This window comes from Dermochelys coriacea, chromosome 3 (genome assembly GCF_009764565.3).
Source record: "Dermochelys coriacea isolate rDerCor1 chromosome 3, rDerCor1.pri.v4, whole genome shotgun sequence".
NCBI lineage: Eukaryota > Metazoa > Chordata > Testudines > Dermochelyidae > Dermochelys > Dermochelys coriacea.
In genome coordinates, this window is record NC_050070.1 from 176,252,803 (window position 1) to 176,324,891 (window position 72,089).

General features: G+C 40.7%; 1 protein-coding gene and 1 long non-coding RNA gene across 2 annotated transcripts; one reads left to right on the top strand and one right to left on the bottom strand.

Annotated features, from left to right (window-relative positions):
• Positions 1-34,538: 34,538 nt before the first annotated feature.
• Positions 34,539-48,008, bottom strand: LOC122459133. Its single transcript, XR_006279598.1, has 3 exons — positions 47,763-48,008; positions 35,490-35,708; positions 34,539-35,113 (listed from the first exon to the last, which is right to left on the bottom strand). It is a non-coding gene; the product is annotated as an uncharacterized LOC122459133 (long non-coding RNA).
• A 2,839-nt stretch (positions 48,009-50,847) lies between these two features.
• SIX3 (SIX homeobox 3) lies at positions 50,848-55,827 on the top strand. The gene is made up of 2 exons (XM_038393667.2): positions 50,848-51,916; positions 54,463-55,827. The coding sequence occupies exons 1-2, from the start codon at positions 51,150-51,152 to the stop codon at positions 54,653-54,655; spliced, it is 960 nt and encodes a 319-aa protein (XP_038249595.1). The 5' UTR covers positions 50,848-51,149; the 3' UTR covers positions 54,656-55,827.
• The last annotated feature ends 16,262 nt before the right edge of the window (positions 55,828-72,089 follow it).

A 72,089-nucleotide genomic window follows, 5' to 3' on the forward strand; every position in this document is an offset into this window, starting at 1 on the left:
CATCATTCCAGAGGACATGCTTCCATGCTGATGACGTTGTTAAAAAAATAATGCATTAATTAAATTTGTGACTGAACTCCTTGGGAGAGAATTGTATGTCCCTGACTCTGTTTTACCCACATTCCATCATATATTTCATGTTATAGCAGTCTTGGATGACTCAGCACATGTTGTTCATTTTAAAAACACTTTCACTGCAGATTTCATAAAACGCAAAGAAGGCACCAGTGTGAGATTTCTAAAGATAGCTACAGCACTTAACCCAAGATTTAAGAATCTGAAGTGCCTTCCAAAATCTGAGAGGGATGAGCTGTGGTGCTTTCAGAAGTCTTAAAAGAGCAACACTCTGATGCAGAAACTACAGAACCCAAATCACCAATAAAGAAAATCAACCTTCTGCTGGTGGCATCTGACTCATGATGATGAAAATGAACATGCGTTGGTCTGCACTGCTTTGGATGGTTATCAAGCAGAACCCATCATCAGCATGGACTCATGTCCCCTGAAATAGTTTGTTGAAGCATGAAAGGATATATGAATTTTTAGTGCATCTGGCATGTAAATATCTTGCGACCCTATCTACAACAGTGCCATGCAAATGCCTGTTCTCACTTTCAGGTGACATTGTAAACAAGAAGCAGTCAGCATTGTCTTCTGCAAATGTAAACAGACTTGTTTGTCTGAGTGATTGGCTGAACAAGAAGTAGGACTGAGTGGACTTGAAGGCTCTAAAGTTTTAGATTGTTTATTTTTGAATGCAGGGGTTTTTTTTGTCCATTTGTAAGTTCAACTTTCATAAAGATAAAGAGATTGCACTACAGTACTTGTATGAGGTGAATTGAAAAATACTATTTATTTTGTTTTTTACAGTGCAAATATTTGTAATCAAAAATAAAGTGAGCACCGTACATTTTGTATTCTGTGTTGTAATTAAAATCAATATATTTGAAAATGTAGAAAACGTCCAAAAATGGTATGTTATTATTGTTTCACGGCACGATTAATTGTGATGAATGTTTTTTTCATCAGACCTATTTATTAGTATTAATATGCTTATGGCCAATTTTGGGCACATTGAACCTGAAGTCTGTGCCAGAACCCTCCCCTCAATATGTTCAGCAGAAATGCACTGAATTTTGTGGCAAACTGGAAATTATCAGCTACCTTAATGGACTGGGAAATCTTTCAATATCTATCAGTTTTATTGAAATCTAAAAAATGCATCACAAAGTGAGATTATAACTCACAGTATTATTTGTTTGCATTGTAGAATTCTGCCTGTCATTGGCTGTCATTTGAAAGACACTGACATTGATCTGAGAAGGAACTGACATGCATTGGTGCTTCAATCTGCAGTAATAAAGTTAGGTTTCAGACTGAGTCTGTGGTACCTAAGTCAGCCTTGATTTTCTGTCCCAAGCAAATTTTCCAAACACAATGAGGGCTTTACTAAATGACATGTTACTCTTCGCCACATAGTTTTGTCCAAATATTTTTGTGTGCACATAAATTTCTTCCAGTGGACCAGTAGCCCACCCTGTTATTTCAGTGCAGACTTTCTTGCTCTGTGGAAGGAATGTGATCTTTGTAGGATTGAAACAAATAGTTTAGCAAAGCACAACCTACCTCTGTGAAAATCTTGGTGGGTAATCTCTCTCATCACAAAGAATCAGTGCTGGTGGTCTTGCTTCTGTCTTGGATTGCATACAGATTTCTACACCATCCTTTTCTGCAGCCATGTAGAAGCCAGTGCAAGAATTCCTCTGAGCTCCATTTTGTGGGGAAAGCACTGAACAATATGCAGAAAGGTGGAAGCAGGCAAAACAGGAACTGGACATGGTAAAGATGGCAGTAAAATAGCCAGTTTTGTGGATTTTCATGCAGAAATGGAGATTTGTGTGTCATCTTGAGGAGAAGGAAGTAACCATTTGCATGGTTGCATAATCTCACTGTACACATAGCCATAAACATGCCTAGGAACACTCAAACATTTATTTTTGGAGAGCTAAATTTGCTAGTGAATGTGGATAAGTTGCACACAGTTTGTAATAGGAGATAGTCTAATGGCTAAAGATGTGATACAACAATGGAATGCATGGCGCATATGTATGGCGTACAGTATTCATTTAAAGATTTTACCAGTGGGAATTTGGAAGACTTCCTTTTCAATGAGAGATTAGATAAATTTGGTATTACTGGGTCTGATTCTATACATCCCAGGACTTTTTTGGCCACAGTGTTACACTGGGAACTCATGTTCAACTGCTTATCCACCACAACACCACAACGCCCACATCTTTTTCAGAGTCACTGCTTCCTGGGATAGAGTTCCCCATTCTGTAATTATTTCCGACCTACTTTGTTCCCAGATGTATACATTTACGTTTAGACATATTAAAGTGTATATTGTGTGCCTGTGCCCAGTTTACCATGTGATCCAGATCACACTGTCAGTATCCTGTCTTCTTCATTATTTACCATTCCTCCAATTTTTGTGTCATCTGTAAACTTTATCAGTGATGATTTTATGGTTTTTTTCCAGATCATTAATAAAAATATTAAATTGCATAGAGCAAACAACTGATACCTGGGGGACCCCACTGGAAACACACCTGCTTGATGATAATTCCCCATTTACCATTACATTTTTAAACTTATCAGTTAGCCATTTTTTAATCCATTTAGTATATGTCATGTTAATTTTGTATCATTCTAGTTTGTTAATCAAAATGTCATGCAGTACCAAATCAAATGCCTTACAGAAGTCTAAGTATACTATGTCAACACTTTTACCTTTAACAATCAAATCTGTAATCTCATCGAAAAAAGATATCAAGTTAGTTTGACAGGATCTATTTTTCCCAAACCCATGTGATTTGCGTTAATTACATTGCTGTCCCTTTATTCTTTCTGAATTGAGTCCCATATCAGCTGTTCCATTATCTTGCCAGGGATCAATGTCAGACTGACAGGCCTATAATTACCTCGGTCATCATGTTTACCCTTTTTAAAAATAGGCACAACATTAGTTTTCTTCCAGTCTTCTGGATCTTCCCTAGTGCTCCAAGACTTACTGAAAATCAGCATTAACAGTCCAGCACACTTCTCAGCCAGCTCTTTTAAAACTCTTAGATTCAAGTTATCTGGACCTGATGATTTTAACATGTATGACTTTAGTAGCTTCTGTTTAACATCCGTCAGAGATACTAATGGAATGGAAAGAAAGATATCATCAACATATGATGAGACTATATCATCTGTTTTCCCCCAAATACAGAACAAAATTTATTGAACGCTTCTGCCTTTTCTGCATTATTATTCATAATTCTACCATTTCCATCTAGTAATGGACCAGTACCATTCTCAGGATTCTCTTTATTCCAGATATATTTTTAAAACTCTTCCTGATCAACCTTAACTCTTCTGGCCATAGATTTCTCCTTGTGTCCCTTTGATTCCCTTATCAATGTTTTACAATTCTGAACTTCTGATTTATATTCATTATTATCAACTTCCCCATTGGCCTTCTTCCATTGGCTATATATTACTTTTTATTGCTCTTATTGTCCAATTTTCAAATTCTCAGCCATTTTGTCATGAGGAATTACACCTATGCAGTATACAGCTACTGTCAGGCATGTAACTATGCTATGCCAAGAGTCCTAGAACATTGTGACATCAGAGGTAACTCAACCAATCACTACCCCTATTCTACAGATAATTTGTATGCAACAGTTTCATTTGTTTTATGAGGGAGACTGCAGAGATGGTTGATTAGTTGGCCCAATAGCCACACCTGTGCACCCTATTGCCACCCACACAAATCCATACACATCTCCCAGTGCAACTCCCCTACACACAAATCAACACAACCACCCACACAGCAATGCAACTAGCATATCCAGTAACCATAAGCATTAATCTGAAGCCTAGAATGTCTACTGTGTTAGTGTGAAGCAATGGAAACAGCTACAATCATGGCTGAAAGCTCTTTTTGTTTAGAATATCACAAGGTTCAACCACCAGTAGGATTCACAGTCTATTACGGTCCAGTTTTAAGTTCTCTGTCATGTTTGGCTTTTTTACAGACACATGACTTTACAAACTGCACCTGAGTGACAATACAGGCTTTCAGCTAGTAATAAATTTAATACATTCAATACTTAGTCATAGGGTAACTGTTCCATTTATTTTAGATTGCATATATTTTTCCTCCATAGTGTGTCTATGTGTGTGTGTGCCTGTCTATCCCTTTTTCTCATAATCCTTATTTTTAAATTAATACAGTATAATTTTTAAAATAGCTAATTGAAAGATATAATAAGCAGGTCAAATTAATAACAGAATGTTTGAAATTCATGTTAACTTTCCCATGTAACTGCCATTTTTCAAACAAGTTCATATTGTATGTTACAGTGAGCAGGTGACTTTGAACTAGACACTAACTTTTTTTTTATTAAAGAAAAAAATGGACTAGAGGCCAAACATATGAACCTGAGCCTGCAGCCCTTACTCATGAACCTAGGCCTTGCTCATTTGGTTTAGCACTGAAGCCAATGGCCCAGGAACTAACATCAGTGACATCCGTGTAACCATTCCAGAGTAACCTAATTAATTTTTTGGAAAAGATTGACTCCTCCCAGGATTGTCTTTGAAGGATTTTCCAGTCTGTTATGGGGTTGAGTAGGGTGGGGACATTTTCCCAAACCCCATGAAACAACCCTGGATGGTCACTTCACATAACCAGCAAAAGGTGAAATCCCATCTCCTCATTACAGTTCCTGAGCTTTCTTCATTCATTGATGCCTCTGGAAACTGCATTAAAGATTCCATGGCATAGAGGGGCATATATGGAAAAGTTTGCAGTCTCAGACTGCATTAACCTTCCTGTGCATCCTTTAGGGGATGGATCATGTACATTTGCCTTGCTACAGCCGTCACACAACTGCTCAGTCCCCTCAAATGATACCACAGAGCCCTGTCTACACAAAGGGAGAAATCAACATGTGGAAGGTATCCTCTGCAGGCAGATCTTGGGGTGGAAGGTTATTGAGCCCTTAATTGTCACACTTAAACTGTCCATAGTCTAAACTGCACACCACGTTTATCAACAATTTGCATGACTATAGGGTTTCTGATAAAGCAGAAGTTTAATATCACATGTAAATATCGTCTGATATATAAGCTAAACTAAATGAATTTTAGTGGATGAATGCCCCATACGTTTATATGACAGCTTATTGAGAATCATTTCAGTGTGCAGTTTACTACACCAGTCGTTTTTGTTACAACTATACAGGATCTAATCCTGCAACCTTTGCTCTGCGAATAGTCCCTTTGAAGTTAGCGGGCCACATACTGATCTCAGGTATACTAGTGTAAATCCAGAGCGATCCCATTTACTCCATCTAAATGGTTTATACAACTAAGTTTTCATAACAAAAAAAGCCCTGGAAATAATATCTAGAATTATAAAGAAAGAAGGCATATTTTAGTCATCCGGTGAAGACACAGAAAAATCTTCATTCCAGAGCATTTTTCATAAAGTTACATTGAACTGTAGGCATAGAGCCAGTATTATTGGTGTGTTGGGTAACACCAGGAGCCACATACTTGACATGTAAACTCTTGTACTATCTCTTTTCAGAAGAAATGCTACATGCACAGACTCCACCTCTCTTTCTCACACACAGCCACAAATTGTCTTTTTTTAAAAAACCATGTTTTCACATGAAATTCTACACACAGAGAGACATTCTCACATAGGCACACAATATGTAATTCTTTTTTTCTAAAGTTCAGTGTGACAATGCCAATTTAAAATAAATGGATTTTATCATGTTTAGCTAGAATTAGAACAAGGACCTGAACTACCTAAATTAGGAACTTGTATTATCATAGTCCCTTTCATTCTGCTTTGGCATCTCATTCACTTCCTATACTCTACCTTCATAGCCATATTTAAATACTAACCTTATGCTAAGAAGCTGAAAACTTCTCCCTGGACTCTGATTTTGCTCTTTTGCCAGCTGCAGAAGGAAGCTGATGTGGTGATGAACTATGCTGATGTGACCTTTTTGGTCCTGAAGACTGTGAACACCAGATCTCAGGCAGAGTACATGATCTATTTAGCAACCTTTCTCCAGAACACTTGCTTAAATTAAAAAATGTTAGGTGACTGAATTTGTGCCCAGTTGTCCCCTTTTGAAGAAAAAAGCACAAAAGGAAGTAATTTCTCTGTGTGATCAGGACAATGGGATTACTTGACGCTTTTGTTTGTACGTATCTAGACTAGGCAGAATTCTATTTTTATTTTTTATAATTTCAACAGATAATATTGATGTTCATTTTTAAGCATTTTTTCCTATTTTTATTTTTTAAATTTTTATAGTTACACAACATTATTGGTTTTAAGCATTTTTTTGTTTGTTTTACCTATTTGAATTTTAACATTTGCAGGAAATTATGGGGTGCATCAGACAATAGAGGTGTTCAAACAATAATTATTCAATGACAGTAGATGTTGAGATCCAAAAGTTAAAGCTTTATGATTATCAAAACCCAAATTATCAACATCACATGTCAAAATATACAAAGTAAATATGCTTAACTCAAACTCTACTAAGCTCTCAAGTAGCATTTTTCTTACTTTGCCGATCTATAGATAGAAATATTTTTCATCAATTTATATGTACATAGTGAAATTGACGTTTACCAATATTTACAGATAAAAGTCTAATCCTTCCTAGCCTACATATACCTAGATGTGTAGCTATTTATTGAGATTATTTATCTCCTGACCTGTGCAAACACCTACCATCTACAAAACTAGTGAGTGTGTGTGTGTACTTAAATATTTTTAGGTCTGCAGTCTGTCTGATTCTGACTGGCCAATCCAGAAAAGGTCTCAGAACCTTTTAATTTATGAAATTAAAATAGCTCTATGGTTAGGAACTAAATCCTGAGGTCTTTACTCCATTTTTACTCAATCCTTTCTCTGGCAAACACCTATGGACTTCAGTGTAATGCCCCCAAGATTTCATCCTCAGAAGAGCATGCAGGTTGCAGCATTACCCTTATATAAGAAAATTTTTTTTTTCTGAAATTGCGGTGTGCAAACATATATTAAGGACATAAAATATAAACAATTTTTCCTCATTTCTTCATGTCCTATTCATTTGTTTTGATTATAAAATACATACAACTCAGTATTTACCTGATTAATATGAAGTCCATCCTATTTATATGAGAAATTTCTATTTAGCTTTATTCTTTTATAGCTGATATTCTATGAGAACTAAGTATATGAAGAATAGTTTTCGCTTCCTTCATTAATTTGTAACCAGTTATTTTCAGTGAAGAATATTGAATTAAAATGAGGAATATGATCAATACAGTATGTGTCAAAAATGACAAAAACAACATATATTGAGAAGTGTGAACTGTTTATTGGTTTATAGACACAGAGTCCTCCAGGGAGTGCTACAAATCCACACAACATCCCTGAGTGTTCAATGTTGCATTTAGAGCATTGATTTAGCTGAAATATGTGTAAAAACTCATGTAGGCAGGCAGCTCTCTAGTGACTACACATCTGCAAAGACTCAAGAACATTATTATTCCAGCATGGGTCTGGAATCAATTATGTTCAGTAAACAAGCTCTAGATCTGTTTATTTCAGACAGTAGCATAGGGAAAACTGTTGTATTTAAGACAGTGGGGATGACAGACTTATTTGGCTAGGGTGTGTGTGTGTGTGTGTGTTTGAACTACATGATTTTGAAAATAGTATCAGCCAATGAAATTAGCGAAGAAAAGCAGGTTTTAATTTGTGCAGAGTGGGGCTTTAATTGATGTTAGACTGTCCTAAAACATCAGTTTCCACAGGCTACATCAAAGCGGAGGGCTAGTGCTGCTACTTCCCCCTTAGGAATAAAACTGAATCAAGCTCTTCTTCAGTGTACTCTTCCAACTAGGACCCCATCAAGCCACTCCATTCCCTGACAAGATGGAAACATTGTGCTACTTTAGTCTCTCAGGTAGTATTTCAGCCAGGTCACTCCTGAAGATAAGCATACCCAGTTTGTCTATAAAAATCAAGCATCCTTAGTATTGTAACATTATGGCTAAAAACATTGTTTTAAATAAAAATATATATATCGTACTGGGTCTCACATGCTATTTATCTTTTCTTCTTTTTTTCTTTCCTTACGTTGCATCTTGGCATGTCTCTTCTTTCATCATCCTGTCTCTTTTTTCTCCACTCTCCCTCCATTCCTCTTTTCCTGTTTCACTCTCACTCACTCCTTCATTTTCTCTTTCAACTTGCTTCTCAGTTTCACCTTTCACTTCTCTCATTTCTCATTCCTCACTCTCTGCACATCTCTTCAGCCAAATCTACTCGGTGACTGCAAGTGTGCATCTCTTCTCTCCTGGCCTTGTTCAGCTCTCTTTCTTTAGGCTGGAGCCCAGCTGCAGACATTCTAGGTGTGATCCAAAGCCTGTTGAAGTCAGTGGAAGTTTCTCTACTGACTTCAATGGAATTTGAATTAAGCTCTCTATGAAAATGGCCTAGATTAAGTGGCTGCTCTTAGTGGTGGACAGAAGGTGGTCACTCTTCTTCAGACGGTAGCAAATGTAGGTGTTAGGGTCTATTGCAAAACCTGCTGTTGGCCTGCTTAATTTGAATGGATGATCAGGTGCATGTTGTTATGAAGGAAAATTGTGAATAGTGCATGTTGGTGACAAATCAAATTACTGGGGGCCTGGTCTGAGCAGATGACCCAGAATGTAGCAGGGGCTGAAGCTATCTTTTATCCACTGATTTCACACCTTAGTGAACCACAGGGCAGAAGGGAATAGCATCCAATTGAAATAGCTGTTTCATTGTTTCTGGAGTTTGAGTTGTGTAAACCTTACCTAATGTGTAGTGACTGGTGGGGAGAGGGAGAAAGGCACTGTCAGCACATATAGAAAAGAATTAACAGATCACCCTGACAGGCAAATGCTTGCTTACCTGGCCTGGTCTAGCTGCAATTGTCTACAGAGGCAGTGAAGGCAAAACACTAGGATACCTGCACAGCCTGAGGCTTGAGGGAGGGAGAGCAACAGAATATTTTAGCTGATTTTAACAGATTTGGAGCAGCGCTCCTCCCTTGCACTCCAGCCTGCTTTGACCACTGGTACTGCCGGAGGAGCACATTGCACTGCTTTGGAGTTCCTCTTTTCCCACGCTCCAGATCTTAATCTTCTTATACAAGCTTTCTATAAAGACTGCAGTCTGCTGTCGGGAGTTCCTTTCCTCCCTCATGTTTAGAACATCCTGGGTTTACCCAGCCCTAGTGAGTTCTATGGGGTTCAAGTTATCGGGTTCCCAGTATCTGAACCGTTTTGTGAGGAGGGGATATGAGGTGTTATGATTGTATGGGAGGAGATGGACTACATGACCTTATAGGTGTTTTCAATGTCTCTCATTCCTATGATACTTTCTTATTTTCACCTTTCCCAGCTCCCAGCCTAATGCATTAGGCCTAAGTCTTCAAATACTAGATAACACAGGGCCTAGTTCGGACACATTTAGAGTGAAGAATCTCTTGCTCCTCAAGTAGTCCCTCTGGGCTTCATTCTGCCACCCTTGTTCACACTGAGTAGTACTTTACACCTTGACTAGTTCCATTGAAACACACGTTTTTGCACAGTAAGATACTACTCACCATGAGTAAGGATGGCAGAAACTGAGCATATTAACCAAAGTGAGGCTACTTGCACCGTAGGGTACTACTCGGGTGAGTAAAGGTGGTGGAATCAGGCCCATAGATGTTTTAGTGCAACTAACTGGATGAGCCAGTTGTAACTGTTGTAGAGATCCCTCTTGTCACTCCCAGTTAATGTCTCCCACATGTAACTTAATACAGTATATCAAAAGTGATAATCACCAGGCCCTACCCTTCTCCTTTGTACATGATCACCCCATATCAGCTCTCTCCCCGGTTGGGTAGAATGGATGACTTTGTTGTTGCAAAGTCATTCTCTTCCACCCTTCCCAAGGTAATTAGTATATTTTACATAAAGGTTCAGCATTCCAAATACCATGATACTAATCCTGTGGATAGTCATTGTTGTTATTTGTGCACAACCCTAAAGCATTATGCTAAATCCACTTACTTCCCATCCTTATTTGCGATCTGCCATCGTACCTACAGAAAAGACACCTACGCTTTCTGGAGGATGGTAGCTACATGAGGTAGGATGTGTATGAAAACAGAATCAATCTCTTCCTTCACAATAGCTTCTTTCATATGGCAGACTATAAATCACAATGGTCTACTGTGTGAATAGTCTATGTGCTAAGAAGTTAAAAACCCACAAATTAAACAGTCCTCAGCTATGTTGTGAACTAACAAACTATGAAGGTTCCAAAAGAGCCTGTGTGGTCTAATATAACATAATAGTTATTGTAGATTCTCTGTTTATATAGTGAATTGGGCACACTGTAAACAACAATCTGTACAAATTTATAGTCTTAAAAATACGATTAAATTATCTACCTTTTATAGGGGAAAAATCATAAAGCATTTTAAGAAAGTGCATTGAAAATTTTATCTGTAGACAGAAGTATGCATTCTTTGCATCACCCCCAAATTATTTTAGACTTCAATTGACTTCACTGAGAGTTGTCTCTGTGTGATGAGAATATAGAACCAGGCCCTAGATAGCTACACAACACTGAATTTAAATCATATTGCAGCTTTAGCTACAGTAACAATCAGTTTTCATGTCCTAGTGCTGCGTGGGTGACAATATTTAACGAAACCACACAAACTTTTTTTTAAAATATAACATCAATAAATATGCCATATTTCATTAGGTTTCTTTGATGGCATATGATTTATTAGGCTATTCCATAACTGTCTTTCTGTTTATTTTGTAAAAGTATATTTGTATAGCATACATTTTTATGCCAGACTTGCTTTGTATTTTTACAGTCTGCTAATTAGACCATTTTAACTAATTTGTTTGCATTTTGTATGAGCAAGTTGGGCTTTTGGATTGACAAATGTAATTGCAGCCAGTTTCTGCCAAATACAAATTACTCTTTCTAGTGTGAGCTAGCGAGAAAAGTAAATATTTAATAGACATCAATACCCTTGCAGCATTTTAGGGGTTTTTTCCCCTTATGGAAAGCTTACATAAATTCTTCAGTGCTTGGTTGCACTTTAATTTAAAATATTATTTTTTAATCTTTTTTTAAATAATAATGAATTAGACATTTTAGTGACTCCACACGGGTTTTGGTTCCTGTACAATTTGCAGTTTTAAATTCAGAGTTGCTTTAAGATCTTTTAATTTCACAGCTAAAGTTGACACACACAACTTTTTGTATACTGGGTGCTGTTTCCTGGAACTGTTCTCCTGGTGTGGGTTTGGTTTTTTATATTTCTAACTGTTTACTGTTGAATCCCCTTAGAGTAAAGTCAGTTTGTGGTGGGGAGGCTATAAAGGGTGTTTTTTCTTTTTGTTTTTGTTTTGTTAGAGAACAACATTATTATTATTATTTATTTGTATTATGGTAGTGCCTAGAGGTCCCAAATCAGGATCAGACCCCCATCCCTTGTGCTAGGCACTGTACAGACATACCATGAAAGACAATTTAAACCAGATGCTGCTGTGGTTGTGCAATGCCCAAAGAGAAGTAGAGAGTGAGCTGCAGAGAGACCACGTAAGGGGGGGCTCTCTATACCATGTATACCAGGGGTCTCAAACACGCGGCCCACGGGCCGCATGTGGCTCGCAGAGTTATTTGCTGTGGCCTGCCAAGCTTCTCATGCCCCCCCAAGTTATTTCTTGTGGCTGCCAAGCTTCCCTCCCCCACCGCCTCCCCTCCCTGCCCCAGTGTGCCGCGTCCCCGCTCCTCTGGCTACCTCCAGGCGCTTCCTGCCACCAAATGGCTGTTTGGCGGTGCTTAGCACTTTCCAAGAGGGAGGGGGATGAGCGGGGACCCGCGCGCTCAGGGGAGGAGGCGGAGACGAGGTGGGGATTTGGGGAAGGGGGTGGAATAGGGGCAGGGAGGGGGCAGAGTTGGGATGGGGAATTTGGGGAAGGGGTTGGAATGGGGGCAGGGAAGGGGTGGGAAGAGGCAGGGCAGAGCCTCATGGAAGGGGTGGAGTGGGAACAGGGCCAGATGCAGCGCAGGGAGGGGTGTCAGCGATGTGACCCCATGGGCTAATGTACTAGTCCTCATGTGGCCCTCCTGGTGATCTGAGTTTGAGACCCCTGATGTATACCATAGAGTTTTATTCTAAGGTGGTATGAAGAGAGAAAGTCTTGAGGTGTGTAAGGGAACAGCCAGTGCATTATCCTCCAGCCTAATCTCTCTTAGCGCTTAGGGGAAGAGAAGGGGTCCCAGCTATTACTGCAGTCCATTGATCCTTTTTTTTATGTGGAATCTTCTCAACAGACTTGCATGATATTCTCAGTATTGCCCAACTGTCAGGAGGGAATCTACTAAGATATGAGTTGTTTATCCATAGAAGCTGTTGCTTTCCAGAGTAGTTTGAGAAAATTTCTAAATATAATTGTAAAAAAGGTAATGTTTCTTCAGCTATTTAGTAGCTAAGTTCTGCCCTTTGCTGTGCTAGTGTATAAGGACAGTAAGAGGGTGTAAAGAGCCTCTTCTCTGCTAAGAGAAATGTGTCTAGTTCCCAAGCTGCAGACAGTGCAAGCTGACAATAGGTCGTCGATCACTTTGCCCATGAGGATGAAATTCACCTTTTTGCACAAAACAAACATAATGTCTGGGCACCACACTGCAGTCAATGGAGCTATGCCAATTTATACCAGCTGGACTTCAAAACAGGATTTAAGTGATGCACGGGCACTCTGCTGGCCCTCAGCAAAGCGGGTGAATTTCACTCACTAGGAATAGCAGCAAAAAGGTTCCCTGCACTGCAGTGCCCTACTACATCCTTTGAAATCCTGCTCAGACTAGTTAGATTGTTGTGGCAGGACACACCTGCTTGTATCGCTTTTCTCCATAGCTAGGTTGGCTAGGGCAGGAAATGGCTGCAAAATTTTCAGATCAAACAAAAAATTGCTTTTAAAAATCAGTTCAAGGCTTTCCACACATCAAATTACTCTAGAGGTTTTGCTGTAGCTCACGAAAGCTTATGCTCTAATAAATTTTTTAGTCTCTAAGGTGCCACAAGTACTCCTTTTCTTTTTGCGAATACAGACTAACACGGCTGCTACTCTAGAACCTTTTTTGTTGTTCCTACTGGTTTTATAGAAAACATATGGATAAGTCAGCATAATTTAACTAAGGGTCATCTACTCATTTTCCATTAGCGATCACTAGCTATCAAGTTTGTTATTTTTATTACTGGACTGTGCTTAAGGATGTATATCATGAGCTGATCTAGCTCCCACTGAAGTCAGTGGGAGTCTGCATTAACTTGAATAGGAGCTAAATTGGGACCTATAAAGGTAAATGGATGTTCTAAAGTACTTTAAATTAAACCCTTTGGGCCAAATGAGAACATCAGCCATCCCTTGTGGAGATCTGAAATTTGGAGATATTTATGTGTTTAATTTGCATTAGATTGGCAGAATGGAAGGTGCTTTCCCAATTTTCATCCTCACTAGTTTAATAGCATCTCCCATGAAAAAATGGCAAATCTCCTATTCTTCATGTTGCCCATGTTTTTCTTCTGAGATCCCGAAAAAGGGGGTATGATCTGTCAAAAAGTAGCAAATAAAAATATTCACACTGAACCACACCATCCAAAATGGATGGGTATGTACAAAAATATTTCTCACAATCCAGGGTCCCTAGGTGGGATTAGTTATGCTCTTTAGGATCCATTTATGTGTTAGTCATTAGGAATGACTCTGTGGCTACCTGTGCTTTTCTAAGTTTCCTTACCTCTCAAACATCATCCTTTGTACGTGATATCACTGCCACACTGCCCTGGAAAGAAGACCCTCTCTGGCCATCTCACAGTTTTATCCAGTGAAGCTGAAATAATAAAATATCAACAGTCAGACTCAGCACTAAGATGAGCTAAATCATCAACACCTTTCAGTTGAGTCCATGACATGTCAGTACTCATTTCTTCTTCAGATAGGGTAAGACTGCAGATGACATTAACTCACACATCATTATTAATAAATAGGATGATTTGCATCTAAATAATCACTGTGAAGTGACAATAGTGGTCTGTGTCATCATCAGGATATATTGTCAGGCCCCTACATGTCAGCCTCCAGCCATAACCACCACAACCAAATTCCTGCTGACACTCCCAGCACTACGACTGTATCAAATTTGTACAGGAATATGAAACAATATCCTATTTATGGGTGCCTCACAATCCTCCCATCTATTTATTAGGAACCGGTAATGGGTTATAGATGTGATAGTTCCTTTTGTTTATGGCGTTTGCTTCAGCTAGATGGGTGGATGGATGAGCAAACTTCACAATGGGGTTAACCTTGCAGTCCCTAAGCAAGCAGAACTTCTACTGACTTCAGTAAAAATTTTGCCTGCTTGGAGGCTGCAGGTTCAGTCCCTGTGGTTTTTGCCTGGTGATATTTTGCTAGTAACCCTAACCCTGCCGTCCATCCATGTGTGAAACTCTCTGTGAGGTCAATAGCAGTTCTGAATGTGGATCAGTGATAGGATCTGGCCACTAGCGTTCAGCTGTTTATCCACAAGTGATATGTTAAATCTCTGACATGCATTTTCCATTATGGTCATAGGCACTCTTTGGAAATAAGTAGTGGCTGAATAGCCAATTTTTAGAAGACATGGCCATAGCTCCCAGATGTTGAGATTGGCTGCTTCCATTAGTTCTATACAGTCCAGTTGTTATTTTGGCACCAGCATTTAAGATATTATAAGGCGAAATTTTCAAACTGGATTTAAAAAATGCACTCAATAAGGTTTGACCACATAAAACCATTTTGTACACAAAAGCATATTTTCTCATATTGGTGTCTATTTGCTTATGCAGAGGCAGATTGCTCATGCACATTTTGCAGGTGCATTTTTAGAGCTCTGAAATGATCACTTTAAAATCTTATGCAGTTTTAATTTTTCTATGTTTATTTGGCATTTTTGTAAATGTACTGCTCATCAAAGGTGACGTATGGACAGCCTGGAGATGGAAGCCTCTTACTTATCGAAAAAAATAGATACTACCTCAGAAAAGTTCCTTTTGAAGTATCTGCAGAGACCATCTCTAGAAGTGAGAGGGAGCTTCAAATTATATACTCATTCCTGGCCAAACTGCAATTTCCTTACCTCTGTCTATGCTCCACTGTTCTTAACAGGCCTACTCACATGAATACTGCAATTGCACTTTAGCTTTCAGTACTTGGCCACCATGCAGATCCTTATGAGAATGTCAGTCGATTAGTACTCACTATGAGGTGGACACGTCCATTATGAACTGGACTGACTCTAATCAAAAGTGTTTTAAATCACAATTAGTTGAAATCCATTTGAATTAACCTGTCATGCAAAGTATTTCATAAATGGTGTTATTTAAAATGTAAACAAAATGGCAAAGTAGTCAAAGGGACCCATTTTATGGTATTGTAAATCCAGGGTAACTACTGCACGCAAGCTTCTGTTCTTAAATGTTTATGTCCTATACCTAACTCAAGGTGCACTACGAAGAGATGCAATAATTGATATACTTCATTATAATATCACAAATACTTAACTCTTCATTGAACACCTAGATCCCCACTATTTTAAGGTTTAAAAAAATCCAGAGGTTTAGGCACCTCCCAAAATGTAAAGTACTCAAGTAGCAAGTCTCAGCATTTTTAATATAATACTTTGGTTCATCAAGTTTCTATGTTTTTTTCTAATTTAATAGACTCTCTGAGGAAAAATTATACTTTCTAACCATCTATATCAAAATATCTCAGCTAAACTATCCTTCAGTCTCCATCTGTCTGCTCATAAACCCCTAACCACCCTAAATGTGTCTGAAGAAAAAGATGGTCTTTGATGATACAGCTCTAGCAGAATAATGAGGGAAACAAACTCCAAAGCCTTTGACCCCTCATATAAAGTGCCCTACAACAGCTCCCTCTCATTTACACTGAGGAAGTTCTAACTCGAGTGCTTCTACTGATGTCAGGTGTGATTGTATGACACTGGAAGAGGTAATCCTCCAAGTATCCCCCCACATTAGCCTATGAAAATGTCTAAAATTATGCATAACGAAGCAAATGCAATTTATTTGCTTTCTATACTATGTACATTATATTCCCACAATAGTGAAGTGTCAAGAGAGAGCCTGCTCCTAATGAAGTCAATGGCACTATCTTCAGTGGGACCAGGATAGGGCCCATCATGTTAGCCTGCAGATGTTCTTTTTCCAATATGCAATATTAATGCCTTTTGTTTTTCACTTGTGGTTTTCTTTTGCCCATTCTGTGAATATACGGCCCAGTCCTGAGCCTGCCGACATGGTTGTGTTAGGGCCAAAAGCCTCAGAAGAAGCATGTTTTCCCCCTTTCTGGTGTCTGAAGCAGCCAAGGAACTGTGCAGCCCTACTGCAACCACTCAGCATTTCACACAAACGCAGCCTTTTTACTTCGGCTTTGTTTGCTTTTTCAGGATTGGGTCTGATGGGATTTAACCTGCATTAGAGCTTTAGAAATGCTTTTCTATGCTAGCTCTCGATCTGCACAGTGTGAACCCACATAGCTTATATTACGAATCTGAATAGGCCCATATTGTAGGCATTGAATCATAATCTGAATTATCTTGCAAATTCTTCATAGACCAAATCAGTTTTATGTTCACAGTAGTTCTGTTACATCCTGGGTGGGCACATGCCTGTGAGACAGGAGCTCCAGGAGGCAGGGTGTCTTTGTTCTGGAGGCATAAAGATGCTTATTACATTAGACACAATCAAAGATGAACTGATAGAAATACAGGGTCTGATTCTCCTCTCACTTACATTGATTTTACCCTAGTGTAATGGTATTGACTTCAGTGGACTTGCTCCACATTTACACTGGTGTAAATAAGGTCAGACTCAGGTCCACATGGTTGGAATGATTTTTCAAAAGGTTAAAGCCATTTGAATAACCTCACTCAATTAATTGTCATTATATGACACAGCATACCTGAATGGTCTGCCAAGAAGCTGGGTGACGCAACATTTGCATGTTTCATAGCTTGACTTCTTGTTCCAATTGTTATCTGAAAAGGAGGAGTAATAGTGAGATGCTCTGACATGAATAAACCCCCAACTGGTTTTTTGTATTTTCACAGTTTCTTAAAAACTCTTGGGCAGTGCTGCAATTCCCCAGCTGGGCACACTGGGAGGTCTTATTTTATTTTTCTTCAGGTAAACTTCTACTGAACCTAAGAGAGATTGCCTAAGTAGGGAGTAAGTGAATCTGAGTATGTTGGTCCATTGACTTCAGTGTAAATTGCAAGCTCTCTGTTTAGGTTCTTGCATGGCACCTGTTGCTGTAATATCTGAGCAGCTCACAAATGTTAATGAATTTACCCTCACAGTACTCCTGTAAGGTAGGTAAATACCATTATTCATTATCCCCATTTTACAGATAAGGAACTGAGGCACAGAGAAAACTTAGGCAACTTTTCCAAGGTCACAAAGAAGGTCACATGTGGAATGGGGACTGGAACCCACTCTCCTGAGTTCCACTTGAGTGTTTTAACCACAAGGCAATCCACATGAGGACCTATTTGTGACTGGGGCCAAGTGGGAAGAGATCAAGCAGACCAGTTGTCAGGCTAAGCAGCCCCACCATGAGGTCTGCCAGTAGTAGGGAAGAAGGAGGGACAATCATTGCAGATAACTGGCTCTGTGACCTGGGGAAATATGCTGCTGTTTCTTTTGGCACTGAAGAGGGATGGGTCACTTGCAGCTAATAGGAAGGGTCGGGAAGGTGATTTTATGGATAAGCCTGATGTTGAAGGATTTGGGGGTCCTTACCTGATCAGTGCATTTTCAGCATTGAGGGATGACTGAGGGCAACTGAAACTGGTCACAAAATGAAAATAAAATGTCATTTAAATGCTCTCTTTTCAGATGAGGTGTCAAAATTTGAAATGTCAATGAAAAATCACATTTCAGAAGCTTTGGAGCATTGCCAATCACAGTATTTCTGTGAAAGAAGAATCAGCCTGGATTTTAATGTTTTGTATTGTCAGAACATACCAACAGGAAAACGATTGTCCAGAATGAACATATACAGCACTTTGCAATGTGATATAATAGTTCTTTAAAACATAGCCATCCTCTCTTAGATTTATGCTCTGCTCATACCATTTTTTCCATTAAGGATAGAGACACTTATGAGGCATATCTCCATGTGAATGGTAATGTACTTTGCAGTCATTGTGTGAACTAGCAGGAAAATAAATATTGTCAATTTTATACCATTTCATTTGTACTGAGCTGTAGATATTTGTAGTGTTAATGAAGTTCTCTGACCTGCCTGAGCAGTTTTGGCTTTGAAATGTTAACACAGAAGAGCTTGTAGCTTCATTTTGTGTCATCTGCACCTATGTTTTAGAATGAATAGACCTAGGGAGGAGACATGAGGTGAGGGAATACGTTAGAGAAATTGCACACAACATAAGAACATGCATGGCATGAATAAAATAAAAACTGAAGGGGAAAATAATATTCTAACTTGTCTGATTCTTTCCGTGGAACATTCATTACTCACTTCTGCCAAAAGGTGAAATGAAACATCTACTCTTCCTGGGCTATTATTACCCACTTCCATTCACTGGATCTGGATTTGAAAAATCCCAAAGACTACTGTTTCAGAGTAGCAGCCGTGTTAGTCTGTATTCGCAAAAAGAAAAGGAGTACTTGTGGCACCTTAGAAACTAACAAATTTATTAGAGCATAAGCTTTCGTGAGCTACAGCTCACTTCATCGGATGCATTTGATGAAGTGAGCTGTAGCTCACGAAAGCTTATGCTCTAATAAATTTGTTAGTCTCTAAGGTGCCACAAGTACTCCTTTTCTTTTTGCGAAAGACTACTGTGTTTTTCATCTGGGCCTTTGACTTGGCTCAATATAAAGATGAAAAACATTTGCAAAATGTGTGCCTGGATCCAAATCTGGGTTCAGATTTCAAAGATTCTCAGAGTTTAGATTCAAAGCTTTGGTTTAAGTCAGTATCTTGAAATGACATAACTGATGCACTCTGACACAAAGCCCTGCACATGTTGTGTGGCAGCTAAAATGAAAAGAATTTGTTTTCCATAGTGGATACTTGTCATGCCAAGTAGAGCAGGAGATAAAGACGTCGTGGTTAATCATTGCTGTACTTTAAAGTAGTAGCTAGTTTTATAATATTATATAATCTACGAATTTAAAAAAAAATCTGAATGCCAGTTATGTTTGCAAATGGCATCAGTTTAGCTAGGTCAAATGTAATACAAAATGCTATTTATAGGTTAGTGGGAAGTCTAAAGGCCCAGTCCTGCTCTCCTTTCTCAGTCCAGAAAATCTCCCAGTGACTTCAAAAGTGAAGGCTCACTTCTGGTTTCAGTTGCAGAAGTGTAAATCTAGAGTAACTCCACCAGCGTCAGTAGAGTTGGTTGATAATTACACCAGTGTAAACTGCCTAAGGACTGCCAGATTTGGCCCTAAGTTTATTGCTTCACTGATTGGTTGAGGGGAGGATGGTATTTGTTCAGTTCCAGCTCTTTTCTGAAACAATAAATGTAACAGGGCGTGGAGTTTTCTGAGCCTGCAGGAAACATAAAACATTTTAAATAGAATGTAGATGTTTTAAATAAACATATTGGGAATGGTAAATTTCTGTATTAAATAAGCTTATTTGGTGCTTATTATGTCATAGTAGAAATATCATTCTTCCAACAGCAATTCTGCAGCATTTTAAATACAGTGAAGCTGCTGGATTATATTTGACAATGCATGTTTGTTAAGAGTGTAATCATCATATTCCTATTTCTATAATTACATAACAGGACCGACACCAATGAAAAGGAGAATGTCTTTTCTCAAATGAGATTTCCAGCTAAGATAATTTGGGCAAATATATAACAAAGTGCTGACTTTTGGGAGTCTTTGTATTTTCTTTAGTAAACCCACATTATTTAGCAAAAGCTTGATTAAAAAAAAGTCAGACTCTAAATGAGGACTCTCACATTTGCATATGTTCCTTCCCAGAGGATTTGCCAAGACTCCTTCTTGGATTCCACTCTTGTTCATCTTCGCCAAAGCTGGACAAACTTCCTGGAGGTGCAGGAGCTCAAGATTAATTCTAAACAAATCCTAGACCTCAGATGCTTATCCAAAACCTACCTGAATTTTGGCCTGCTGGCTCCCTCTTCTTCTTTTCTATAAGGCCAGTTACCCATCAAAATGCCATTAGTGATTGTTATATTCTGGCTGGACCTGCCCCATGAACAATAACCAAAAGAGAAGGGCACTAAAAGAAACAGCAAGCAGATTTTATTAAAGAAGATATTAAAGGAATGCAAGCAGTCCCCTGAGAAGGCTGGCTAACTTTCTTCTCTGAGAATGTTCTAGCTCTCTGTCTGTGTTTGCAGCAGGAAGATCATTTTTGGGTTCATTTAGCTCTACCCACTTCCATAATTATCCTCCACAGTCTCCTTCCTCACTCACATTCTCCCTCCACGCCCCCATCTCCTGTTCCACACCTGCCCTCACCCCATATTTTCCCATCTTTCCCCCTCATTCTCTTACAGCTCACATTCTCTCTCCGTGCCATTTCTTTACCTGTCCCCTCAGTCTTTGTACAGCTTCCCACATTCTGATCTCCTCTCAGTATCCATCTCTGAGTCCCCGCTCATATCACCCTCCCTGTCTCTCTTCCATCCCATGATCTATTTCACCTCACAGTTCCCAGTTCCATCTCCAAACTATATAGTATAAAGGAAAACAACCTTCAGTGAGGCAAGCCAGGCTTCTGTCCCACTGAAAGGAAAGAGGCCATCAAAAATGCAAACACTGTACAGAATTAGTAACAATTTTAAGTAGGGGCAGCCTCGTCTTATTGTCGCTTAGTCTTATTGAATATAATAGGAGATGGTGGCCATTTTGATAAGGCAAATAATTCATGAGAAGAAGGCTTATTGATCTAGAAATCATGACCACCCTAAAAAATCCCCCAAAACTCACCTAATAGTGCTTGAGTGTGGTGTTCTTTCCCTTCAATGAATCAGGATGCAGGCATTTCCAGCATGAAAATATGGATGTGACTTTCAAATTCTGTTTCGGCAAACATTTGTGCAAATAAACTCAGTTGCTTAGATAGAAACATAAGAACGGCAATACTGGGTCAGACCAATGGCCCATCTAGCCAAGTATCCTGTCTTCTGTCAGTGGCAAGTGCCAGATGCTTCAGAGGGAATGGACAGAACAGGGCAATTTTGAATGATCATCCTCTGTCATCCAGTTCCTGCTTCTGACAGTTGGAGATTTAGCGGTACCTGGATATTCATAGATATTCCTCACAGAAGAGATGAGAGCATGGACAAAATGTATTTGTTTCAAAATTCAAGCAAATGTTAATAGGAGGTTTTTTTGTCCTATTCTCCCAGCAGTTTTGAAGAGATGAGATGTATGTGTACATCTCATCACCATTCAGCTTCATGTAACATTTGTAATAAATGTTATTTTACTAACATACCAACCTGATCCTTTGAATTGAAATTAAATGTGTGTTTGGACAATTTAATATAAAGCCTTATTTAAGTATCTTTGCTTTATTTAATTAATTATTATTATATAATAATATAATATATAATTATTATTATAATATTTCATCAGAAGCTAAATGATATCCTAGAGAAACCTGAAAATTAAACTGAATAACCCTGATCCTTTCATAGCACCATTCCCATTTTCTTGTGCACACACCTGCAATTCCCAAGGAGAAATCTGAGCTGCAGAAACATCTCAGAAAATGCCCAAGAAACATCATTAGAAACATCTGCAAAATATCACCAGCTGTCACCCTCTTCTTCCTACCAATAGCACTCCATGAAAGAAGACCCTCCTCATAATAAAACTGAGGATATTTTCAAAGAGCTCTATGAGAAATTCAGGTGCAGCTTTCAAGGAATCCTCTTTTGGCAGGAAGATGTACAGATATAATCTATTAGTCTGAATATGGGACTAGATGCTAATCCTGGTGCTGGCATTGACAACCTCTATGGCTTTAGGTAGGTCGCTTGATCCTTGGTTTTCCTATTTGTAAAATTAGGATGATAATATTAAGCTCACTGCGATGTTTTGACAATTATTTATTTATTGGTGCAAAACATGTAGACAGTGACCAAAATGTTTGTGATCCCTTATTCACATACAGGCTAGATCCTGCTGAACTTTATGCGTGCGAGTAGTGCTGTTGAATTTAGTCTGGCTGCTCCTGTATGTTCAGTGACTCATAGCTGTGAGTATTTACAGGGGCAAATTTGCCAAAAGGCCATGTGGTCCAGTGGACAGGGCACTAGCCTGGGACTCAGGAGATCTGGGTTCTATTACTAATCTGTTGTAGAATGTGAGCAAGTCATTTCCCCTCCTACCCTTTGCTAGCCTTGTCTACTAAGACTATAAGCTGTTTAGGGCAGGGACTTTCTTTCAATATATGCAACTAGCACAATGGGGTCTTGCTCACAGTTGGGAACTCTAAATGCTACTATACTAGAAATAGTAATAATTAGATATGACATTTTCTCTGCCATAACATGAATACATTCTAAATGAGACTGGCAAATTCAGAACAACAATTCAAGAGTCAGAATTTGAGGAGACTATTAATGATGAGAAAGAAGGAGAGACTGCTCTGAAAGGTGATTTGAAGGAGAAGTCAGAAGACCCTGGATACAAAAGTAGAAGGAAATTATCTCATGCATAAGGGGCAGGATGATAGTAGCACCTAGGAGAGGAGTTTAAAGGTGGTACAGTAACAGACAGAAAATAATAAAAAGAGAGATGCAAAGGAGTGACGTGGTTAGCGTGGTAGCAGCAAAACATTGCGTTAGCAGCTAAAAGTTGTTTTTAAGTTAAACTTTTTTAAGATGGAGAGTAGTATAGAAATAAGTGTTATGAAGCAGTTATCTACCACCGACATCCACATGCAGGCATAAGTAGCTAATGAAGTGAAACAGCAAAGTTATACCAAATAAATCCGATGACCAGGAGCGGTGTTCCTCCTCTCCTTAGCTCTTTGACCTTATTAATTGCCACTTTCAACCATCCTTTTCTCTAGACCAGAGAGCATACAGGTCATATTCATAGCAGATGGTTACCTTACCACAGAGTATGATTATATTACCTATGTGACATATTCAATGTGCAGTTTCATTTTGTGAAATGAAATCTCTGCTAATTTGACTAAAAAGGTATTTTGTAGAGGAATTGAGATAATACCAGCAATATCATTAATCTTATGCTAAGAATGTATACCAGGACACACAATTCTCTATATATGCTTTTTTCTCTCTGCTAGATTCTGATCTCATGCACATCAGTGTGAACCCTAGGGTAACTCCTCTTAAGTCAATGCAGTTTCTCTGGATTTATAATGGTGTAACTGACATCAGAATCTGATCTGCCTCTCTCATTGATACATGTTCTATGGATTTAAGTTGTAGCAAAATTAAGAAATCTCAGTAGCTTCTTCTATTTAAAAAAAGAGATTTTTTTTTCTGAAAGCTTGCCATTCTTCTCACATTGTTCATTAAGTTTTTGTAATTGTTCACTTCGGTTTTTACTGTAACAAATCAGGGTGTTAGCTGCAAATCAGTACACCAGGGTATGAGTAAATTAGGCAAAACAGTGGAAGACACCCAAAATGAGAACAATACAGATCACTAAACAACTGAACATCCGTATTTGGTCCCTTCTTTATGGCAATATTATCATTTTCACTGCATCATGATACTTTTTGAGACAATAAATCCTTGTATTCTTTTCAAGGATGTGGTTAATATAAAAACAAAGCAAGTGTTAAGCATTTAGTGGGCAAAAGGTTTTCCCATGAATCCTCTGCTTTGTAAAGTCAGGTTAGAAAGAATAAAATTGGAGAGATACGGACAAGTACTGACCTGTGAGTGAGAGTAAAGCCTTCAGACATCCAATTTGTGGTGGAGAAATACTCAGGTAAGCACTGAACAAATGTTTACAGATTACATTTCTGTGGATTCACAGGGTTTAAAATAGCAGTGGTTGCCTTTTACTTAGATGTCATGACTGCAATGAAGTGACAAAGAAGACAACTGACACGTCACAGACACATAACCCTACTCCTATATGGTTGACAACATGGTATGATTTCTTGCCAAAGATAACTTCATAACTTGCTGAAGTGTGACTTAAGGATGTCCTGGAGCTGCAGGAACCTATGTACCTTTTTTGTGGGTAATTTCTTATAAGCCATAAGTTTTACTTAATAAGTGATACTATGTTGCCTTTGACCTAAGGGGGACTGTTATGGATGCGATTTTCAGAAGCACTCAGTGTTAGCCTAAGTATGCTCCCTTTGAAGTAAGGAGGTAAACCAGCGACTAGGTGAACTTACCTCATGTCAAATGGTAAGGGACTAAGTGTATTTAATCATGTATTTTATACATCACATACTAGTTAGTAAATATATAAGCAAGTACATAATCAATGGTTTCAGAGAAGCAGCCGTGTTAGCGGACTGTAGCTCATGAAAGCTTATGCTGAAATAAATTTGTTAGTCTCTAAGGTGCCACAAGTCCTCCTGTTATTTTTGTATAATCAATATAACTAATACAATGGATGGACTAGTTTTTAAGAAGGGCTTCACATAACTTTTTCGGAAGGAATGCAAAACAAAGCCATCTGCTTAAGTAAGATATCCTGTTCAACTCTTGAAATGTCCTTGGATTTGGGTACAGGACAAGGATGAGATTACAATGAGCAGTCATGATGACCCAGCCACATATAATCAAGATGAACAAGGAAAGTCCCTGAAGTCCCTGTTAGATCTTCAGATTTGTTATTATTGCTAATAAGTAGATAAGCACATTATATAACCTAGTATGTAATGCAGAATCTTATATTTGGTCATAGATTTTGCTAATCATTAGTATATAACAAATCAGAGATGAAGGGTTTTGATAGAAATTAGGGTGTCATCTTGAGTACAAAATAGCGTACAGAGACTTAAATCTTTGCCTTTGTGTACAGATCACTGGCTGAGTTTATACAGGTCACTGAGGTGTGGCACTTTGCACGTATACTCCTTGGATCTGAACTCTGGAGTTAGCCATGGTTTTGTCTGCTACAGCAATCAGTAGTTGTCTGCTTTGCTAGGTTCGTAAGGTAACCTGTGGCCCTGGTCGATGGTCCTGAAAACATCCTTACAGAAGCCATTGGGAGTTTTACCATTGACATAAATGGAGCAAAGTTAGGCCAATGCTGAATACTCTTGAAAATCCCAACCTGTATCTTTTTCTCTCCCTTTTGTAATTTTGAACCTTTTCCCATGCCAGTAGAAAGAGAGTTTTAACATTTTCAAAAAAATACATAATTTATGTAGAAAAATGCATGTTTGGGGGTTTTGTTTTTTGTTTGTTTTTTTGCTTGTTTGTTTGTTTGTTTGTTTTTGCAAGCAAACTACCCACACTGAGGAGGCCTCCCCTGGAGTACTGTGTCCAGGTTTAGGTGCCACACTTTAAGAACGATGTGGACAAATTGGAGAGGGTCCAGAGGAGGGCAACAAAAATGATAATAGGTGTCGAATATCTGACCTATGGGAAAGGTTAAAAATACCTGGCATGCTGAGTTTTGAGAAAAGAAGACTGAGGGATTTCAGAGGAGCAGCCGTGTTAGTCTGCATCCGCACAAAGAACAGGCGGACTTAGAGACTAACACATTTATTTGAGCAGTTCACTTCATTGGATGCATGCAGTGGAAAATACAGTGGGGAGATTCACAGAGAACATGAAACAATGGGTGTTACCATACACGCTGTAAGGAGAGTGATCAGGTAAGGTGAGCTATTACCAGCAGGAGAGAAAAAAAAAACCTTTTGTAGTGATAATCAAGGTGGGCCATTTCCAGCAGTTGATAAGAACGTGTGAGGAACAGTGGGGGGTGGGGGGAAATAAACATGTGGAAATAGTTTTACTTTGTGTAATGACTCACCCACTCCCAGTCTTTATTCAAGCCTAAGTTAATGGTGTCCAGTTTTGCAAATTAATTCCAATTCAGCAGTCTCTCGTTGGAGTCTGTTTTTGAAGTTTTTTTGTTGTAATATTGCCACTTTTAGGTCTGTAATGAGTGACCAGAGATATTGAAGTGTTCTCCGACTGGTTTTTGAATGTTATAATTCTTGACATCTGATTTGTGTCCATTTATTCTTTTACATAGAGACTGTCTGGTTTGGCGAATGTACATGGCAGAGGGGCATTGCTGGCACATGATGGCATATATCACATTGGTAGATGTGCAGGTGAACGAGCCTCCTACAGTGTGGCTGATGTGATTAGGCCCTATGATGGTGTCCCCTGAATACATATGTGGACAGAGTTGGCAACGGGCTTTGTTGCAAGGATAGGTTCCTGGGTTAGTATTTTTGTTGTGTGGTGTGTGATTGCTGGTGAGTATTTGCTTCAGGTTGGGGGGCTGTCTGTAAGCAAGGGCTGTTCCTCACACGTTCTTGTCAACTGCTGGAAATGGCCCACCTTGATTATGACTACAAAAGGTTTTTTTTCCTCTCCTGCTGGTAATAGCTCACCTTACCTGATCACTCTCGTTACAGTGTGTATGGTAACACCCATTGTTTCATGTCTTCTGTGTATATAAAATCCCCCTACTGTATTTTCCACTGCATGCATCTGATGAAGTGAGCTGTAGCTCACGAAAGCTTATGCTCAAATAAATTTGTTAGTCTCTGAAGGTGCCACAAGTCCTCCTGTTCTTTTTTCTTAAGACTGAGTGGGTATTTCGTAAGTCTTCAAATATGTTAGAGGCTGTTATAAAAAGGATGATGAACAATTGTTCTCCATGTCCATGGAGGGTAGGACAAGTAATTGGCTTAATCAGCAGCAAGGGAGATTTAGGTTAGATAGTAGGAAAATCTTAAAAAGAAAAGGAGTACTTGTGGCACCTTAGAGACTAACAAATTTATTAGAGCATAAGCTTTCGTGAGCTACAGCTCACTTCATTGGATGCATTAACAAATTTATTAGAGCATAAGCTTTCGTGAGCTACAGCTCACTTCATTGGATGCATTTGGTGGAAATGCATCCGATGAAGTGAGCTGTAGCTCACGAAAGCTTATGCTCTAATAAATTTGTTAGTCTCTAAGGTGCCACAAGTACTCCTTTTCTTTTTGTGAATACAGACTAACATGGCTGCTACTCTGAAACCTAGGAAAATCTTGTGAACTATAAAAATAATTAAGTATGGGACTAGGCTTCCAAGGGAGGTTGTGGAGGTTTTTAAGAACAGGTCAGACAAACACCTGTCATGGATGGTCTAGACCAGAGTTGGGCAAACTACAGCCCACGGGCCACATCCGGCCCGCAGGATGGTCCTGCCCTGCCCCTGAGCTCCTGGCCCGGGAGTCTAGCCCCGGGCCCCTCCCCCCCACTGTTCCCCCTCCTCTGCAGCCTCAGCTCACTGCGCCGCCGGCACAATGCTCTGGGCGGCTGGGCAGCACAGTTGCAGAGCCACAGCCTGACCTGGTGCTCTGGGTGGCGTGGCTGTAGTGCCGCCAGCTGCCGGTGCTCCAGGCAGTGCAGTAAGGGGGCTGGGGGGTTGGATAGAGGGCAGGGGTCCCTGGGGGGGCAGTCAGAAATGAGGGAGGGTTGGATGGGGCGGTAGGGGGCAGTCAGGGGTGGAGGGTCCAGAGGTGGTCAGGGGGTGGTAGGTGGGGCAGGAATCCCAGGGGGAGCTGTCAGGGGGCAAGAAGCTGGGGTGGGGTCGGATAGGAGGTGGGGGCTGGGCCAGACCTGGCTGTTTGGGGAGACACAACCTCCCCTAACCAGCGTTCCATACAATTTTGGAAACCCGATGTGGCCCTCAGGCCAAAAAGTTTGCCCGCCCCTGGTCTAGACATACATGGTCTAGACATACAGGGGGATGGACCAGCTAACTTCTCAAGGTTCTTTCCAACCCAACATATTCTATGCTATATGCAACATATTCTATACTATATGCAAATCTTAAATAAACCAGATGTTAATACAAGGCCCAGCTGTGCGTGGTTGAAGATAAAAGTGCTTAGCTTGAAACACTTAGGAGAGCTGTGCATGCAACTTCGGTTGTAGGACCAAGTATATAGTTTATCCTCAGATGGTGGTGAAGGGCAGAAGGTCATACGTGCACACATGCCAAAGAATGGGCCATGTCATGTTCTCCACTGGGGGGGAAACCCACAACTGGCTGATTTTCTTTCAAATCATCCTTTTGGGAGGCTGCCTTGCTTCTATTGGTTCCCAGCCTTCACCAAGGCCAAATCTTCCTGCACTGGGACTTGGATACCAAGAAGACAGGTGCATTCAAAATGCCATAGACAGATTAAATAAACAGATTAGATTAGCTACCTGTTCTAATGCTATATTCTGAAATAAGAGGAACATAAATCATTTGAGTATAAGTAACTGGCAACTTCAGCTGGAATGATGTATGCTCTTCTGTCTACGGAGAGCTACACATGACAGAGAGTACAGAGCTACCTACTGACCATAAGTGTGTCTCTGCCTAAGTATCTTGCTCAAAATCCTGAGTTTTGGCAACATCACTCCCCCTTTGAGGATCCTGTCATCACAAATATGACATAGATACAGTGATCTGCACTTTCTGAAGGGTAGCATAATGCCAAAGCATCAAAAGCAAAGCACTCAGGGCCATGTACTGACCTCAATGAGCCGCAGAATTTACACTGATCTTGGGAGAGCTCTGTCTGTGACTTGAAGGCAGAATGGAGCCCAAAGGCTGCTCTAAGCTCTTTAAACAGTCAACTTAAGTAGTAGTTGTATTTATTTATCTAGCTTTCACCATGATAGATAACAAATATATATACTTAACTCAAGACCTGAAGTGTGGATCTGAGAGTAGAATTTGGCCTTTAGGTCATGTATTGACTTCCATCCATGCACACAGCTTTCATTGACCTCAATGGGAATTGCACATGCAGATAAACAGCAGTGCAAGGTCTAGAAATGTAATAGTTAACTCAAGTGTTCTTGTAACCCAGCCTGAAATAAACCTCAAAAGCTGTGAGTTTGCTTTACCTCAGCAAATACGTGCTCTGCATGGAGAAGGCACCTTTTTGACACCCAGTGTCAAAGACTATACAGTGAAATCCAGGACACAGATGCCATGTTCTGATACAAAATACCAGAAAATTAAAAAACCCTTGAAAATGCCGAGTGGAAAATGTGTCAAGTGGATAATATATTTTTTCTTAAGGTTGACAGTGACATTAAAGAAAGTTAGCAAAGGTATTCTTCCTAAAAATAAATATTTTGTAGACATTATGGATTAAATTCACCACTATGCAGAGGACCAGCACAAAGCTTATGTACCACTTAACTCTTAAAAATGAAATCTTGGTCCCACTGAAGTCAGTAGCAAAACTCTCTATGGGCATAAGTGGTGCACAGGTATTGTATTGGCCCTCTTCATGGGCGGTGGTGAATTTTACCCTTACTGATTTTTATCTTGGCTCATTTATGAGAAGTTGGATAAATATTGCATAGTAGGTACAAATAGACCAGTTTATGCTTTATGAAGTCTTTTTCTCATGGTAAAGGAAATATGATGGACACACAGTTAATGGTGAAATCATTTTAGCCACTTTTTGTACATGAGGAAACATATTTCATTCTAACAGCATCAACAAAATGGTGGCTCAGACAGGAAACCCATCCCTTATTCATAAAGATTTCTCATTGTCAGCATTAGTATTTTATTCCTTTTGCTCTCTTCAGTATAAGGTGGAAAAAGATCCCCAGATTATTACAGAGATTAAAGAATTTATAAACCTGTAAAATGGGTATAATATTTCCTTTCTCCTACCCTTGTTCTATCTAGTCTAGTTAGATTGTAAACTCCTCGTGGACTAATTCCTATTATGTGTCGAGCCTTGCGTGGATACAAAATTTGTATCTGCATCTGATCCGTGATCTGTGAACATGGTCCGCAGATTTAAAGTGGATATCCATGGATTTGCAGAGCTCTAATTAGATCTTGGTACAGTTCCTAGCACAATCTGGGCCCAATTTCTTTTGTGGCGCCTAGATGCTACCATAATATAAATAATAATTAATGATAGTTGGGGAAGGGTGTTCAATGATAATTATGAGCAAAGTAATTAAAACAAACATAAATTCACACACACACACATATTAATGAGAATACAATAAGGCACATTTAGCATTTCTGAATACAGAAAATGAAGTAACAAAGCATAAAGAGAGAATGCAGATGTAAAATTAGCCCTTATCAAGTGTATTCTACTTGGTTTATGCTTGTCCAGCTCTGATGGGTATAACTTATAATTAGTCTCTGCCTGGAGTTATATGGTTCCAAAGAACTGTGGATTAAAGAGAAACTCTAGAATTTCTCAGTTACTTGACAAGTTACAACCTGAAAAGCTACACTTAGACCATTAAAGATTTTTCACAGTGACATTTTAGTGCAGCTGGAAAAATATGCCACCTTGCCATTTATTATTTTCAGAGCATGGATAGAGAAAAGGAGGTTGCTATGAAGAACAAAATAAAATGGTTTACATGTATAGAGGTGAGGTGAAGAATGCTGATAAATATACTTCACTGAATGTCAGCAAATGTCACTCGAGAAGCCATTTGCAGCTACCCTAACAGCTTCACAAACCAACAAAGAGTAGCAAAAGCAGGCAAAACGAGTTGGGCGTACTCACTTCCACATGAATAAGCAATAAGCACTCTCAGAAGTTACACCAGAAAGTTGTTAAACTTGATAGATGAAGCTTTTCAAAACACCTTGTTGTGTAGTGTATTTGGCTATAAAAGACTATGGATGGTTTAGAGTGAAAAGAAGACATCATTGCTCAGAATGATGTGATTTAAGCATTTTTGTTCAAACTCTTGTATTTGACTTCATATTAATAGGATGGTTTTAACAAAAGAATGCTTCATCACAACATTTCCCCCCCCCCCATAAGGGCTGGTCTTTTTGTCTGAACTTCTTCTGACACTCATTCTATTAGATTATTAGTCTTTTCTCCTTTAAGTATAGACCCTATTTATCACTCTAATAGAAAGATTTATAGTTACACCAATTAGTTGATGGTAGATAATAACATCACTACAAAGAAAAGACTCCTATGCTGAAAATATTCTAACAGTAGTTATCTAAATCATCCAAATATAAGTGAAAGACCCTCCAGATATCTCTGATCTTCCCAGGACCTTCTGATTTGTAGATCAATGGATCAGCTCCATTTGTTTTACAGACATGATGACCTGGAAAAATGCTCATTGTGAAAATTACAATTTTTGAGAGAAGACATCAAGATTCCTTCAGATTTATTATTAGTTTGGATTGTCTGCAGCTTCTTGAACCTCTGCCTTTCATAATAATAAATGGAAGTGAAGATCTTTGACTCAGAAAATACCTCCATGGAAATATGAGAGTTCTTACAATTTCAAAAAGTCTGATTGCTTTTATAATGAATTTTTCAACATTGTTTTCCTCCTAAATTCTCCTTCATTCCAAGTTCTTTTAGCACAGTCATGAGGAGACTAGATCATTTTGAGATAAGCCCCTAAATATACCTGCCAACAGAAATTAAGACCAATTCCGTTTTCATCAATGAAATGCAGGGACATATAGCATACATGCATAGGGTCAAACAAGGCCTTCTTTGTTGAATGTATCTCATACATATTGAGGCTCTCAAAGGTGATAATGAAATACTTCAATTAAACTTCTCTCCATATGTTCTTGTGAATGTATAAATAACCTATTTTATAATGACAGCATAAGAATTTAGGAGTTAAATCTGTGTAAAGTAAATTTGCTATACTTACAGATCTTGCAGATGGATTGAGGGGGAAACTTTCATTCTTTGGTGTGGTATATTTACAGTACTTATACAGTGATTTTGTTTCATGGAAAATAAGACTTCATTGCAAGTTTCTTCACCCTGTTCTTGCAAAATTAAAATCAAGGGTGAGCTTTATTAGTCAAATTAAACCTTGTCTTACACTTTAAAAGTTAGATCTATAAATGATCAATTAAAAGTAGAAACTCAAATTTTGCAATTCGGGCATCACTTTGTGAACTTTACTGGATTGGGGGCTATGACTCCCTTCTTTTTCTTTTTTTACAGTTTCCTTTGGGAACAGAAGTTGTTTCTGAAACAAAATAGGCATTAGGCAATATCAATAATGTTGTCATTCTGTAGCAATTGTGAAACTTCTCTGCTTTCATTCAGAATTTCACTATCAAATTAAAAGAGATACCACGATCTTAACCAATTATAATAAGACCGAAGGACATTGCAAATATACATCGCAACAAAGGAAAAAAGTGGATATTAATTTGTTGCCTTGTCATCAGGCATCTCCAGATGCCTGATCTAAAGAAATTTTTTATAACTGGAATGGTCAACATCAAAAGCATGTGTTCAGTAAAAACACAATAAAACTTACCTCTTTTTGTGCACAAAAAGTCTCTCTCTTTGTGCATAACTTTTTTTTAAGAAGCAGCACACTACACACATTCATCTTTTGGATGTGCATCAACAGAGGGAATAATATAGCTTCTTCAAAGGTTTTAAGAAATATTCATTGCCAGACTGAAAATGTATTGACGCAGTTCCCAGAACAGACCAACACTTTTAATAAATATGCTTGTTTTGTGACAGGCACAGAAAAGAAAATGCTGCTTAGAAGCCTGCATCAGCTAATTCAGGTTCCAGTTCCTATTTCTCCTACCCTAAGCAGGTAGGCCACTCTGCATATTGTGGGCCTGATCCAATATCTACTGAAGTCACCAGAAAGAGTCCCACTGATTTAAGGGGCTTTAGATCAGGCCCTAAATCCCAAGGGCTTGAGCCTGCAGGCCTTCCGTAGTCAAAACTTGATTTACAAAGCCATGTTATATTCTAACTGAAGGTCATTAAAACTTCACGGTTAACAAGTGGGACAAAAATCTGCAGTTCTTACTCAATCAAAATCATCTCCATTTAGAGACATGGAAGTTTTCTCTCCATAAAGACTACAGGATTTGGCTCCGTATTGCCCCACAATAATGAAGAATCATAGTTTCCACTCTAAATATTTTTTTGGTACATGTGGCCTTCTAGGTAAAAAGGAACATATAGTTCTAAATGAAAAAAATCATACTTTGCCTTTTTTTATTGTAATGGCCAAACATTGTAATGCTAGCTAAACAGACATTCTTGTCTGCTAATAGGTTCCTTTAGTTTGTAATAAATAGGAATGCTAATGACTAAAATTTGGTATTTGGTATGCATTAGCTTTTGTAAGTCTTTTCTTTAAGGCCTCATTGACATTCAATATGGCAAGCTTCCTTTGAAACATATTTATAAAATAACTACAGTATAATTAAACCAACAAAGCCATCTTTTAAGTAAGCTTAATAGCTCAGATTTTCACTCTGTAAAATTTTTATTTTAAAGAGGAAAAATAGTTATGCCTCAATTCTATGGTATATTTCATTTTGCATCTAATATTTCTTTTGCATCTGCAATCTGTGCATATCTAATTTTTGACAACTATGATTACTAATAAAGAGTTCATGAAAGATATGCTTCATAGCTTCTTCAACAAGAATAATGTATTTTTGTTAATGGGAACTGTAATATATCTTGACAGATACGATATATAAAATATGCTTTTTTCTTAATTGTTAATATTGTGGTACTGCATATACACGAAGTGGATCGACAGATATGGCAGGTAATAATCAAAGCAGATGCTATTTTATAAAATGTAACTAAAATATTTTAATGATATAAAAGCAATAGATAAATAAAAGCAATTACATTTAATTTTGCTTTCAGCTAGTGATCAATTTATTGTGAGCTTTAATAGGGGAGAAAGCTCATGCAGAAAGCTAATGGTAGATTCGTGTTAGCATTATTCATCAGGGTCTCTAAATAGTACTTATTCTGGAATATTTCTCTGGCAGAGTAAAATGTTCTACCTAAGGATACTTGGCCCCTGATAAACCTAATCCATAATAATACATCCCTCATTCAGAAAATTAAAGTTTGCAGAGTTCTCAGCAGTTTGCAAATCTTTTCACTATTTAAAACAATGATTGTGTTTTCTCAAGACAAACTAAAAAGTGATACATCAAATTATAATAACATAGAATCTCTCGACTGCTTCTTAAACTCGGTCCTCAATAGTAGTAATCCTTAGACCCCTCCTACAGTAGGGTGAATAAATACAGTTGACATCATTGTTATAATCTTTATTTAAAACTGTTACCAAGGTGACAAATTACCATCACTGTGTGCAACAGGTCCCTCTGAAGCAGTATCATTACAGATTAACTGTAATATGTAGGATTATAATAAAAGGCATAAGGGATTATGCACAAGGAAAAAATGTTAGTAATAACACAAATACATCTACTTTATGTAGTGCATTGGTCTACAAAAGCGGCACTCTCAATGCTGAAAAACAAAATGTGGCTTTTTTATCACTTGGGCATTTATGGGACTGCATAGTTAAACATGTTAACTGCATCCTGTAGTGGCTTTGCAAACTTCAGAGCGGGAAGGGGAAACATGGTTTCTCTCGATGTATAAATGTGCTACCGCGGAAAGATGTTTTCACAGTCTCCACTATTGGTGAATTATCTAGCTGATGAGGATATATGCTCCCATGGTGTGGCGTTGAGCTACCGTGACAGAAAACAGAGTCATATAATGTTCAACGCAACTAGTCCCACAGCTATTGGCCCGAGTCTACTCGCAGTAATACTGCGATATCACTGAAGGTAATAAGGCTACACCGGTGTAAATCTGGAGTAGATGAATCTCAGGGACCGTGAAACTGACTCCGATTTATTTTGTCTCCTGTGAGAGTGAGGGAAACACCAGCCTGAATGAAAGAGTGCAAAAGAGAAATCGAAATATTAGATAACTTTGGCTATTCTAAAGGTCATCGACAAGCCTTCCCCCCCCAATACCCAGATCCCAGTCCGACAGGCTGAGGCTCAATCGCTGGATTGTGCCCTCAATTTAGTGAAACAAATGCGAAGTATTGAAGTCTTTTAATAATCTTAAATAATAATAATAATAATAATAATTAATAATAAATAATAGTCTTTTAACTAATTGCACGCTCCCATGTATAAATAGTTACCTCCATATAGATGTAGAATAGCAACGTACCCGAAGTATTTGGGGGGGGGGGATTCCGATTTATGTCCATAGCTCAGCCCCCACCCCACCCCGGAGCATAAGTCTTCGCATACCTCCGCGACTGCAGCTGGCCTGGCTAGGCGGTGCAAGCCGAGAAAGGAATAAAAACGAGCCGGTTCTGGGTCAGGGGAAAAAGCAGGATCGGAGTTTGTAGCAAGTATCTCGCCTTTCTGTTTGGAGCCCAGTGTCACTGCTCGTCCCGGGGGGCCGTGCCGCTCCGCTCCCCGTCTGCCCTTTCTTCCACTGGGGCGGCTGAGCCGGAGGAGAAAAGCCTAAAGACAGAGAAGATGGTGAAGAGGTCAGAGAGGGGAGGCGAGGGCTGGGGTGGTTTGGCCGTGAACTTTTGGAGCCCTGGTGTATTTTCTCTTCGGAGCTCGGGCTCGGCCAGTTTGAGATGAACTTGAGAGCCTAGTTTCCCCCCTTCCTCGGCAAACAATCCCTGACCAAAATTAGAAACCTGCCCCCCCCCCAGCCAGCCCTGGGCCTTGCGGGTGGTGGTGACGCAACAAAGCGATTTGTTTTCCTCTTTGGGGCGATTTAGGGGAACTAGAAAAACAAACATTGGTCCTTCTAATGACATAGGTGGAGAAAGCTACTAAGGGAAAGAAAACGGGGCACATCCTTTTAGAGGAAGGAAAAGGGTTCTCTGAAGAGAGAAAACAAAAGCCGTCAATAGTCATTGTAACCCCACCATGAACCAAGGACCTCCTGGACACACTCAGAGCGCTAACCTCCCAGGACTTCCCATTACCTTTTCATGACACTTCACTAATGCTCACACAATAGCCAACTAAGCAATGCGAGTCAAGATATTTTAACCTGAACTAAACAGTGTCTCCAGACAATAGGTTGCAAAGCAACATCTGGTACTACACATTAACCATGATGTGCAACAGCAGACGCTTAACGTCTGGAAGTTTATGTCAACAATAAGCAGTTCAGGAGTCTGCTGCTGTTCAACCTGAAATCTTAATAAACGACTATTAGCTGATGGTTCTTAGGTGAGCATCTCAGATCCGTCCTCTCAGGGAATCCTGAGCAGCTTGATCTTGATCGAGCCATCTGGATTCGCATTGGATTCGAATATAGAGATACACCCACGCACTAATCCAATATGTGCGTCTGTCTCTAGGACCAAATAATCTAGTGGCAAGTGCAGGAGTCAAATGCCCCAGAACTCCTATCCAGGCAGAAGAAAGATAGAGATGAGTCAGTGGAAAGCATTTTGCTCCTTCGTGTATATTTTCGTGGGGGCACGAATGTCATCAATCTCTGATGTTGAATAAAAGTGGACATAAGTAAATGACCAATTTCATTAAAGCGCTTCTTTAAATGAGGAGGACTCTAAACTAATGAAATAACGGGAGGTGACTATTGCGAACAGCTGTTCCTCATACATATTTCATTCTATGATCAGATAATACGTCCTACCACCTTCTCAATTATTCACAGATAAGCATTTTCAAGACGTTTTGACATCTGTCTTAGTGCCTGCTATTAATTTAGTAATCACTGTAGTTAAAGGTATATGGGACTGCGCCTCGCAAACTCTCCTATTGATTTAAGAACACGAGATATATAATATTCGCCCCCACAAAATCCCCTCCAAGGGTGAAATTCTTTCCTTGTGGCCCTGGCACTCGTTTTAAGGGCTTCTCCCGATTGTTACCAGCCTAAGACAACACTGAACGAAGCGACTATTTGCATTGCTGTGGTACTCTGCTGTACACAGAGAAGTGGCGAGGGTGGGTTATTACTGCATCATTGCATCCTTTAGGCAAAATTGCGCTCCTGGATCCCAAACTGCTCTTGGGGAGCTGTATGCTCAGAGCCATTTAATCCAAGACAATATTTTTAGAGATAGCGCTGCACCGAGCACACCGCACTTTCAGACCCTGCGTCAGGGCTTCGGAGGAAGGGTGGCTGGCAGATGAAATAACGTATAACTGGTGGGAAGGCTGCTGCCCCTTTTCAGTCTGGCGAGGAAGGCTGAAAAAGTTGCAGTCGTCAATTTGTTCCTAGGTTGTTTGCAGAATTGCTTTTACTTTTCTTCTCTTAAAGCTGAAGATCATAACTCTTTGTGCGCAGTAACAAACAATACGCCATATAACTGTCTGAATAACTGTCCTGGAAGTTTCAGGGTGGCATCAGTGTTAGTCTGTATCAGCAAAAAGAAGGAGGAGTATTTGTGGCACCTTAGAGACTAACAAATTTATTTGAGCATAAGCTTTCCTGGGCTATAACCCACTTCATCGGATGCATGCAGCTCTCGCTCTCTCTCTCTTTCTATATATATATATCTATATATATATATATATATACATATATATATATATATATATATATATATCTTCCTACTGTATTTTCCACTGCATGCATCCGATGAAGTGGGTTTTAGCCCAGAAAAGCCTATGCTCAAATAAATTTGTTAGTCTCTAAGTTCTCTTTGTCCTGGAAGTATTACACTTACCGACTTTAATGTTTACAAGAATTCCACTGAGTTTGCTGCCTGTTTCCAGTCCGGGCCCCCCTCCCCAACAAAATACAACCCATTAAAGCACATTTAGCAAACCAGCCTGGCAGAAGTGAATACAAGTACAGTTAATAAGGAGGATTCGTGTAGTTTGATGTGGCTTGATTTTACTCTGGGAATGAAGTCGCCGATCAGAAAGGTAAGTGATCTGGTCCTCTACACTCTTTGGAAAAGTGTGTCCGGAAAAAAAACCCGGCTGTATGGAGTCTGAATCTACTGAAACTTGTTCTTTTGTGCCTGTTTCCTGGCGATAATCCCTTTTCTTAAAATAAGAACTTTCCCTAAACAACCAGATGTTGCTCGTACCCATTAAAGATTGAGTCGAACGAATGCAGGGATAAAAAAAAAATCTTTCCAACTCTCTTTTCAGACACTGTTTATTAAATGCAAGCCTTCACTGCCCTCCATAGTTTTTATCTGATAAAGATCACATACAGAAAGAAACTGGAACCTGCATCACAACATTTCCAGATAAATACGGTGTAAATATAGAAAGACATGCATTTTTTCTCCCACAAAGGAACTTAATTAAAGCTAGCCTGAGAGCGGCAATCTTGCCAGTAAAATAGGGACTTGCTTTGTAAAAGGCTTAGAAATCATGTTTTAAATAGCAAAACTGTACATTAGGAGAAGAATGCTGTTCTCAAGCTAAACCTCAGATTCACATTCCATAGAGGGTTTTGCGAATGTGACACTCAGACACGCTCTTGTCCCCACAGACCTCTGCATAAACAAACCACACCCAGGTATTGCTTCACAGCTTCAAATCCTGATTATCAAATGAAATGTATGTAGTTGACATCTTTATAGAATGAGTAAAAATAATAACAATACAGCCTTGTAAAAATGCACCACCTTCGCTAACGGCGGCCAGAGGTTGTTCCTGAGCTTGGTTTGTGTGTTTGTTTTTGGATTTTCTTTCACACAACGGAAGTTATAGGAGTTCATTTCATTTTAATCACCACATAAAAATAGAGGCCATACTGGAAAAGAAAGAAAGAAAGAAAGAAAGAAAGAAAGAAAGAAAGAAAGAAAGAAAGAAAGAAAGAAACACTGCAGGCATTTAGAAGTAAAGGGGTATTTTGGTAAAATGGAATACAGAAAGCTCAGTTCCAACTGTTTTTAATCCTCAAGATATTACCTACAGTTGAAGACCTTCCCTTTCCTTGAATCATCTGTACTAATAAATGGGTTAAACGGTGAACTCTGAATCTCTACTTCTTTATATGTTATGAATCAACGCATGTTAAAGTAATAAGGGGAGATCGGGTGTCTCTGTATGTTCACATTAAATTAGACAAAGTTTGCCATCTTTTCACGCGAGACCGTCCTACGCTTTTAAAAGTCCACTCCAAGTCTGCCTGGAAACTTTCAATTACCCCCATCTGTTTAACCACGTGTCACCGGCCTGTACCTGACTACTGGGCTAAGCTAAAGCGCTCTCGTCAGCCCCTGTGTAGTTCAGTATTGTACCTGCATCTCTATTGCTGCACAGTGCTCCCACCCTCCCCCCAGCTTCAAGACTTCCTTCTCCCTATTGATTGCGCTATGTCCAAACAGGGCAAAAGACGAGAATTGTATTCGACAGATGCTGCTCACTCGTGAATAACAGGTTCAGTGCATGCGGTATCTCTCTCCATTATCCTGTAAGTTAATATTGAGTAGCAATAGCTGTCTAAATATCAAAATCTATTTATAGGGGATGCAGAGCCATGACCTCTTCATCTGACCTTCAGTAACTGCAGTCTGGAAAAAGGACAAAAATATGGGAAAGCATACAATGAACGTGTGTGTGTGAGAGAGAGAGAGAGAGAGAAATGGGCGTGGGTGCTTTGTTATGAATTATTTAGAGTGTATTTGATTCCTAGAATTGCATCCAGTTTTCAAATATGGAGTGTATAGATTCTAAATGGTATTTGCTCTACTTATGATTGTACGTTATGTTAATTTACCAGCTAACGGATATCAGTAGAACTTATTTTTCTTAAAGTCTCGGTTAAGTATTAGGTTTAATGCTATAGTCGTTTTAAAACTACGAGGGTGAAGAATGCAGCGCAAAGCAACTCCACATACATTTCGGAAATATTTTTACAAGTTTTGGAAACTTCATCAGCATGGGGGGGGGAGTTCCCTTTTCCTTAAAATAAGGACCCAGCCTCATCGTGTCTGTCTCAACAAGGCAAAGATTTTAGCAAAATCTGGATAGGGTGTGTGGGGGGGGGATCGGTTTAATTAGCACAGTCGTTGTTTTATGAATGACTTTGGACTACTGCCTGAGGATCGGTTAGAATTTCTGAAAAGTGATTAATAAAAAAAGAGAGGCTAATCCTGCAGAGTCAGGCATTGTCTCACACGAGGACATGCTATCTCAGGGCTTCCAGTTTCAGGGTATGCTTTAAGGCATTTTTTTAAAAAGAGCGGTAGGGCTGTTTTGCAATGTGGGGTCCCCGGGCAGAGATGACTATTATAAAGCCCATCCTCTCGGGTGGAGAGAGAACTCAGAAAGCCCTGCTGTTCCCGTGCAGACGTCCAGTGTTCGCCCAGTCTGAATTAACAACTGTGTAAAACTAGATCAACTGTCCAACTGCCTTCCCTTCCCCCCCCCTCTCCCCCCGACCCCTCCCCAGCTCAGCAGCTCCCTGCCTTAATATGGCGCCTGCAAGGGAGAGAAGCACTTTCTTAATGTTTAGCAGTTGAAATGTACTCCCTGAAGGTCACATCGGGCAATTTGTCCGTTTCCTGCCTCAGATCTTCAGGGCTATGCATTTGCGTGTCAGGGGGGCTAGGAGGTAGCTTGGTGCGCCCTGCGCACGCTTGGCTGTCAGGGTGTAACCCAGCCCAAAAGGAAATTTCATAACCAAGCAGCCATCCTACTGATAAAAATAAACTGGACAGAAACACTGGGGCAGATCTCACAAGCCAGATGTGCCATTGTTTTTAATTGTTGCATTTTTGTATGTATATGAGATAAAACAAGAATTCTACATTGGTTCTTGTGGCTGGAAATTAAAAAGACTAAAACCTCCTTTGTGACCCTATTAAGACTCATGAGCGCCATCCTCAGCTGCTCGTGGCTGTTCTAGGGAAAAGAGCTACTACTTTTCGGGGAGTGTAGTTTAGGAGGAAAACTCCATCTCACTAAATTGATTGAGCAGCAAAACACCCTCCCAGTCAGCTAGCTAAATGCTTCTACCCAAGGCAGGGTTGCTAACTACATTAGTCAAATGTTCTCTGCTTCACATTTTGGGGTTTGGCAATTAGCACTCTTCTCTTGCAGCAAAGGAGAATAACATGCATATGATTAATTTTTTTTGATCCCACTGAAGAAAGTGTCTGAAAAAAAAAAGAAAATATTAGGTAGATATAATCTCCCTCTAAATCTTTGATCTTGGTAATAGATTAGGCTACATGATACTACATTCCAAATAAAATAAACAAGGTCTTAGAAGAGGAATCTCCTCTTCCTCAGGAATATTTACCCTATCGTCATTACACCTTTAATAGCCCTCGCTTACCTTAGCAGGTAAGAAAGCTATTGCTCCCCTCTCTCTGTGCCTAGAACCCGGGATTTCAAACACAATGTCCTCGATTTTAAAGTGCTATGTACCAGATAATGGTGGGGGGACAGGCAGGGTTGCAATGTTATTGACTGCATACAATATATAAGATGGAAACGTTTACGACTTTTAACTTTTTGTTGCACTGACACGCTGTATTTTTATCAGATACTATTATGTAGACAGAACCATTGTACTGTAGCTGCCTCACAGTTGCTGGATCGTTTCTATCAGATGAAAGATTTTGAATAGTTTTCTTTCAACAATGCATCCTTTTGGTCTGGATACAAAGAATGTAGGCATGGTATACACTTAAACAGCTCTGTCACACAGAAAGATTAAATAGAGTATATATCGAAGTCTGTCTACATCATTATACGTACAGGGAACAGAATGAAGTTTCCCTTCACCAGTGAAGAAGCCCATTAAAATCTGATGTCCTAGTAGCATCTTCCAGATTTTTCTTATCTCTGATATTGGCTAAGCTGTTAAAAATCTTTACAGCTTGGCTTTAAAACCAGCTGTTTCTTAAGGAAGGAGTGAGTCTGATAACAGAATCTTCTAAGAAAAATCTACTTCTCTAGGTCTATTAAATGGCTAAATTATACCATATCTATCTATCTATCTATCATACATGCACATAGTATATGGATCTGTATGTGTGTATATAACAACTGTACGTATGGATGCATAGATATATGGATTTTTATACCTACCCGCAAATATAGCTATATAGCTACATAAATACAGCATAATTTATAAGACATACAAACCACACACATAGACACACACACGTGTACATCCATCCTTGTACGCACACACGTGTGTGTGATATTAGAACACCTATTCCTTCAATGAAATACACATTTCTTTTTAAAGACTTGCCCTGCCACTTCCAAGTCCCCAGGTTTCTTGCTTGAATACAGTTTTTGTCAGTGGCGGCTTCATGTTGGGTTAGAAAAGTTGAAGGCAGAAGGTGATTTTGCACTGAAAGGCTCTGAGCCTTGGAGTTTTTATTCACTGCTTAATCAAGCGACTTGACCAAACTGCACGTGCTGAGTCCAACTTTTTTCTTCCCCTTTTCCCAGCTTTGTGCTATCCACTGATTGAGTCCTCATATTAAGCTCGAGTTCCTTTCTAAGCGACTGCTAAGAAGTCAAGAGCATCCTTGCTTGCTTTCTCTCTATGGCCTTTCATGCCCTCAATTTGTTATTCTACTGACACTTTCTTAAAGTTAGTGCAGAGCATTGAAACATTAGTGACAAAAGCACTGGAAAATCTCTCGCTCCTCACTGCTAAATCCTCTAATGGGTCAATGCATGTCGAATTTTTATTTGATTTCCAATAATCTCTAGCAGTTAAAAATTAAACTTACCTCAGATCAGCGTTGTACCCATGATGTATTTTCCTGCATTACTTTGTACGCCATTGACTCTCTGATTTCATACCACATGTACCCACTAATTTATAAATGAGTGTATATATCTGTATTTATCTGTACCTATGTCTTTATATCTCCAGTAAGTCTTTCATTTTGTGTCAAAATAACATCATGTCACTCCATGTCAAAAGTATATTTATCCAATCAAATAGCAACTGCAAGCGGCATTTTCTTTATCAAACCTTCATTTTTGTTGTACACGAGTGTTAAATGTCTTTTCATTTCTTTTACTATTTTAAAATATGCATCAGAGTATTTGATACTTGGAGGTCTTTTATGTATCTAACACTCCTATGGTTCATACGTTTTCTGTTCTTTTACTCTTGTGCTGGGAGATTACATACACGAATTTCTTGTGACATCTAGAAAGCATGGTTAATATTTTTTAAAATTCCTGATTCTTAAAGTTTGTCACAATGATCAAAGATTTTAGTTAACGTTCCTAAAATCTTTCACTTTTTAACTGAAGAATTCTATTTATCTTAATTTGCTGCCTCGGATTTTGCCAAATATTTGTTTTATTCTGTGGTTTAAATCAGTTTCAGTGTGATCCACGAATAAGCATTTCCACTAACGTGGGGTCAAGTGGATATAATTTACATGATAAAGAATAATGCCTATTTTGGCCAGTTTGAAACAACTTCACCTATGCCATCATTAAGGAGAATTTGACACTTTTAGTAAAAAAGATAAATAATTGCTTATGTATAGTGCAGTTTCCCTATTCGAGTTACTGTACAAAGGCCAACTTCTTAGGCTCTTGAATTTCTGTATCATTTATAGCCTTAAGTATACCTGTATACTTGTACCTGCTGTTAGTTAAAGTTTCACATATTAGCTTGAGAAGGTCTTACCAGGCCAGTAGATCGTTTATTTATTTCAAGTTTAAAGGCAGTCTTAATTAAAGCAAATGATATCTAAAAAATTAAGCCATTATTATGGACCACACCAACCCAGTCCAAACTCGGAATGGATTATTTCCGGGTTGTATATAAAAGGAATTAGGTTTATCTCCTGCATATCCTCTGGCTTCTCTCCTTTTGGGGGGGGGGCCCTCTGGGAGAATACTTTATTTAACCAGGTAGCTGCCTATGACTCATTGGTTGGCAAGATGGAGCAGTGTTCAGGACAGAAAAGTTAAAAAGGAAAGGGACAAGCCAAGGTGCTCTCTTGGGGCTCAGAGCCACCTGTCTTATGGTTGCTGACACGTTGTTTCTATTGCATTCCTTTAAGAACAATTTTTAAAAATCCGGTTAATGCTGTTGATGTCCCTATTTCTTCTCTCTCTTCTTTAGTCATTTTCAGTTGAGATGATACCACACATACACACACATGCACATTATATTATGGATGAGACCATAAGAGGGTGATCTTGTTCCAAATATACCTTACCTTCCCGAGGATCCTTGAAAAAGTTCGAACTCTTGTCTTCTGGGGTGCAAAGTTAAGAAACAACATTTTTAGCTCTTCTCCCTCAACAGCCTGGGTCCGGCAGGCTCTTCCTGGGAAGAAAGCCTCCAGCAGGCACAGGGCCACAAACTGGTGAGCTAATGCTCGCTAGCTGTGCTCACCAGAGTTTGCAGAGGTTGTGAAAGTTAGGACAAGAGAGAAGAAGGATCTTTCCTTGTAGATCTATGCTGAGTTCGGTGAGGACCTTGAAATGTGCTAGAAGTACATAAGTAGGGGGACAAAAGGGAAACGGCTCCAGATAGATCTCTTTCTCGGGAATCTATCGATGTTTTTTTCGCAGATTGCAAGCTCATTTTTTAGAGTTACAATTAGCCCAATTTATTTACTTTTTTGTTTGTTCACAGCTGAATGGTAAAGCTGGGAACACTTCATGTTTACAACAGGCACAGTCTTGCAATTGTTAGGTATAGCTCAAGAAGTGTCTTACACTGTTGTAGCTTTACTCAGTCACTGAGAGCTATGGAAAGCATATGGGAATCAATGCATAGACAGTGCGGCGGGCAGATAATGGATTAGAATGAGTGAATGTCATAATTTGTATTATGGGTTTTCTGTTGTTCAGATGGAACAAAAATTTCTAGTGGGTAAAGGTTTAAAAAAAGTCCTGGTGCTACAAATACCACAAAACACCCGATTCTCTTCTTCCCCATTTCATTTTAAAGGCAGGATTTTCAGGAAGAAGCTAATGACTTTCATTTAATTGGCCAGGCACTGATGTAGTGGATTGTTCTCCCAGCCTTGTGCCTTTGTTGCTTTTGGGGAAAATAAAGCCAATCAAATCTTTTGTCATGGCCAAATTCTCCCTTGGGGTCTTCCAAACATTTGTTTGAATAATTTACCTCAAGAATTGAACATACTAATTGATTTTAAAGTGCTAGCCCAGAGGGAGGAATGGCGCAGGGGCTTCAAATCAGAGGCAAAGAGCAAACGTATACCTGACAGCAGCGAAGCGTCCATAATTTGATACACCTCATCCTGCAGTGTGTGTGCACTGCAGAAGGCAAAGGAAGAGTGTGTCCGAATCATTTCAATAAATGTTTTCTTAAGGAATGTTTGATTAAACTAGTTTAAAGGGGCCACATCCATGGTGCCCTGGTGACTTTACTCTGATATTACATTGGCGAGTAGATATTTTTTCATTCCAATAAATGCACGTTGTCACCTAGATCTCAGAAGCTCTGCTGTCTGGCATGTGTAAACTCTTCTTTAAGAAAGAGAAAAGGGGGGGGCGGAATCCAGGGGGCTGCAGGTTCTATGTGCTTCAGTCCCATTCAAAGAAGAATTTTGATGCGATTCATTAGAAGTAACGAGTTGACATAAGGTAAATCTACATTGAGGGGGCCTTTCTTTCAGTGTATGGGGAAGCTTCATTAACCATCGCTAACAAGGCGTGCAAATGCTCTGATTGGGCAGCTTTCTTATAACGCCAGGGCCTTTGCAGGATGCCCACCTAATGAGGGTCACTAAAAGAGATTGATAAAATATTCAGATTTTCTGTCACACCAGGAACTTTTTATTAAAGGGGAAAGTTGAGGCAACTGTGTCGTTGTTTACCTTTTGAAGGCACAATCGCATAAGAAGAAACCCAGCTCTCTTCGAAAACCTTATCTCCGGGAGAGGATTGGGTTTTGATGGTGTTTTTTGTTTGTTTGTTTTTGGTAAATCCTTAATGGTTTCCTATCTCCTTCACCCCCCCCCCAACCTAATTATTTTTTCCTGGGGTTACTATACTGAAAAATAAGAACGAAAAAAAAACTTGACGAAAATGTTCTGGTTTTGACAGAATTATTAAAATCCGCCTGATGGCTTAATGACATGTCAATCATTTCAGTGCTGCTGGTTGTTGTTAATATGTCAGCATCTGTACACATGACTGTTAAACATGCTACTTTCATCAGTGTAACATTTTATAGGCTGGAGGGCTTTTTTCTCCCTCTGTAATTTATTTCTACTACTTTTCATTGCTAGGTTACATTTTCTAATTAGAGCTAAGTATTTCACTTAATATTTAATTTAGATGTACAGCACATATATCATACCTAGATCAATCAATCAAGTGTCCCTTGATGATAATGCGGCATCATTAAGAGCTGTATTTAATTCAGAAGCCAGATGATGTATGTATGCTTATGCTGCTAAACAGACACTTTCAAAATTAGGAATTAGTTTATCGTTAGGAGACATACTGTACGGACGTTCACATTTGAGCTAAACGCCTAATCGAAAAAGTTTGCTGCTTAAAGAACTCTGGACTTTGGAACTGCAACAAATTTCATCCCTTAATTCCCTTCCCAAATAAATATTTCATATTTTCCACCAATGGACGTGTTTACCCAAAGGAAGGGGAGAGGTTAATCTCGTAGTGTTGGTATTGTTTCGGGCAAGTAATAAAATACCCGGCCAGCCTCTCACACCCACCAAAACCGTTAAAAATGGTTTGCCCACATTTTTACACAGCATATACTGCACTCATTACATCAACAGGATTGAATTACAGGAGCCGAACGGGCCAGCCCTGACACAGACATCAAATACGCGGTCATTTATCTTGGGAAATCGGGCTTTAAAAAGGGAGGATAATTCCAAATAATGCGGCTGTACAATATTGTCGGCACTTGCCACTTACTAATGACAAAAATTCAATTAAATCCTCATAAAAAATAGATGGATGTGATCAGTTCTCCTTTACCTGCCTGATTCTCTCCCTCCCTCTCTTAATTTCACCCGCCTCGGCCCCGTGATACTGTATTTTAGAGCTTTCCTTCTACCTAGAAGGTGACCAGACACATGAGATATGGCACCGAACCCGTTTGAACCAAAACACTCCGGAGTGCCGAATAAGTCATTCTCGAGTCAGGCTTGGGGGGCATTTACTGGGCAGCAGAAAATCAGAACCTAGTGGGAGCTACAAGTCAAAGCAAGCAGTAAAGAGCCCACCTCTCCTTTCTCTCCCACAAAAGGTCCCCCCGAAACAGGGCAGGCTGGAAACATCAGCGCCTTGAACAGAGACACACACAACTTGATATGAATTTCTTGGTGCATCAGAAAGGAAAACAAATTTCTCTCCAGCTCTTCCCTGCAAAGCCACATGTCATTATATGAGCTAAAACAATGAATCATGCGGGATAAAATAAGATTAAGTTGAAATGGAGTTTAGCTCCGAAGCTTTCCCCAGCACTGTAAAGATGTCTATCAGTAAGGAGAACACTCTTATCATTTCCACGGACGCCTAAGCCACAAAGTGAGTAGGGAATTGGGGGTGGGGGGTCAGAACAAAACCAAGAGTCTTCCCTGCGGGTCTTGAGTGTGTGAATAAGAAACTTACAGGATCCGGAAAGGATTTTCCGAGTAGAGAGGGGTTTGCTTTCCCAGTCCTCTTGTTTGCTTTCCCTGCTGCTGGCGATCATGGCTTCGTATCTCTCCCCTCGACAGTAACTCTCTAGTTCAGCTCGTCCGGATTCAGCGGCACTATGCAAAGAGCTCGCAAGATTCGGGAGCTCTGAATTAGCCAATTCCATTGACAGTTTTCAGCCAGCAGCTGCAGTCATTAAAAGCCATTTACACCCTGGCCTCCTCACACAAAGATAGAGCGCCAACAATTATCCGCTTGTACATTTAAGGACATGAGAATGTGTCCCTAACAGGCTTAGGGGAGAACTGAATCACCGGCTACGCTAGAAAAACACTGAGTCCCATTTCCAAGATTTGTCTAATGTATATCGTGCCATAGTAACTCGCTTTGATGAGTTAGCTGCTTCAGTATCCTCAAACATTTTAGGATGTTGGATCCAACTGTGCAATAGCTCACGGGCTGAAATATCGCTTATGCTGTAAGACATGCAGAGCTCAGTTAAAACCTTCGTATTAGCTAATAGGCGCATCCATTGGTTTTTTTTTTTTAATCTACTCATGGTTTGAGATTCACTCCAGAACACATCTTTTGCAAACAGAATTCTCGGTAGAAAAGCAGTTTGTTGGTCTCGGATTATACCTGAAACAAGCTAAAGCAGATTCTGGTGTGAGTTTTTGTAGCTTTGCAAAGTTCAGCGGGAATCCTAATACCAGGAGCATCGTCTAAGCATGTGCACAGAATATGATTGTGTGAAAGACTAGAAAACAAGAAGGGCCTTTTTGATATGATCCCCGAAATGAAGTTTTGGGGTAGTTTAATTTTCATCTTAAAGAAAATTGAATCAAATATTAAGAAACCCCTCGCAGGAATCGCCCCCCCCCCACACTTTTTGTAATCCTTTACATAAAAGGAAAAGATTACAAAGAAAAGATTTTTTTCTGTATTAAAATCTTTGGCTAAACATATTGTTGTACAATTCATACTTTCAAGTCGATTGGTGGAGGGGCTGAGTCGCCTCTTTGCTTGCTTAACTGTGTCACTAGAAATATGAGACAGAAAGGGAGGGAGAGGGGAAAAAGTTTCCCCCAAGTATGTTAACAGAAGTGTTTAAGCAGATCACTAAAAATTAAGAGGGCGAGTTATTTTCATTATGAATAACATAGCACACCGATGCCAGTTTAGTGAAAATGTGTTGAATGTGTAACACAACGAGGTTCTTCCAGTCCAGCAGCTCTTCCAACTGGACCCATTCATCTGCCACTTGGAATTATTTCATGAGGAGTGCGCTGTGAAAGGGATCACCACCAGTTCGGAGTCCAGCTAAAGAACTTCTACCACCCATAGCAGCATTATTATTATCCTTCGGAAAGGCCAAGTCACGCTATGTTTTCACATTTTAATTGTAATATCTCTTCCCCCTCTCTTCCCTCCATTGATGTCTGAAAGTAGTTTGGGCTCCATTCCTCACCCCTAGATCTGCATCGGAATGCAGAAAAGATCTTTAAAAAAGTTTTGAATTCCTCAATGATTTTTCTTCTAGAAAGGCGGCTTAGGATAATTATTTCAGCTTTATTGAGGGCAGATTAGTTGAAGTCTGGATGCTGCGTTTCAATACTCGTTGTACATGCCTTTACAATGTCGGTATTGTTTGCTACTGTGTGTGAACCTATTCAAAATATACACTTTTTAACACCAAGCAAAGTCCTGTCTAAATATACACAGTAAGTCTGGAAAGACGTCCATGACCCGTACAAATCTCTGTAAATCACACTTCCATAGCTACAGAAACTAAACAAAAGAGTTACCAGCTCAAGATGCTGATTAAATCTTCTTAAAAGCAACATACCTAATAATAAATATAGTTGCATGGGAGCAAGATCCAGGAGCCTCGCTAGCAGTTGGAATAATATGGAGTTAAAACTGCAAGTAGACGTTCTTTGCCCACACTTTAAAAAAACAACACATTTAATTTAATCGTCAGACTTGTTTCTTTCTTTTCCCCAAAGTTTGGGGCAGAAATTGTATGTAAAGGAGGAAATAGATGTTAAAACGGTGGCTGGCACGTACGCGAGAGACTAGCGGAGAAGAAAGAAACAAATGAGAGGGTAAAAAAGAAGGATATGGGAACAGAAGGAATGAAAGAAAAAACAGAGAGAAAAAGAGAAAAGGAGAAGAAAGCAGAGGAAGAGAAGGCATTAAGGGAAAGAGAGGCATTTAGCTGGAAAAAGAAAGGCAGAAGAGGGTTGGACATGCCAGTTATTCGAAGTGCTTTTCTCTAAGTTAAAGCCCGCAGACAGGGCCCGTTCAGAGCACGGATGCTCCTGGCAGCGCTGCATCCCTGCAGGGGACTCTGCAGATCCCGTTAAACTTGAATTTTAGCAGGTACCCTATTAAGAGAAGGGCGGGGGAGAAATCCTTGAGAGAACCAGAGCTAAACCCAGAACGTACTGTGTGTGCCGCTTCTGGGAGGGTCACCGGCATGAGGATGGGTCTAATGATCTCATCTTTCTTTTCTTCCTCGGCACTATTAGTGTTCAGATAGGCAGAATGAAGTGAAACTACGTGCAAATCATGTGTAAATTGTCTCAGTTAGGAGCCCTTTATCCGAACGTGTATCCCAGCCTGGCCCATTTACTTTCCCCCCGTATCTCCTTTAGCTTTAACGAGGCTCGTTAAGATCACAATAATATTCCACCCTCTAATTGCTCATCCCATTCAGCAAATATGTGCACACTGCTTTTCGCATTATTTGATCCCTTATTTAGGAGGGGTGTGGAGGGGGAGAAACGGAGAGAAGGGGAAGTGCCGAGATTAAGAGTTGAAAAGATACAACAACAACAACAAAAAAAACAACCCCGAAAAAAAAAAAAAAAACCCTTTTCCACTAACCACCCTGCCTCCCTTCCCCCCGTGCATTTGCGCGAAGTGGTAAAAACCTTTCTTACGTACTCACTGATGATTGGCAGGGCTGACAGTGATTGGCAGGGGGTGCTATGGCAACGCCACAACGACACTCAGAAGACCAATAGAAAAGCGAAACAAAATGTTTCAATGCTGCACTCACTGTGGATTTAGGGGAGATATTATGAGGCTGTTGTCATTAGGGCGATTGCTGTTGAATCATTGAATCTTGACTCGGTGGCGGTGCTGGGTGTGGGGGTGTGTGTGTGTGTGTGTGTGTGTGTGTGTGTGTGCGCGCGTGTGTGTGTGCGTGCGTGCGTGCCCGTGTGTGTGCCTCTATGTGGCTGTGTGTGTGTGTGCGTGTGTGGATGCGTGCGGGGGGTGTGTGTCCTTTTCTCCCTTCTGCCTGCCTTTCTCTCTTTTCTCCGTGATTTCTTTCCCCCTCTCTCAGGTCATCCCATGGTTTTCAGGTCCCCTTTAGAGCTTTATCCCACCCATTTCTTCTTGCCAAACTTCACCACCGACCCGCATCCCCGCTCCTTACTTCTCGCCAGTGGCGGCAGCAGCGGCAGCGGCAGTAGCAGCACGGGCTGCAGCCCCGGTGCTGGCGGCGGCGGCGGAGGCAGCTCCAGGGCACCCCAAGAAGAGTTGTCAATGTTTCAGCTGCCCACACTCAACTTCTCCCCGGAACAAGTGGCCAGTGTCTGCGAGACGCTGGAGGAGACGGGAGACATAGAGCGGCTGGGGAGGTTCCTCTGGTCGCTGCCCGTGGCGCCAGGGGCATGCGAGGCCATCAACAAGCACGAGTCAATCCTCAGAGCCCGGGCGGTGGTGGCCTTCCACACCGGCAACTTCCGAGACCTCTACCACATCCTGGAGAACCACAAATTCACCAAGGAGTCCCATGGCAAGTTGCAGGCCATGTGGCTCGAAGCGCATTACCAGGAGGCCGAGAAGCTGAGGGGTCGCCCGCTGGGGCCGGTTGATAAATACAGGGTGAGGAAGAAGTTCCCGCTGCCCAGGACCATCTGGGATGGAGAGCAGAAGACGCACTGCTTCAAGGAGAGGACTCGCAGCCTCCTCAGGGAGTGGTACCTGCAAGATCCCTACCCCAACCCCAGCAAGAAAAGGGAACTGGCGCAGGCCACCGGCCTCACCCCCACGCAAGTAGGCAACTGGTTCAAGAACCGAAGGCAAAGAGACAGAGCAGCCGCTGCTAAAAACAGGTCAGTGCACACGGCACCCCCACCCTGGGAGGAGAGCGAGAGGCAGGGCCGGGCTGATTTCTGGGCTTGCTAGTGCTCCCGGAGTTCTTTAGTGGGGCCCCAGCGGCGGGGGAGTCCGTTGGTTTATCCTGAATAATAATTAAGAAAGAATCAAGCCGAGCCCCGCGCCCCGATCTGCTTTGCTCCCGCTGCAAAGCTGCAGCCGGCCCAGGAGTCGTTATGAAGCCCAGCACCAGGAAGCCTTCGCCGCTTGCCCGAACAAAGTTTATTCGCACGCACACACTCGCCCCCGGGGTGTCCAAAAGTCTATTTTTTTTTAAAAAAAAAGGCTTTCCTTCTTTCTAAACCGCTGTGTGTGTTATTCGGTTGACAAACGGCCTCCCCAGATTGCGGTGAAGGGTCTCTCCTGTCCTTGTGGATTGGTAAAAGTGACGGGGAGCCACACAGCACGGAGCGTGGTGTGTGTGTGTGTGTGTGTGTGTTTTTAAATGTCACTTGTGTTGGCACATTTTAGTGGAATCTCCCCCCCTCACCCCCTACACACACGCACTAAACAGTTTAAACAAACATCATAACTCAAAGTGTGCTTCTGCAGAGAGGGCAGCCGCTCTCCTATTGTTCTTAATAATTATAAAAAAACAAACAAACTAATTTGCCTCGGAAGGAAAAATAGGGGAAAGCACGGAGGCACTGAAATGCATTTTCTTTCGCTTTTATATTTATAGATGTACACAGAATGATTAGCTATTTGTGTGCGGATAGTATAGTGTGTGTGTTTGTTTGTGTTTAAAGTGTCCACTTAAAGCAAACCTTAACTTCAGCTATTTCCTGTTTTGTCTCAACGTAGTTTTTTATACATTATTTTAAAATTTAAAATAGACCTTTCAACCGGCTTTACAGACAGATTTTTTTTTTAAAAAAAATACATATAGTTATCGCTGGAAGTGTGTAAATAGAACTTACTGTTCTTTTTTATATTGTGTCCCCCCCCCCAGCAATTCCTTTTAATTGTACTATTGGTACTGGTGATTCCGAGTCCTGAAAAAAATACAAACGGCAACTGCTTCATTATTTGATTTCCATCAACTGGAAGGCAGAGCAGCTAAGTACTGTAAATAAACAGAAGTTGCATACGGATGCTTTTGTTGACTGAACGCTGTTGACAGCGGAAAGGCTACACCAGGAATTGTAATGGGAGAAAATAACCAAACATGCCAAAATTAAACAATTTTAAAATGACTGGAAATTTTAGAACGATATGTATTTCTCTGCTCTTTGCGGGGAATTAAAATGAAGAAATGCTCTGGGGGGGAATCAGGTGACTGAGGAGTGCATTTTGATCAACACTGGGAGTGTTTGTTATGCGTTGTGAATGACTGGTCAGCTCAGGACTTTTAGCTTCTTTCCCCTTATTCTTGAATTAGATTTCCTCTATATTTAGAACCGAATAACCAAGCGCAGGAGAATGGTCAGAATACGATGATGCAATTGAAGATTTGTATTTGGTTGTATTTATTTTGTCTATGTGAAATCAAATGCCTTCCCGTGTGGTGACATTGCGAGGGACAGCAGTTTGGAGGCTTTTGTTTAGTTTTTGTTTTTCAAAACGGAATCAGACTTTAAACTAAAGCGTTCTCCCTTTTAGAGGGATAGGAAAAAATGCATTCGAAATTTGTCGCTAAATACTTGGGAGATGTTGTTTCTCTCGCCCCTTTTCCAGAGCACCAGTGTATTTCTTTACACGTTTTAAAATATGTTCTATATCTATATATAATCAGACAAGATAGGTCAGTTTCACCTGCAATTCTTTTCTACTACATAGCACTCTTTGTAGCTTTCCATCTCCACTGTGCGTTTGATGAACGCACACATATTGTCTTAGTTTAGGCCCACAATACCCTGGTGTCTATGGTGGAAAAATGGACTAGTAGCGGGGGGCGGGGGGGGGCGGGGGACAAAGAGAGATATTTTAAACGAAATCTCAGGCGCAATAAATTAGTTCCCCATCACCATGCTTTTCTAAAGTTGTGATCTCTCTATTTATATCTGAGCTTCAGCCGATCATATCTGAAGTGGGCTTTCTCCGATCTGTTTTGAAACACTTGCAAGAGGCTGTCTGCAGCTGCGGTGACAGGAAGCCGAGGCAATGCAGTTCACGGCCGACAGCTTTACCAAAACAAGACTGAGAGGGGGGGCGGGGGGTCACTCATTGAACCTTGATGGCCTGTGTACACAGGCATGCATATGTATGTGTGTACACGGTGCCCGGGCAGATAGCGCTCTGTAGATTGCAGGTCGCTATGAAAAGGCCAGGCAGGCTGAGATGAGAAGGTGACCAAGCGTGGGGCTCCGAGCCCGAGAGGGAAGCGGGGAGGGATGTGGCTGGAGCCCGTTGCAGAGGGAGGCTGTTTGTTTGGTGAGTGTTTGTTTGGGGAGGTGTGTTTGCAAGGGCTGGGGGAAGAGGGGAGCTGGGAGCTGCTGCCTGTGGCTCGCTCTTCCTCTCTCAGAAGGACTGTGTCGTTGTTTTGTCTCCCCGTGCGATGCAGGCTCCAGCACCAGGCCATAGGACAGAGCGGCATGCGATCGCTGGCAGAGCCCGGCTGCCCTACACACAACTCGGCCGAGTCTCCGTCCACGGCGGCCAGCCCTACCACCAGCGTCTCCAGTTTGACAGAAAGAGCCGAGACGGGGACCTCCATCCTTTCGGTAACCTCCAGCGACTCGGAATGTGATGTATGATACCGGCAAACAATCCAAACCAAGCAGCCAAGCACCCTCTCCCCGACCCAGACCAAACAGACCAACGGCCCCAGAATCAGGACACACAGACACACACTCAGCAAGAGAAAGGCCAAGCAAACAAATAAACAATAGCGAACAAACAAAAAGAGAATCCACCAACACCATCAACAGCCACCGCCGCCACCAAGAGATGGAGCTAAAATTTCAAGTCACTGATACCGATGCTGCAGCGGGGGGAATAAGAATAATTATATTAAAAAAAAGTGACAATTGCATTCTTTTTAGGACAAGCACGATTTCTCCTTTGCGCTTTTCCACGGACGCATTTCACCCACTTGCATGATAATGATGATGCTGATGATTAAATTTGTATCTGGGAAAAATATTCTCTATAGTAAAGAAACAAAAACAAAAAACAAACAAACAAAAACTCCGATCGAATTTGTATAAAAACAATAAAAATTAAAAAAATAAAAAGGAACTCCTTGAAGAGGGAAATAACAAATGTTTATCGCCTTTTTGTTGGTTCTCTCTCTCTCTCTCTCTTTCTCTCTCTCTCTCTCTCTCTCTCTCTCTCTCTCTCTCTGTTTTTAAGTCCAAGTGATGGTCCAGCCAAGATGCAATCTTCTGTTTTTTTGTTCAGCAGACAATCATTTTATTCGTAAGCACCTTTTTTTCTACACTTCTGTCACTGCCTGTGTGGGTACTGGTTATAAATGTGGAAAAAGAATAGTTATGACTGTAACAGATTTTTATTTTTATTTCAAAATTTTATATGAATTATGTATATCTTAATGATGCGGTCATTTCCCCAGTTTGTAATATATGTGTAGAAATGCCTGTATATGATATTTGCTCTTTTCTTTCTCCCCCCCCCATCTCTCTTTCTCTCCTCTCCTTTTTATTTTCCTTGACTTGGTGTTCCTTGCACAAACTTAGCTGTCACGATCTGACGTGCTAGGTTTTAAAAAGGGACCTCAGCGATAGAAAACAGCTTAGAGTGCAACTGTAGTTATCTTATGCAAAAGCTATTTTGAGTATTTCATAGCAGCTTTGGGGTCTCTTCTTAAACTCCACGTAGGACGCTTATACTATTGTTTCCTTAACTGCGTGTTTATCTATATGTACAAACTTTCTAAATCAAATACAGTATTCCATTTTCTTATCTATTCAGCGATGTTGGTGTTTTTGTCTATTGCAAATTATATATCTGTATCTATATATTACTCCCCACATCCTAATTGAGAAATTATTTTTTAATCTTTGCTTGGTTAGGTGAGCCACGATGAATTATTCAAGTTTATATCTACTGAAGCGCTCAGGCTGGTTAGGAATGCACGCCAGTGGAATCTGGAATTTACTTGTGTGTATATAGCAGCGAGGCGGGTTTGGCTTTTTTGTCTGGTTTTGGTTTTAATTTCTATGTGTTTTGAAGTAAAGTGCTGTGTTTGTCGCACATTTAAAATTAATTTTAAAAATAATATAAAATTACTTTTCATTAAAAGTCTGCCTTAGTGAAATGAACAGTGTCTGTAAAGGGGAAGGAAAAGAAAACTTCACGTTTGGATAGGCAAACTTTGCCCCCTTGAGCTGATATAACCACTGCTCCGAATGTGTTTCCAAGACACAGTGATGTCCTTTCAATCCTGCTTTCACACCACTGGCTCAAACATTTTTTTCATTTTTTAAAAAAACTCTGAGCCTAAATGATCACTTTGCCCATCTATTGGGATTAGCAGGTTTCTCCAGAGAGCGTTTAAGATGTTTTAGTATTTGTTTGTAGCTTTAAATGAAAACAAAAACTATAAACTACTCTCCCTAATCAGGTTTCAGCTCCTCCCCTTGAATCCTAAGTATATTGTAATGTGCTGAAAGAAGCCTTTATTTGCATGACTAACAGTATTCCAGCATCACCTTTTGCATTAAAGTTTTGCTTAGCCCTCGGCAGATTATTCAACCGTGAATTAACAAGAGGTGAATTCTAAACTTGTTTTTACTTGAAAATACAATTTTGAAACTTATTAGGATTAGTGAGAAACGTGCCTGGAATTTCTTGACCATTTCAGAACTAATTTTGACTTCCGATTTGACTTTGTTTTGGCTGCATTTTTTCCTCTGTTTGAAGGTCCGGGCTAGTTGAATGGAAAGCTCCTGAAATTTTAGGGAAAACTATAGGCATTCCAAAAGGAAGTTTTACAGGGAGAAAGAAAAGCCCATGCCCTATATTTTGGAATTTAATTCAAAGAACATTACTGATGATTTTGAAAATAAGCTGAAATGCAAATATATTTACAGATCTTTTATATCCTTCAGAAAATCCTATGTGTATTTACTCAGCTTCCTTTCAGCACAAACAGTTGTTGGGAAAGTGTTTATTACCATCGATATTTTTAGGGAAGGTTGCCCAAAAGCTTTAAATGAAGGAATAGTTAAGCAACAGTAACTGATGTGTGATCACTTGAAATACTACCGAGAAAGAAAGCGAGAAAAAGAGTGTGTAGAATGTTTATCTTTATCATTTATGGTCATCGTTATTAAGCTGTACCGTGTTACCTGGAAGGCTTCCAATCAGAACGTCTTTACTTTGTTGCTCTGTTATCACACATGTCAGGGAGTAAAGTGGGCTAGAATCTGTTTAGACGAGTTTAGGAATTGCCCCCAAATAGTGAAAATCAGTGAATTTGCTCACCTATATTTAAAATCCCATCTGTACCCTTCCTCTGTCCAGCTCCCTGAGAGAGCAATTCCCTGCTAATGCAAATAATTCTCAAATGGATTCAGCATTTACACTTACATATGATTTCCCGTTTTTATTCAAAAGAATAGTGCATTTGAATTTTACATCATTTGAAATATGCCTCATTTTGTAGATACACCATATTTAATATTCAGGCATACATAAAACAATACCAGCGTTCTGTTAACGTGGCACATACCATAATATGCTGAAAATTAGTTTTGCTAAATTCATTGCATATTTAGCAGCATAGAAGGATTTTTTTTAATAACGTGACGTATGCAAAACTAGCCTTGATTTGAAGATAAGTGAAAAAGAGAATCGTATTATATCTCATGGGGAAATTAAATTATATTATTAGTCCTTCATCTTCCCCCTGTAGATTCAAAGAGCAGGACAAATACTAACATGGGGCAACATACTCCAAAGTCTCTGTATCTTCGCAGGCAGCTGGCGTTTGAATTGAGTCATTTATAACTGTTTTCTTCGTCAACCCCAATAGATGTTAGCAAGGCGCAAAGGCCCTTGTAGAGAAAATCACAGCACCTAGGAGTTACTCAAGATCATTGTCAGGGCAGCTATCGACATTATTTATGAATTTTTAAAAGTGCAATATTTTTATTTCTCTTTTTGATGAGCCTCATTATGCCTCTGCTATTTGTAACAGAATTAAATACCTGGAAAGATTCAGAGATGTGAAAGTTTCTTCTTCATCATTTTAGAACCTAAAAACTGCATTTTTAGGCGTCAACTCACACTAATATCACGCATGAATTTGGCGAATTTCCTTAGGTCTTAATCTTTATTTTCATGCTCAATATAATAACAATAGTTTGTCATTTGTTTTCCTGGGATACCCCCAGATACTCCTTTAAATAGGAATATTTTCACCGCCGTTTATAAAACAGAGATAACGTTTTATAACTTTTCTTCCCTACATCATCAACTTTCTTCCCTAAAACTTCTGAGAGTGATTTTCAGTTTCTTTCCTTCTGTTTTATTTTTTAAGTCCAGAAAGTTAATGTCCATCTTTCAATGTAAGAAACAGTGACGCTTGGTAATTTGGAATGAGTCCATGAAACCCAGCTAGTTTTCATAATGGGGCCGCAGGCCCAAATATACAGATTTGTAAAGTATTTGTCTCCAGTATTTCTCTCGGGCAGAGTGTGTGTGTGTGTGATCGAGTATATAATGTATGCATCTGTACACGCACATTAAACCATATATTTGTGTTTATTTGTATTATATCTGAAAATGTTACCGCTAACGATACCCTGTTTAAAACCTGGCCCCCATAATAGATAAACGATGTTGTTTTAGGATTTGCATTAAAAACCTGAATGGTTGATTGAGGTGTAAATCTATGAAAATCTGCATTTAAGCCTTCTCACCGACTAAATCCATCTGCCCTGGTAAGATAGGGCCTATCGGAAACTCCAAACTGGTGGGGGGGTTGGGGACGGGGAGGGAGGAGGGGAACTTACCTCTTCACTTCCTCTGGACGATCATTATCGACAAGCCCTCTCCAGTATTAGTTTATTATCCGTGACAAGCTTGACTGTTGATTAAGATGAAATTACTCGGAAGCTGAAGTGCATATTCATCTATATTTAAGCGCAAGCCATAAGATAGGAGAGACCTCACAGATTCAGAGCCCACCGGTGCCTCAACGCAACTTTCAATTCATGGCACAGGGATATGATCTTCCGCAGGACACACAGGCGGAACTCCCGTTAACCAGAGCTTATTGGGATGAGTCAAAAGGGGAAAGGAAAGTGAGTTTTGTAAACATAGATTTATATATTGAAATCCTCTGTCTCACGCCTTGCAAAGAGTATATACACACAGGCAGTCTTGCATTGCACGATTATTTTTTTTTAAATCATTAAGTTAGACACAAGGTTACAGTTTAGTTGTGACAACAATTCTTAGATGTTGTGACAGACACATCCACGCGGTATTTATGTGCTTCTATGTCCATACATAGAGATCTCGACTTGCGGTGAGCTCCACCTTTCCGAGAGTCCTGTGAAATAAAGTGTGCACGTTCATCAGAGGGCTACCACAATCTGTGTGTGTGTGTGTGTCTGCAGCGTCTTTGTCTGAAAAGCCAATAAAGTCACCTGAAAACCCTTCCTGTTTTAGCTACCTAAATGTCTGCCAGGGGCCTGTAACGTTGTTTCGTGTCCTTTGTGTGCATGCGATACCACCGTTGACCGTAGTCCTTTCCCGGCTACGACGGGTTTTCGATAATCTATAGATCCCCCTCCCTGATCAGTTACAGCTGGCTTTTAGAAGAAGCTGAATCTGCTTGCCCGTTGCCCTTAATCTTTAGCATACCCAGATGAGGTTATAGCCCCGGCCCAAAGTGAAAAGAATTGTGGACGTTGGTGCCCTGGTATTGCTCTGATTTCTCCGGTTAGCTGAGCACAACTTTCTATTCGTGTTTATTCATGCAGTTTCTTATTGAGCTCCACATTGCACTGGCCCGGATTCGGCGTGCAGGGAAAGGACAGACAAACCCTGCCTCTGTGAGCGCGCGCGCGCACCCTCCCCCCCCCCCCCCCCATAGCCGCGGAGTCCTGTTTGTAAAAGGACACGCGGCCTGGAGTGGGAAGCTGCAGTCCCCCACCCCTATAGAAAGACCAATTAGAAAGAAGTTTGCAAATGGTAAAAGAAATGAACAAAATACCCCGTTGCAAAATCAGGACAGATGATGGGGGGGGGGGGGAGATGAGAGAAGGTGGTGGAAAAAAGGCATTAGGAATATTACCAGTGATACGGATAAATATTACATTCTGGCAAGGTAATAACAAGCCATACAACTAGAGCGACGGCTCATATTGGTGATTAAATAACGCTAAGGTGGATTTTGAAGCTGGGAGTGTGTGTGTGTGTGGGGGGGGGTTGTTTAGTTTTATTTTAAGACGTTTGTGAGACAGCAGGCGCCAAAGCAGTCCAGCATCTAGGGACGTGCAGGAGAAGAAGAATGCAAAAGAGTAATTAATAAGTAAAGGTTAGGTGTAAATATCTGGAAGTGTGTGGTTAGAATCGCTTTACTGTAATGGAGATGAAGTGGCAGCAGCATCCCTCCGGATGGCAGGTCCTTGGTTGAACAGGTCTGAAGAATGGAGGAAACTACACTGGAAGTCAAGATTTACAATATCCACAGCCGGATTTCGATTGACTTTAATTTCAAATATAGCTATTAGAGGGAGGCTTAGCTCTACTGCAAATATTTGCCTGTTCTCCGCACAGAAACATCACGAGAAGTTCATTTAATAAGGACCATTAAAGTGTATCTTTCAATGACTGGAGGAAAATTTGGTTTCCCCCTGGAATAATCTATCTAGCAATATTTGTCAACAATACAATAGTTTAATAGTTCAGTAGATGTATTGATTTCTGACCTCTCTCTCAGTGTGTCTGCGTGTGTATTTGCATATATAATACATATATGTGTGTATATATGCACACGCACACACATACATATATATATTCTTTCTCATCTGAAGATTAAAGTAGCTCTTGTAATATCTTGTAGAACATTAAACATTCCCTTTAATATCTAAATAGGTCAGCAATATAGTTCAATAACATTGAAGGTGCCTGTATATTCTCTCTTCAGTCTGTGATAAAACATTCTTTAAGACTATTGGGATTTAAAACTGTAATTCTATTAAATAGTAATTGAAGGGTCGCGAGAGGCTATGATATAGGATCAGCAGTGTGTAAGCCGTCCGTTTGAACTTTAATTTGGAATCATAGGCAGATGGGATCACGGCCTCTTTGTGATGCTTGCAGATTTAAAACTAGCCGGCACAGGGAGGGGGAAAAAAACCTGCAATGCAGATTCATTCATTAAACATGAAAGGTTAGTGCGAGAGAGGATAAACGTTTAGACGTTTAAGTAAATACAGAAATATTCTGTCCCCGTCTTCCCTTCCCCTTAACCACCCAACTACCTCAGTTACTGATTTTCTATTGTTATTGTAAATAACTTTTGTTTATATCCCCAACGGGGATGAACTAGATCTGAATTATCTTTTTATACCTGGAATCGTATTTTATCTTTGAAACTTTCATTCCACATTGTTTGCTAATGGCTTGAAAGATTTTTGTCTGGTTTGGTCTTTGTTAAGAAGTTGGAAGGAATAACTTTCACATGAGGAAACAGAAATCTTTTTTCCTTCGCTATCTGCCACATGAGTCTTGTTTCACTACTTATTAAATATAATTGTCTTCTTCAAAGGTCTCCCGAAACAAAGCCGTGCTCAATGTTTGCGGACGTTACAGAAAAGGAATGCATTGTCTGTGGGAGGGGTTGTTTGGGTATTTTTGTTTGTTTGTTTTTGTAAAAATTGCGTTAGGAATAGATCTCTCTGACTCGGAATGTAAAAATAAATACAAAATTCTTAAATGAAAATCAAGCGTGTTGCTATGTAAAATCTCCATTGTCTGTTATCCGGTACCGGTACTGTGGAGTAGTGTGTTGGGGGGTATTGCATTGTGTTGGTGAACTCTTAGGCCTCAAGATCGTGTCGTGCCACCTTATCTGAAAACAAAAGATTTTCCAGTTGCAAGAATCAAATCTCACTAGCAAGGTTTCTCAGCCTCTTGTTGGTGTCCTATTTAACCCCCCCTCATTGTTTAGTTCTAAATATTTGTAAAGCAGACAATTTACGAGTTAACCTAATTAACACATCCATACTGTATATTCGTGGACCAAAGAGTACAGAGAATTTCTAATGCGATGGTTGCATGTGATAGTCATTTCTGTGTTACAGGAGATTACAGCAATACTGGAGCACTTCCAGATTGTAGATGGTTTTAGATGTTGAATTTTCAGATGAGTATTTACCATCATAACTAATTTAAGACCATTATTAAATAGAAATTCTCAGCAGGGCTCTTTAATGATGGAACACGTTACTAATTACAGAGTTTACGCTCTGTTTTGGCTAAGCAGTCTAGAGGGATGGGATTGTGCTTTGCATGCAAAGCCAATATTACTAACGAGGAGACATCAGACCCCTCACATTTCAATCATACTATTAAAGAAAGCCATTCCCGCCTTATCTGTGCATTTAGATAACATAAGCATTTTGTTTACCAGATTTCCAACAAGTGAAAATAAATAAAATACTGAATGGGATTTTTTGTTTCTACTGTGCTCTTGACCTGTTACAGCCCTACATTAGCACTGCTGTGATATCTGTCCACATTCACTCTATAGCTCAAGAAAGCTGAACAATTTGTGCTTGTTCCGCAGAGTACACCTTTGCTCTCAGGTTAGTGCTGTTAGCTTCCTTAGCTTCCTTGCCACAAAGTGCATCAGGCAGGCTGAACCTGAATAGTGTAGGTATATATAAAAAACACAGAAAGCAAAGGTGTTTGACCAGCATACGCTAAAGACTGGAGAGTAACTCTTATATTATTCATAGAAATACTGTATGTCATTTATACTTTTCCTGCCCACCGAAAGGTCAAAAGGCGCAGGGGGTAATGTTTGGCTCCTGAAAAATACCAGTTTCATTTTCCACTCTGGGAGCTAGCTTCACGTACTCCACAAGCCATTCTGGAGAAATTGTTATGCTCAGTTAAAGCCAACGGAAGTGGATCCTCACCATTGAGTTTTTCTTTAAAATGGGATGGGTGTGTGGGAGAGGGACATGTATATAGCCTTCTGTAACGCAGTCTCTTTTAAGCAAGGAGCCAAAGCAGGAGTGTCTGTCTTTTTCACATTGGCTTGAGAACTAAGGAGTTACTTAGTGTAGAGTTAGTTACAACTTCAGATTCTAACTTCTAGCAGCATACCCTGTCTTTGCTGTCTTTGTCCCCTGGGTCATTTTGCATATGCACAGTTGACACTCATTTGCCCTGAACGTTTATGCTGAAATGCAATAGCCATGGGCATAAGAACATAAGAACGGCCATACTGGGTCAGACCAATGGTCCATCTACCCCGCATCCTGTCTTCCCACAATGGCCGGAACAGAATTACCACCTACACAGATTAACACAATATGTTGGGGAAGAGAGAACACAGCTTTTGTAAAGGGAAACATAAATATGTATGAGAATAAGTTACATAAATGCAATATATATATATATAGTGAGTCCCCTGAATTCATACTTACTTTTACGGACAATGGGAATTTCCCTGCAAATTCCCCGCTCCCAACCTCCATCCCCACTGTCTCTTTAAGTTATGATGGCACTGTTACTTTCAGACCTACCACTACTATGTGGTTTAATTGTTCATGAAAGTATTAGACACCTGGGATACTTGCATTTATGTAACTTATTCTCATTCTCTCTATAAATTATACTATAGGATGATAAAATTCGATAAGGATATTAAGAAGCCCTGAAAATGGTTTTGTTTTATCTTGCTATTAAAGTCAATGGGAGCTTTGACTAAGTAAAGACTATAGGACTGGCTCTATTCATCTGTCCACCTATCCTCTCAAGCTTAGGCTTCAATTCTGCTTTAACTATATATTTATTGACAAGCACCAGCTACATATAATGATATTTTCCATCCATCCATTACAGAGTAGGACAATCAAATAAGTATGAAGATATAGACCAATGACCAGGGGCTTCAAGGGTTTTTTTTTAAAGCAACCCTTAATGGCAACTAAGCAATAATCTGAACATTAGATCCTCCTGATGGATTTGAGTGAAATTAAATTGTCTTCCCCTACTGTGTGCTTGCGAGCGAGTCAGGCTGTGTTAACTGTTCCAAATGGATTCTCTCGGTTTGTCTACTTATGTGTTTTACTGTAGTATGTCTTGTTAAATAACACGGAATGTGGCATTTGGTGGAAATCTGGTCGGTGTTCTGGGGCCTTTTACTTCTAAAAATGGAATTTCATCTTGCCAGTGTGTGTTTGCGTTTGCTACCAACCTGTTTGCAGTGTGAAGAGAAGGAGCAGGAGAGGAAAGTTTACTCCCTGTTAGTGCATTGAGCACCTGGGCGTTAGGTAAAGTGTGTGTTTGCCTGAGACTATGGCTCCCAAAATTCCCTAGTGAAACAACATAATATAAAGACGTGTGTTTACTCTATACACACGGTATAGACAATGAACCAGAGACTCTTCCTATATGTTCCTTTCACAGGCAGAGACTCGCGCCACTAAATTCACGGGGAAAGCAAGTCATCTCACAAGAAGGAATTGTGTAGTTTATCCAAATCTTATCGTTCCATTAAGGGAATAACATTTTCTCATAGGCCCACTGGCATCTCTGCGACGGTCACAGCTCTGCAATCTGCTCTTCTTGTTCCTAGATCTGACTTTCCTGGTTATAAAACAGGATAGAAAATGTCGTTTATTTCGTGCAGACATAGAAATCGTTTAGAGTTCTTGAACTTCTTTTAACCCCACTTGGAGGATGCTGCCTCCCTTTTGTGTCCCACTTAGCTGTAAAAAAAATGGACAAGGGTTTAAAACGGGAATTAGTATCTAAACAGTAAAATCCAGCGACTTCTTCACCGTTTGCTTTACTTATCGAGTTCCCCACTTCCTTCCCCCCTGTGTGTCCCTGAGTGTTTAGAAATGACTATGATTATATTAGTTGGAATTTATCTGGAAGGTCAGCGCTGGAGCTACAGGGAGCTGTTTACTAGTGATTTGTACTCTGTTGAAAAAGCTCATCTAAGCCCTCTTAAAAAAATCAGTCCCCGGCTTGGGTCCCCCATTAAGCTTGTGTTGAGATTGTGAAGGGCTAGATTCAAAAGGGGGGGGGGGAATTCTTCTCTGCAGGTCCTGACCCTCTGTAGTGGGCTCAGGGAGCCAATAAAAAAGGGAAATTTCCCCCGCTGTATAGTCATTGGAGATATTTGAAGTGCAAGACATGGGACTGAGGGCTGCTGGAGGAGGGGGATGAAGGGGCTGAGCAGAACTAGATGCTGCCAAAGGAGCAGAATGAGCAGAGCTAAAGAGTTAAAGAAAAATCCCTCAAGAGGCTCCACCAAATGGTGACTGCCAATAAGGAGAAGAAGGGAATGGGGGGGGGTGTCTGGCTGGTAGATGCCCAGGAGAATGAACCGGATGCCAGTTGGCAAACATAGTAAAGTAGAGGGGTTACGCGGTTAGGCAAAGGAAGAGGGGGAAGAAATGAAAAGGGAACATTGGAGCTGGGTGGGGGTGAGCCAAACAGGATCCAAACAGGCGAAAAACGAGGGACTAGTGAGCGTGATCCTGGGCTCCAGCAGGGTCTTGGAAAACCCCCTTGAGCAGTTGGGCCGCTCCCCACAACCATTTCGGAGCGGGTGAGAGAGGAGCAGGGTCTGAGCCCCGGGTCTGTTGGAGGAGGGGAGAGAAAGCAGCCAGAGAAGGGGGGAATTGAGAAACCAGCGGGGAGACGCCCTCCAAAAGAGCAAATGGGGAGCCGCAGGAGGAGGCTGCTGGGGGCCCAGGAGCGGTCGGATCGCTGGGGCCAGGGGGAGAGTCGGGAGCTCAGAGAGCTGCGCACAGGGGGACTCGCCTCCTGTACCACTCACAGCTTTAATGTGGGGCTGGGGAGGGGGAAGGAGCGGGGGGGGGGGGGAGGATGAGCGACTGAGCATGAGGAAGCCAAGCCCCCCGTGCTCTGCGCTGCCTTGTTTGCCTGCCTCCATGTTCGGGTCAGGAGTTTGGGAGCTGTGCGAGAAGGTCACTTGCTCCTGGAGATGATGAATTGCTCTGTAAGTCTGTGGCGAGCAGGTCTAATCCCCCCTCTCTCTGTTGCTCTGCACAGCGAGGGCTCCTCCTGTCTCCTCCCCCTCCCCATAGCGACCCCCCCCTCGCCGGAAGGAGGGAGACTTGGCCCCCTAAATCCACTCTGGTCCTCACCACCACCTACAGCGACTCAGCCCAGCGATCAGGAAACCATTTAGAAATTGACTCACTCTGTAAATAATCTTTGACGTCCCCACAAAGACGCCCTTCGAGAGGAGTTTATTAGCAAGGAGCCATTAAAACAGATGTCATGTTAGCTTCCCTGTGACATTTGGGTGACATCTCTCCCAATGAATCGCTAATTGTCTTCCCCGCGCTCCATTGTCTGCGCTCAAGAGAGTTTCTGCCGCAAAATAAGGTCCCTGGCAAGCATGTGTGAACCATCCGCAGCGCATCGCGGCGGCCTCCTCCTCGGCCCCTGCGCCCTGCGCTCAGGAGGCCTTGCCTTGGGAGCCCAGCCCAGCGCCTGGCCAGGTCCTCCCTGCACTCGGGGGGATTCCCCCACCCCCTCGAGGTGTCTGCACCGAGACCCTCCTCTCCTTACTCTCGGCGCCCCGAACCCTGCCTCTTCTGTCCGGCGCCTTGGAGCCTCCTCTCCACGGCCCGGCGCCCTTCCCCACTTCCTCGCACCCAAGAGCCTCTCTCCACTTCTCTGCGCCTTGCTCGCGTCCACTTCTTTTGTGCCCCTGTGGACCGCCTTCCCCCCCCCCCCCCGACTTTCCTCAATTCTGGGATCCGTCCACAGCCTCCTCGCTGCCCCTAGGCCCTGTCACCCCGGAGCCCACCCCCATTCTCGGGCTCCCTCGGTCCCTTCCCCAACTTCCCTGCACCCTGGGGACGCATCTCCTCTCTCCCGAGCCCTGGGGCCCTTCCACAATTCCCCAGCGTTGATGGTTACCCCCCATTTCCCTGCGCTCAGGGGCCTTTTCCCCTCTTCTCCGTCAGCGGAGACATTCTTCACTTTCTGCACCTCGGGGCCCCTTCTCCCTTTCCCTCCACTCCCTCTCTACCGCCTGCATCCAGGGACCCCTCTCTGTTTCACTGGTCCCCTCGCATCCGATGCAAAGGGAAGGGCTAATCCTCTCCCTGGGACACCTATCGGCGCAGTAGAGGTGCAGGGCAAGGCGGGGGCCTGGCCTCACATTTCTGCTCCCCCTTACATGACACTGTTCGCCAGCTCCTCTGAAATGTTTATTTTGCTTGGAACAAAAGGTGTGTGCGCGCCGGGGTTGGGGAAGCTGCCAGTTCCCAGCGAAGTACCGGAATGGCAGTGACATATGTCATTCTGTGTAGACTTCGGATGTGAAAAGCAGGGGTGTGCGGCACAGTCATCTCCTGCTTTTACCCTGATGGAGACACTCAGAGCAAACTGTCTAAAGACTTTGGGGTTGATGAGACTAAACAGCCATAAAGAAGAGCTGTACAGCTGACTGGCTGCCTGAATTAGCCTTACATAGGTACCTAGGTTTTCATATTCAGATCAGCTGTCTGTCTGGAGATAGATTTACAACCCCTCTCTCTTTCTAACTCTCAATAGGTAAGAGAGAGCTAATCCTCCCAGCTAGATAGACGCCGGGAGATTATGTGAGTGCAAAAATATATACATATGTACGATTAATTCATATATACTCGTTTGCAGGCAGGCAGGCAGGCGCGCACACACGAAAATAGATCACTAGCTAGGAAAATACAGAGAAAATTATGTGAATGAATATATCTATATCTATATACAGAGATATATATACCTATTTAAAAGGGGGGACTATATCTATCTATCTATCTATTTTGATATGTATGTATATATATCAAAATACCTAGCTAGCTATAGACCTCCCATTTAGATAGATAGATTAGATTAGATTTGATTGATGATTTAAAGACGCGCTCTCACATGCGTATATATTAGTCTTAGGGGTATTTTAGTTTATGTATATTTCACTCATATAATCTCTCTCTGTCTCTCAAGATAGAAAGATTTAAATCACACACATAAATACACAGGATTTATCTATCAAGAGATATTACAGCAAGGCATCAGATTAGATAGCTTTGTTGTCTTTTTGACACGACACTTGGAATGATTTTGCTACTGAATAAAAAGACCTGTTTGGTATAAAGTGCGACATTACCGTGGTCATCCGAAAGGGTAACCGTTCTTAAAGTGTGCAAACTACAGTCCTCGGTCAGTTACCAGACTTTGGCTGGTTTGTTTTGGTAAACGTGGGATGTTTTATTAGTGGCAAAATAAAAACTGAGCCAGTTTGGGATTCCTGCTAATTAAGCCACCAAGATCCCCTAGTGTTTTCCACACTTCAGCCCTGGAGGTTAGTGAGCCCACTGGGTCACTAGCTGGGGAAAGGGAACAGAAAAGTGTAACGAGATGACCCGTTCAGTGGGGGTTTGTTTTGTTTTGCTCTTTGCAGCTTGCTCATCTTGAGTAAGTGCAGGCGTCAGAGGGGTTTGGAAATGTGTTTGATCTCTTGTACCGCAATATGAATGGGCTCGTTTCGCAGCTGGCTGGGACGATGCCCAGCATCTGGGAGTGCCACTTCTCTGGGGCTCGGGCAGAGTGAGAGACAGCGAATTCCTCGCGTTCAGGGGAACGCTATTCAGTCCAGATACAGGCTGATTGCATCGTCAGGGCCGGGGGCATTTTGGTGTGCGAGCCCTTAGCCCTAACAAACGAGGATTCCTGTCTGGTGCAGAATGTATTTCAAATGCCACCGAACCCACCAGTGAATGTAAACAGCGCTGTCGCGCCGACGAGGAGAAACCGCTACCATCAGAATGATAAAACCCCCTTCCAAAAAGCTCAGGGCTCTAGCGCATGGTCTCTGTAGAAGCAACGCTCAAATCGGATTCCTCCCACGGCAGCAGACGGATTGGTGAATTTTCAGTATCCCATCCCCAGCTAATGTCCTGAAAGTGTTGGTCCGATTTGTAATCATTGTTTCCCTGTTAGCAATACAATACAGATTGATCTGCTGTAGAACCATCCCCTCTGGATTCGTTCTACAAGGATTTTTTTTTTCTTCTTCTTCCCCCTTTTGCAAGGGCACAGTCAGTCTGCTTCTATAAAATAGTCGAGATTTGTCTCCACGGGGGGCTAGCTACGAAATTGTGACACTGGGAAAAGTTAGAGGAGAAATGTAGCCGACACTCCCCTGGCAAATGCAGCCTTTCCCTCGGCTACTGACTTTTATGTCCTTATGTCACTGTAGTCGAGGAGACTCTGAATTTTATCTGCAGGTCCAGAACCTGTTCCAGAGACGCTGAATGTTACACCTGTCCGCTGCGGATATGTATGAGTCAATCAGTCACTCACTTAGAAAATTAACATGAATCAGAAGAAAATGGCTCATTGGCTGCAAATATGGATCCTTCCTAGGAACAGCTCCCCGGGTTGTATTGTTCATATGATGCCGTCTTCTCCCACATAAAGAAAGCCACCCGTTAGGCTCGTGTAATGTACTAGAGACACATCTTGGACGGGGGAGAGAAAACTCCTGAGAAGTGAAGCTGATCTGGATGTTTTCAAATATATATTCAACACTGATCTGGAGCCAGTCCCTTCCTCCCCGGCTGCCTTCGGAGCCCGGCACTTGAAGTGATTGTTATTACAGAGGCTAGAGGGGTCATTTTCTAACAGGGGGGCTCACTGTATCTGAGCTCCAAATTATCCAGAGAGGACAGATGGCCCTTCTGATCTTATAATGAGAGCAGGGAGTGATTATCAGTCTGAACCAAAAACGATGCTCTGATGACATATTTTCACAGTTCTGAAATCTGTGCCCGCATTCATGTCTCGTTTCATATTCATCTCCGTTTTATTCAGGGACCGTTTGGGTTTTGGCTAGACTGTGTGTGATCTATCTATCTATCTATCTATCTATCTATCTATCTATCTATCTATCTATCTATCTATCTATCATGAACATGTGCAGAGACACGAAACAAAGGAAAGCAAAGGTCACTTCATAGGAACTTTTCATCCAAATCAGGCTTGGCAAAATATTTCTATGTAAATACATTTGCCAGTAGACAGACACCCAGCTGCCTCCTTGAGTCATTGATTTTGAGAATGTGAATATGTTTTTGGCAGTTTCCGGTAACTGTTGTATCTCACATTCTTAATTATTGAAACACATTGCGACTCAATCCAGATCCAAACTTCTTTTTGACTTTTCTATCCTAGTGAGTGCATGTCTTGTTTTAATGACTTTGAAACGGCCCAGGCTTCCAGTTGCCCAGATAACAACGGTCAGAATCCCTTACACTGCAGAAGTTTGATGACCAGGTAAATGCCACTCGTTTCATTACAGAATTGCTGTGAGTTTTGAGGCTAAGGGGAATAATCGTTCTTCTCCATTTACCATAGAAGGCAGCAGTGAAAAAAACAAACGTCGAAGGGAAACTGGGGAAAATTAAAAATGATCCATTAGGAGTCAAGGCAATCAAAGCTCCATCCCTCTGCTCAAATTCCTCAGAGGTGAGTTTGCAATTGCAAAAGAAGTTTGGACAGACAAACAAATTAAAACATGGAACTGTTCAGTGGTTACACAGCCATTTTACTCTTTTGTTTACACTGTAATATTGCATTACCCTCTAATTGCCGCATATACTTTTCACTCTCCAAATATGAAAGACAAATATTGAACCTATTTAAAGTTGGACCACTTATCAGACTAAATGGATGGGCAATAAAACATTTTCAGTGTGTTTATGCTGCCATCTACTGGTCGTATAATATTGAGTTATTTCTTCAAGAAACATTTTCCATTTCCCCACAGGGTAGAAGAAAACGTCCCTTGCAAACAGAAAATGCGAACAAAGAGACATCAATCTACTTTTTAAATAAAGCATAATGTCCCTATTAGCCTTAACCAATAACTATTGCTTCATAACTGTTCTCTCTGTCCAGGATATTGGCTCAGAATAGTCAATGTTGTTTCTTTTTGATGGACAAAATTTCAATTTGAAACTTGTGCTTCTCATTTGTCAAGAGTTTATATTTTTTTAGTGAGATTTTTTTCACAGTGAGATTCAAAGAATCTTCTCAAAGAGAAAAACTTCAAGATGGAATGAAATATTTTTTCTACGATAGGCAAAATTTTGAGAAAATATGTTTCACAAGAAACAGCTCTATTTTGATATGCTGTAGCTAATTATATGGGAATGTGTATTGTGTACTCACTTGTAGTGTGAAAGAGGTAACTAGAAATGTCTGCTTGTGGAGCAAGTGAGCTATCTTACTTTTACACACACGCATTCTCAGAGAGTCAAGCCTTCAGTATTATCCATTTATAGAATTCAAGGCCAGAAGGGACCATTGTGACCATCTAGTCTGACTTCCTGTATAACACCAGCCATAGAACTAAACGCAGGCTATAGAAGTGTGACTGTCTGTTTCCACTTGGGATGCTGCTGCTGTCCTGTCCATGCCCTAAGTGACCTATACAGAACATACATTTGTGATATATTTTGGATATTTGATTCATATTTAAATTCATAACTCAGTTTGTTTACTGTCTACATTTGTTCCCTAGAGATTTTTGTTTTGACACAATGGCTAGTGTTTAAGACTGGTAAGAGCCAACAGGTTTATAGATTGCTGTATCTGACCTCCCAGTAGGTACCCATGTTATATGATGGCCTCGGTCATCATGTTGAAAGAACATTAAGGTCACAATCCTGAAAAGACTAACACACGTGTTTAGTTGTAAGAAATGGAGATAGTCTAATTTTCTTCACTGGAATATTAACAATGCTTAAAGTTAAGCACATACGTAAATTGTTGAAGAATTGAGGCCTAAATATGAAAAGATGCCAAACTAGGGATAGATAGATGTTGAAATAATTATACTTTTGTTACCCACTGATACCAACAAAATATCCTAAGAATTGGACCAGCTGGTCCCTCAAAAAAGATGTTATTAATGTTCAATACCAATTTCTACCCCAGATTTGT

Bases quoted from the DNA above. Each gene is read 5' to 3' on its own strand.
- SIX3 (XM_038393667.2), top strand. From the start codon at position 51,150: ATGGTTTTCAGGTCCCCTTTAGAGCTTTATCCCACCCATTTCTTCTTG. The intron at 51,917-54,462 runs GTCAGTGCACAC...CGTGCGATGCAG, and splicing joins GCAGCCGCTGCTAAAAACAG to GCTCCAGCACCAGGCCATAG.